The 52,623-nt window shown below is 40.6% G+C and overlaps 1 protein-coding gene across 1 annotated transcript; it reads left to right on the forward strand.

The window, feature by feature from the left end:
• The first annotated feature begins 11,478 nt into the window (after positions 1-11,478).
• frmd6 (FERM domain containing 6) lies at positions 11,479-48,091 on the forward strand. Its single transcript, XM_083910767.1, has 14 exons — positions 11,479-11,603; positions 23,776-24,072; positions 24,619-24,709; positions 28,115-28,194; positions 29,745-29,821; positions 30,353-30,539; positions 32,331-32,486; positions 33,771-33,836; positions 34,751-34,819; positions 39,461-39,635; positions 40,455-40,763; positions 40,859-40,990; positions 41,517-41,608; positions 43,614-48,091. The coding sequence occupies exons 2-14, from the start codon at positions 23,974-23,976 to the stop codon at positions 43,902-43,904; spliced, it is 1,824 nt and encodes a 607-aa protein (XP_083766893.1). The 5' UTR covers positions 11,479-11,603; positions 23,776-23,973; the 3' UTR covers positions 43,905-48,091.
• Positions 48,092-52,623: the final 4,532 nt, after the last annotated feature.

Here is a 52,623-nt window from a genome sequence, read left to right on the forward strand (position 1 = left end):
TTCTCAGGATTAAAACCAAAGTGATACTCCAGGACTCTGCCGCGCAAGTATATACTACCAGGTGGCAGGCAGCAGTGGAGGTATACCCATGGATGTATAATATGAACTGGAGCTAACATTAGCTTATAGAAAGCTAGATTAAACATTGTTTAAAACATGGCTTTTAAGTAATGAATCTGCCAATGTTGTGCTGTTAAACCATTAAAAGCAACTATAGCACTGGTAAAGGGCCAATTTACCACTTTAAACCTGGTACGAACACACATTAAAGAATACAACAAAAGGTTTATATTATATAATTTTGAACGTTTTTTTTCTGCTCCTCAGAATGGCACAGAGTGGGAGGATGATTGAAAGCACAAATATCTCCACTTCAGGTGTCACGTAAACACAACGAGTGCTGTTATTATAAATATGCTGCTGCAGTATTAACGCCAGGATTTAAGAGCTGTCTCTTATCAGTAATTGTGATGATTCATTGTGTAATCCTTGAAAACTTCACAGACCCACACACAAACCCCCCCGTCTCAGTAAATTTTAATCCAGTGTCCTCCTCCTTCCCCTTCAATCCCTGGCACCGGTGCTATCTCTGCCTGTGGAGACACAACACACAGGGAGTCGGGCATGTGGGAGAACAGTCGGTTCGTCTTTATCGACGTGTCTGTTATTCTTGACAGCGAATCACGGCGAAGCTTTCCCAGCCTTGACGGCGTGCGTCGACAGGATTTATAATCCTCCGTGAAGAAACTGCGCGCATCATATCTTTCTTTATCCCGGCAGCAAAAAAAAATGGCACTCATGTAAGAATCCAAGGTCCAACAAGAACAACAACACCTGTGGAATCAAAAGTGATGACATGAGATTCATGTTTGCACTCACTGATGTTGCCTGTTTCGGTTTCGGCTGGGAAAGTTTTGGGAAGTGCATTGACCGATTTTTTTGGTTTTTGAACTTTGAACATGGCACCTGAAACCCAAACACTTCTGCAGTGAGGGGCAAATATTTGCTTTTGCCCGTTTTCTTGTCTCTGCACAACATGGCATTCTCCCTGCAGCTGCTTCGTCTGTTTACCAGAGCAACATGTCCTGGGTTTTATCCTGTTTAGTCCTATTTTATCGTGTGTTGTTACTGAAAAAAAAAACCTTCAGTAAAAGTCAAGGATTTTGGACACACTTTCTGCCATTTTTTCTCTCACTGTGTCCCGGCTGGCCATGACTTTGCCCTCTCAGCTTGGCATAAACGGTTTGATACTGAGATGACACGGCAGGATTATCCCTCGGTTTTCATCCATCGCGTCTGCTTTATTTTTGTGCTGTACTGTGGAAAATAACAGAGCAGATGGATGCAAAGAGAAACAGAAGGAGACACATTCACACCAAGAGCCTGAGGTGTTCGGTCTGATATGGTGGTTTACGTGAATATTGACGGCACATCATCTGCTCGTTTGACCTCTGATCACTTTGCCAGAAAAAAAAATTCATTTAAGTCAATAAATGGCTTCTGTTATTAATGAATACAATATATTTGTGCCAAAGGTTTTTGCACGCCACTGTTCCATACTATTTTATCATGAAATACTTAGACCTTTGGTAGGTTGAAGTGAGGCAACATTATAAATCATCGCTGTAACTAAGCACAAGGTGCTTGAACTTCACTCAAGTCAACTGGATGATGCATATTGTTTCAATTTTGAAGCATATCCAGCATATTGATTTTTTTGTGGTAGTGTGGATCAGCTAAAAAAACACAGATCCGATTTTTCCAAAGCTGACTCAAACCAGCTGCTACTGATCTGACTTTTCACAGATCCGTTATATTGTGAACGTCTCTGTCACTCAGATAGGATTTCAAAGTGTCAACAAATTGAGGCGCGTTCAATGATCGACACTGTGGAGGACAATAATCTGGGATAATGTGGAATGTCTTCTCTTGTATTCGGTAATTTGAGTGCCACATTGCATTTGCAAATGCCCCCACCATGGGATTCCACCAGGCATACCTCACGCCCCGCTCCAGTGGTGATGGCAGCATGAAAGTCAGCATAACTCAGCCTTTATGTCCTCCGTTTCTGTTGTCCTTGAAGAAACAAGAAAGAATTCTGTCTTCGATGTTGTTATTTATTTTGTTCAGACCACTTGTTTTCCTGTAACTATGGAAATCCATGTGGAAGACGAGACTAGACTGTGTCAATATGGACACAGACAGATGGGATCTAATCACTTGCAAATATATGATGTAAACAGTCGGTCAGGAAGATCAGATTCTGCTTACAAATCTGTGTTTACAAATCTAAACAACGGGCTAAGTCATCAGCACATTTTCCAGTTGATAAGACCCATATCCCCTTTTAAAAACAGTCAACCAATGGTAAGAAGATCATCATAACCGAATTTCTAAATTGGTAAAGATTCCACCAACAAGTAGAGAAGCAGATGAAGTTCATGTCGTCCTGTGCAATAATTCTCCCGTTCTGTTTGTATCCCCACTTTTACTTTCCACTCATCCCCCAACTCACATATTCAGAGAATGTTTTTTATTGCAGTTAAAGGGGGAGGGAGTCGTAAGGGGGTGGTCATGGTTCAGTGTCCAGCAGATACCACAGTGCCATGAAGACTTGTCCATGTGCAGCTTCAACTGCATGTGCTGAAATCTACACTTTGCTTTTGCAAAAGTGTGTTTGTGTTAGCGGGTGTTGAGTGTTAACAATGAGGACTGGAGCAAACCTTCGTGAACATTCCATGTAATGGGGGGTGGGTAGCAGCTGAAGGAGGTGAGCGGGGTTGTTTGTTTCCCTGGCCCTCCAGCTCTCAGTGACCTCTACGGACGGGAAGGATCAGCGATTACAATCAACACTAATCCTAACAACACATATTCCCATCCGCGCCGTTACAATCCTCCATAAACCCGATGCGAGATGTTGGACAAGGTTGGTGTCAGGTGATTTATGAGTCAGGAACAACCAATGACCTGTGGCGGGGCCACACAATAACCTGCTGACTGAGAGCTGCTGTTCGGATTTCACCACAAGGTAAACATCCTAATTCATGTTAATGGAGTTCGGATGTGCTGGGAAGCAGCAACAATAAACCCCGGCTCTTTCAGAGTGTGGCTAATTGCCTGTATCTCGGTTGGCTGGCGGTAGCTGGGGGTAAATGAGTTTTTCAAGGTGTCCTGTGTTTGTGCACGACATCGTTCACGTGGCAATCGCTTGCTCGGGAGCTTTTCACTGGCCCTCTTTAACTTTGGCTCCCAGACAAACACACAGTATTAATATAAAACAGATATATATATAGAGCAACCTTAACACCAGGTCCAGGTGGCAGGATCTCACGGTGGAATTTTGTGCTATTTTTACCCGTTTGGTCAATACGTGCTTACAATGACTTCATGCTGCAGGAACTCGCACTGGAATGAAAGAAATTTATTGTCAATCCATCAGTGAAGCACAGGCTAATCTGTCTTTGACAGTTAAGGACAAAGCCTGTGATTAACCCCAGCTTGAATGTAGCCTGAGGACAACCAAACCGTCCACTCATACCTTCTCTCTAACCTTGCTCAAAGGCACAAAGACAAGCAGCTATGATTGACCAGCATCCAGCTTACACACATCTCCTGATCTTTGGCTCGAGCCCTTCACTACAAAGATGGACCAGCAGTGGCAGACGAAATAAATCAATAATTGTTTACGATTGTTATAAAAATGCCCATTAGCCATATATTGGTCATCAATACTCTCCTGTCCTGATCTTTTAGTGTTCAGACAGGCCACACGTGTGCAAAGCACAGATAAATTTTGCCATCGCACAATGCTCAGAATTGCATTCGATGAATAATTTAGCACACACCCGTCAGTGGTCTTTATGAAAGAAAGGCTCAGCGCTGCCATGTCCATCCGTTAAAAAGCTACCTGTTGTGAGACTTCCCTTGACTAAACCCCAAAGGTACAAGACTACGATGAGATACTGACTGTAGACTGTGCCGACACATTGTTGCATTACATTATGAGTGGAGTCCATTTTAATGTCCCCTTCATGTCGTATACATCATAAGTAAAGTTTCCCGATGTTCAAGATCATTTTTGCTGACATTTTTAAAGGTGCCATATGTAAGAATGTGGTCAAAAACGGTAACTACATTCAAATTCAAAATACCGAGGTCTTTTAGGTTTCATTTTCTGACATAACTGGCAACCCGTGGTTGCTCGACAGCTGGGACTCTACTAACTGCAATGATTGGTACACGGCGGTAGGTGGCGCCACATGCCAAAACATGATTTTAAAACATAAACATGATTTGCAGTCTGCAAAATATTGTTTTTAATGCAAATATTTTGTCTGTACTGTTGTTGTTGGTGAGTTCAGTTTGTTATATGAACATTATTCCTGAGTCTCTGTGACATTAGGAGGATTTTATGGCCAGTTGCTTTAGATTTATTACATAATGCACCTTTTAAAAGTGGCAAAGCCCCATTATTTGTGAGATTTTTTATGGATCGTAAGTTAATGTATTATCATTTTAGTTGTGTAGAGTTGTTGTTGTGTTTGTTGTGAAATTTCTTCATTTCCAGTAGTTGTGAGAACACCATTGCAACAAAACAGCATTTTCTCAACTTTACCATTTGAGCACCAAACAAGTCATGTACACATTGTGTTAATGAGTTCAGAAATTTCAAGTATACCATATGGTATTTTGGGTAGAGGACTAGGTCCCTGCTTTTAAGTATGATAAATAATAAAATAGGACATAAAATGGGCATAGAATTAAGTACTACTTATACTATTACTTGTAACAGTTACACTTACGTTGCCAGATCCATTGATTAAGAGTCGTTGGTTCGCCCCCAAATACCAAGAAGAGCTCGGAAATATGTGTATAAATAATGCATGATTCGAACAATCATTAACGTTAGCTTTACAAATCCTATACATATATTTGTTTAAACAGTTTACATAAGAATGTTTTATTCACACCTTCAGTTTATATTTAATTCGTGGCTGCATGGGGGGGGTTTTTTCAACACAGGTGCCAAAAATGATCAGCGTCAAACACTGTTGTTTGCTGTATTTTACCAAAGGTGTCTGGGGGGAAAAGGCAGTTATCAATGTTGGTATGGTACTGATTTACTGCAAAATTAGCCCAACTAAAGGGATAATGTGTTGTGTGCTGGGGGCACAGAGGAACTGACAATATGCCACAGTGATTAGACAGGAACAAGGCCATGTATGACAGCTGGTGCTTAGATCGAGCCTGTATTGACTTGCAGCCAGTAGCGCAACCCCATGTTGCTACGTTAGCCTTGTGGATGCTATATAAAAGCATAACAATGTCCCTCAGACTCAGAGATATATTAAATTCTGTGGCCAAAGAGAGCTTCACGGTGAGATGAAACAACAAGTTAAATTGTATAAGCAATAGTATTTTCCATAAAAACAAAAATATAGTACCTTTTATTTCTGTTCTTCTGCTGTATCAGTGGTCAAGGCCAATGTTTGCCAAACTTCCTGTGTGGGGACCCACATTTTATCCTGACCAAGTCACAATATTGTAATTTCATGACAAAAACAAAACTTCTCTTTCTGCATGTTATTTAAAACGTATACACATACAGTACATCTTGAGGAAAAAGGTTGGGGAAGTTCCCAACCCATTCTTTGGGAATCACTGATCTAAGTAAATTACAGAAGGGAGAATTCCCAAAGTGATTTCGCCCCACCAGACAAATCTACAAATAATGACCAGACTTAAGTTGATATGCTGAAGTAGCTTATCAACTTTATACCTTCATATACATATATTTTCAACCACCACTGATAACTGTAACACAGGCCATCAAAGGGCCAATTTAAAATTATTTAAAGTTAAATTGTGGGTGAATCTGATGATTTTTGGTCATAAATCCTTGTTATAACAAACAGTTTTACTCAAATAAGTTTAGAATATCCATGGTTTTAAAACTGTGGTACCACTTGCAAGTTTCCTCTGGTTGTACTTTATAGGGTATGTGATCAGAGTGAAGCTGAGAAATTTTGAATCTAATTTCATTATAACGAAAAGTCCATAGCTGACTTTGCTTGGCCTATTTACATCACTGTACTTTAACACGATAATGGTGTTACTTTGAGTTCTCAATATTTTCTCAAGTGGTATAAAAAGATTGAGAACTCAAACTTCATTTCTAAAGAATGGGGCCCAGGATGGAACCTTGAGGGACTCCACAGGTCAGTGGGGCAACATAAGAGGAAAAGTGAATCTCTGATCTGTCAGGTAGGACCTGAACCAGCAGAGGACAGAGCGTGAGATGCCTACATACTGTTGGAGACGCTGTAAAAGGACTGCATGGTCCACAGTGTCAAAGGTGGCTGAATCAGCTATCAAATCATTAAAAACTTTTAGCAGGACAGTTTCAATGCTGTGTCTGGGTTTGAAGCCAGACTGAAAGTGTTCATGGATGTTGTGTTTCTCTTGTTTCCAACCAGCCTGATGACATATGAACCTTGGTTTTGCCAGAACTGAAGAATATTCTCCATAACAAAGTTGTTCAGATGGTTCCAGAGTTGTAATTGTGTGCCATTATCGTTGACACTATCGTTACAGTGCACTGGGATAGTTTTCAGATCATATCCCAAGTTAGTAATACTGTAAAAATAATAATAATGAGTTCCTCACATCAGCAAAAGCTAGTAATAAAAATGTAATGATGCCACCATAATGCTCCATTCAGCATCTGAGCTGCATGTCGTATTGCGGTCAACGCTGAGATAAGCACACTGAAAGAAACAAGTGTAGTGTTACCATTGTGTATTCTTTTCACTGTACCATCTGGTGACTCAGACTACCCCCCCCCCCCCACCCCCATCCTTTGCTCCCTCACTTTCTGTCTTTGTTTATATTTTCCTCTCTCTCTCTCTCTCTCTCTCTCTCTCTCGCGCTCACTCTCGCTCCTCTTGTTCTGCAGCACCGTTCCTCCTGCAGTGAAAAAGGGGCATTGAGAAAAAACGAGCCGGTGACGACGCAGATGCGAGTGTGATGACTTGGGCATTTCAGCGGCGAATGCTTGGCCCTTTTGTGTCAGCAGCACAACAACTGTGATTGTCTCAGTCGGACAATGGCCACAAAGAGAGAAAGGGAAAACAAACGCTGTCATTTTTATTAACAATGTGAACAAACAAGGTTCAAATATTGAGGGGGAATGGAGTGGGACTTTCAGGCATTTGGTTTGAGAAGCTGCAGTGTGTGTGTGTGTGTGTGTGTGTGTGTGTGATAATTAGACAATATCAATAGCTGTCTGATCCTTGCACCATTTTGTCTGCTCACAATGCCATTACTGGTACTCGGAAGAATTTAATAGATCCTCTGACAGCGTCTGAAGAAGGTTAGGGCACAATAACTTAGATCAATGCCCACATCTATACGTCTCCCTGCAGGGATCGCGCCTCCTCCTTACGCTCCTGTTCTCCCGCTAACTTTATAGCCCACCAGGGCTTCGAGAATTACAGCCACTCTCTCCTTCCAATATTGCCGGATGAGGAAGTTCATTCTTAAAACTTTCAGTGTTCTGTTTCAATACTGCACTCCAGCACAGTGTTACTGGACTCCAGAGTGCACCCTCGCCTTCCTCTGACCGTAACACTTTCTAAATGAATCTTCCATGTAGATTCCCCTCCTCTGTCTCCATAATATTTCCCAGGAGGAGTGAAATTACTGACTCAAAAATCCCATGCAACTGAGCCAACACCTGCCTTATTGCTTCAGAAGTGATGTACAACAGTGGCGGTTGCTGGTCTTTCAGGCCCAGTTATTGATACATGAATTCTGCAAACCAACAACTAGAACAAGGAAACGCAATAACGATATAAAACTGAAATGCTATAATAATGTAAGTACACCATATAGCACATATTCGACGACATTTTAGAGGAAGCTGAGCGGAACTGTGCCTTGGCTCCACATCCAGAGTCATTCCAAGAAGAATCCACATTAACTCAACATGAGCAATAAAAAAATCACACCACAGACACGATGCTGTGTGATCAAAGCAGGGAGTATCTTCCACTTCTCCAGATCCAGCATTGTTCTGCAGGACTGGTATGTATCCTTACATCACAGAGCACCAAACCACCACAATTAGACAACATCTGCTTAGCTTCGATTAAATGCCGTCTGCTTTTCAAAAAGAGCTTGTGTCCAAGCGCCAATCGAGTTTAGAAGACACATGCTTGTTATGAGACGTGACCTTAAAGTAAAGGGGCGGAAAAACAACAAGAAAACAGTCATCAAGTTGAGTTCAAATAAGCCAATTTCACAACTTTTAGTATCTAGCAAGTACACTCTTAGAAATAAGGGTTCCAAAAGTGTCCTTCTACAAGGGCTGAGGTTCTACCTGGAACCAATAGCTTCTGAAAAACCCTTTATTCGGGAAAGGGTTTTTCAGAAGCTATTGGTTCCAAGGGTTCTTGGTAACACTAATGGTTCCAGTAAGATCCATTTTGATCCAGAGAACCCTTTGAAACCCCTTTCCTGAATAAAGGGTTATAAAAGGGTTCTTGGTGGAATTCTCAGGTGGAACCTTTATAAAAAGGTTCTACCTGGAGCCAAAAAGGGTTCTCCTATGAGGACAAGCCGAAGAACCTTATATGGTTCTACTTTTATTTCTAAGCGTGTCGCAACTGTTTGTGATGTCACCCAGAACAATTGCAACTCCTGATTTGAAGCCTTAATAGATGTCAAGCCCTTTATCACTGACCTTCTTGAAGGTCCAGTGTGTAAGAATTAGTGACATCTAATGGTGAGACTGCAGATTGCAACAAACAAAGCGTACTCCATTCTCCTACTAGGGAACTAAGGTGGCCTTCACATACCAGAATAGATGTTCCTCTTTACGTTTACGTAGTGAACTTTCACTTCAGATAAAGAAAGACCCTTTTCAAAAACAGATTAACCCTTCTGTCGCCATCCTCTCGTCGCCAACAGGATGTGGCATGCGTACTTCTCATTACCATAACTCCTACTAGACGGTTTGTGATATATAGAAAATTCAAAAACTATGGACTGGCGATCTGTCGAGAGTGTGACCCCACCTTTGGCACCACCGCCTGCCCACAACCCTCATGTGGAGGATAAAGCGTTAGAAGATGGATGGATACCAGAGAGCAGAGAGAACTCAGGCCTTATGCGGAATGACCGTCCAATCACAGTATCTGGCATAACTGTCAGATATTGAAAGCGAATGTTATCTTATCTAAAAAGAGGCTGAAACACTCACTCCTTGGACATTTAAGGACAATTCTACTTCTACAAAATGCAGAAAGGTTTTTGTTTTAAAGTGTTACTTATGGGTAGTATGGATGTTTGCCTCCAGTGCATGTGTGAAAGCAACATCAGGTTGTTTCAAACTGCAAATTGTAAGTTGCTGCAATATCTGCCTATATTCCCCGCTCCGGGGTTGATGCTTGCTGCACATGCATCGTTAATCCGAGTGAAGTGCTGATGGCGAGGACTCTTCACAGTGACTGAAGTGGGGTGGGCGGCTTCTCATCTTTCCCCAGGGACCACAGAAACGCAGGGGGAGTTATTTCAATTAGTCAGACACTGCCTCAACAACAAAAAAAAAAAGCTCCAACCTGCTCCCAGCGGTATCTGCAGCCTGGCCAGAGAAAGCTAATCAAATCAATGCAGGAATGATGCAGACAAAGAGTGGAAAGCTACTCTGTGGTCTGAGAGGGAGGCAGAGCGATGATGTAAGTGGGTAGAACATGTCTGGAAGGACATGTTTAGATTGTTACATGTTTACCACTAAGAGTCTGCATATGAATTATGAATTAAGCACCACACAAGGAGCTGGAAGTCTGAGGCAAAAAACTGCTTGGATATCCAAAACGGTGTCTGCTTAAATCACTTAGTGATCAAAGGTAATGTTGTATTCTTGGCATCATTGCCACGCCAATCATCCTCTAAATGGTACTTCATTCTGACCCTTTTTGCAGCTTCAAACGTTACAGTAACCTGATCGGTACATTGTTGGATCAAGAGATTATGGATTTGTGGTCTGTTTTTTGTGTGTGTGTGTGTGAAGATAATAGTCTCCAGGTAGCTTTGTTGTTGGCAGGTCTCTTTCTGATGTCACTTCAAAGCTGTGTGCAGTCTGGGCCAGAGGGGGTTTAGCCTGGCTTGACCAGGCACACACTTCCGCGCCCCGTTTCATGTTTGGCACTCTATTTCTCTGCCTGACAGGCAGTCGGAGTGGAGTCCGGGGCCCCGGAGCACTAATTACAGGTCACCGTGTCAACTAAGAGGCGCTCTCCCCACTTTTAAAGCAGTAGCTGACATCATGATGGGGGAGGCAAAAGAGGCATTAAGGCGCAGCGTGCAAGTAGTTTGTCTTAATAAACATGGAGATGAAGCTTTTAGGGGGAAAATATCTTCAATTTTTCTTCCAAATTAGGAATTAGATCAAAGCTCCAGTTCCACGTTCACTGTGTTACCAAAACAAAAACACAAAGACCATAAAGAACCTTTCACTGAAATATAAGTATACTGGACTGTTTAATAGGTCTTTTATGACTTACCTTGTACATTATTTTTATTCAAAATGTATTAGTACAGCAGACAAATTGGGAGAGAAAACTGATATTGTTGATTGAAATGTGTTAATTTGAGTATTGTTTGTAATGACTGTATATATCAGTTGAGAATTGTTCTTATTTTGCTACCTTTGTTTAATATAATTTAGTCTGCTTGTGATACCATCACAATATATAGACCATATTCTAAAGCAAGGATGATAACTTAAAGATATCAGTTGACCCCAACATAAAAAAAAATAATAGCACCACGCTGAAATATAAGTAATAGGTCAGCAGATTAACTGGGTCAATTTTTAGCCAGTTATTATCTTGTCACGCACTGGTCATGTTAGGGAGTGGGTCACCCCACTTTTCTTTTCTTCCAGTCCTGGTTGAATACAGCTTATATAAAGCCCTCTGCAGAGTGACGGCGATGAACATAACTTCTCAACGACACTCAAGTGTTTCTTTTTAAATCCTGACGGTGATTTTAATACACACACAGACGACGCCGTGCCTATTTCTCCCAGACTCAACTTCCAAAATGAATATGCGGCACAATTCCAGTCCGTAGGAATGGAATGAGAAGCAGCCGTGGGCGATACCAAATCTGGGTTTCAGCGGGGGGGAGGTATGCAGGGAGCACTGCGGCATTAAAAGTCATAAAACACTCTCTAATGCGACAAACTATGCGCCAGTTTTCATGAACAGTGAACTAAAAGTTAGTGACTGTCACTATTCAGCTATGACACTGTTGTTATTGACAGACACGGGTTCGTCTTGCTATAACTCCCCCCGCGGTTGCTCTTCCAGCCGCCGCACATGTATTCCTATCCAGTCCCAACAGATCCAGCGGGGACAGAATGTGGTTCTCCGAGAACGCGGCAGTTCCTCGACTCTTCTCCCAAACTTCCTGAAGTCTTCTCCCAAACTGCGTGGACTTCTTTTATCCCAGTGTTTTTGTTCTCGTTTCAAAGGAGGCAAACTCGCCCGGTTGGATTAAAAAACGTGTCAAGGAATACTTTGTTTTGTCGTTAAATGGTGAGTTTTCTTTGCCATGCTGGATGCTTCTCTCGCTCTCTCTCGATTCTCTTTCCCTCTGGACATTTTAACGGTGACTGTTCTCCGTTACGTCGTCTCAGTAAATCCAATTATGTTGAGTTTTTAAAACGTTTGATTTAATTTAACATATTTGAGTTTGTGTAATTGGGTTTTGGAGGCTTTTAAGCTGTTAGCAAAGCCCAGTTTTCATTTGTGTTGCTTCTTGCTTCACTACTGTGATGATGCTGGAGCCATAAAAAATATTAATGTTGGGTCATTTTATGTTAAGTTCGCTTTTTATCACGCAGAATTATTTCATTTGTGAAGTTAGGAGAACTTTTATTTGCTTACTTTTTCCCCTATATCCCCTAGGTTTCTGGTTTTTGTGTTGTTATTACCGTTTTAATACCTGTTTTAGTGTAGTCGTGAAGCTCCTTTTGAGTTTTATGTCTGTAAAAGGTGCTGTATTATAATGTATTATTATTTATCAGTAATTCTAACTTCTTCACATACCTTTTGTCATTCCCCCATGGCAAAGTAGAGATTAGGCAATATAGCAGTATGAAAATGCTATATCCTGAATTAAATAGGATATAGCATTTTGCTATTCTAAGTTGTGTTTATATAACATTAGCACGACTCTTTCTGTATCTACAAGCTTTCAGACAATGTTATCGGATGTTACGATAAAAAAATAAGTTCAAATACTTAACCAATAAACGTATAAAAACATGCTAGTACCATTGCGAAATAACCAAAACTTTCAGGGTTTTTTCCAGATGACTAAAAACCAGGCTCCACCTATTGGCACTTCGAGGTAAATCACTGACACTGTATGTTGGCAGTGTCACTCAGTGTCTATTTTTCCCCATTTACTATGATCCAAATCATGAAAAATCATCATGCGCTTCGCTAAATCATCCTGTCCCTAGTGGTGATGGTGTGTAGAGTTTGTGTTTTTATCCAACCCTTTGCTACTGTGAAGAGCAGAATCCCTCCTTTGTTATTGCTGTGTAATTAACATGCCAGTAATTCCTCTGCGCCAACGTTGTTGATGTCACAACTTGAAAATGCCACAGTATCCCACGCTGATCAGTCCCCCTTTAATTTTCTATGTGTAAACTGAAAAGTTGTTTTCTTAGCACTCAGGAATGCCAACAATTCCCCTCCAGTTTAATATTAGACCAGGGGGCAACAGGAAGAGAAATGAGATGGGAATTCCCGTGTTGAATGCTTATTAACACTTAACTTGACCTTACCAGCAACTTTTTTTAAAAAGTCAAATTTTCTACATCTCTGACAGAGCTCATGTGGGTATTCATGCAACAATTGCCAACTGTTGACTGCTATACTGCTATACAAGCTGTTTCTTTACAAACGTTAATGCAAGTTCTGTGAATTCATCTTCATAAATGTGAATATTTTCCGATTCTTCGCTCCTCCTTGGCAGTAAAATGAATACATTTTGGTTTGTGGACTAAATAAGTTATGTGAGGATGTCGTCATTTTGAGCGTTTGGGAAACACAGATTAACATTCTTCGCTCTTTTCTTACTATATAATGAACAAATCAGTTGATAATAAAAATAATCGTTAGTCGCAGCCATAATCCCCTGGAGCTTTTTTCCTGATATTTTTTCGCTCAAGGGCACCTGAGCTGAGAGGATGCTTGTGTTTTGTGGTTGGTTGTTTCAACTAATCCATTACTCATACGTCCTTTGCGAAATTAGGTAATTGTGCTAATGTAATTAATGCTGTTGAAAAAATGTATATTAAAGTTAGTGTGTGGGATTGCCTGTGAAGAGCATTAACTCTTGAAACTCAACCATAACACATGGTAGGGTAATCAGCTGCCTCGTTCTGTGGCTCATTCTCCCGTCATACTGTACGTCTGTGCTCCAGCTGTGGACGGGAAAAGTGGAAGAAAAACAGAGTGGTGTTATTGTGATTGTGACACAGTCTTGGCTCGGGCCGAGTCAACGAAAGAGAGATAGTGCAGGTGCCGGCTGGACAGGAAGAGCGCTGCTTGAGTAGGAAACAAAACGGAAATGTGTGGACAAAGGTGGTTATAGCGTGTGTGAGTGTACGTTTGTCGGTGACTCATTCCCTTGAATCAGCGTAGGAATGTGTGATGGGGCTGCCTGAAATTGCACAAGGCAACCCCCCCCCCTCCCTCCACTATAACCTTACTAATCTCTGTTTTGATTTCTTACCCCGGAGGTTTTACCTTCATTCTACGCTGCAGTCAAGTAGAATCCACACATCACACGTGGCATTGTTTGTAACACGGATCCTTTACTGAGCTGGGGAGGTGTTGTTTTCCTGAAATTATTGATTTCCCGCCGCATGAAAGTCAGCATCAGAAGTCGAGCTGAATCATTGCCTTAAGGACTGGCTTTCTCTGCTGCTGCTGCTGCTGCTGCTGCTGCGAAAACTCTGCTGTGAATACAACAAACAGTAAGATAGAAAGTTGAAAAAGGAAAGTGTCTGGTGCTGAGAGATATGCTGTTACACACTTTTTACATAATTGGCTCTTGGAATTCTTTCATAGAAGTGTAACGCACATTTAAATAGATATAAGAAAAGGAGCTTGCACATAAATGTTTTTCTTTGAATCTATCTGCATTTATCATCAGCGTCTGACCTGATTGCTAGGTGAAGATTGGGTGGAAGAGGAAATATTTTTTGTGAGTGTGAGGACAATGTAGGGGAGGATGCGGGTGCCACAGGTCCACCAAGAAGTATGAGATTACTGTTGTTGCAATAAAGAAGCCGAAACTCTATCTTACCATCCTATTTCATGTGTTATCTCCTCTGTGTTTACAGTGGGTGTGTATGCAGTTAAATGTCTCACTTGTAAGTTATACAGGTGCCCTGGGCTCTCTGTTTTGGTATGTTATCTAACTCATGTAGCTGCATTTGGATGCAAATGTTGTATCTCAGGAGAGTTTTAGGCCTTTATCCACCAGGAAACAGAACTTTCCCTATATGATCTTTTTCTCTTCTGCTCTTAAAAAGGTTTTTGTAAGCACATCCTTTCAAGATGAACCCCCCCCCCCCCCCATTGAAAATATGCGAAGCCTCTATGGAGACGCACAGATATACCAAAGACAGAGAAAGGTTACACACTGTGTACACACTCCGAATAGGAGGAGAAGAAGACAGTGACCATGAAGATGGCAACAAAGACTATCACCGATTGTGGCATTAAAATAATATTTGACGATTTGAGATTAAAAAGCAGTTGACAATGCTTTCCTTTGGGAATATAATTTGAAGTTGAGAAAATGAAATATACTGTATTGCTTTAAATCACAGTAATATCTTATCGTGGCAAAAGTGTCATAATAATATCCTATTGTAATCCTACTCATTTATTATATTTTCAATAATCCTGATGACCTGAAGACACATTCATTTAAATGAACCTAATTCCCTAATATCTGTGTCTCAATTACAATTCAAGGGGGGGAGAATGTGGAGTCAGTTCTTCCTGCATTTGTCTCTCTGTCTTTTCCTCTGCTTGTTTGGCCTTCTCATTGAGTCCTTTCAAGGAAGTGGACCACAGAGATTTAACCTGCCAGCGCCCCCTGAGGATATCAACTTATCTCACCCACATCTCACTCAAGCTTTCAGAGCTTTGTGTGATGTTTTGCTGATTTTTGTAGTTTTCTGTTGTTAGAGTGAGTTTTCCAAGACCTCGGTTTAGTGTCGTACCAAAGTTTATGTAAGTAACTGTAAGTCTTGCTCGTGTTTTTGGAGGATGAAGCCAAATTATGGACTTAGACTGTCTTTACGTTTTGTTTACTTTAAGTTGCTTGACAGCTAAGAGATGAAAGTAGTTCTTTGTTACACACTCTATCTGGCATTTGTTCTTTTGTTTTCTTAAAATGCCGCGGATAAACTCAGTTCTTCTCCTGAGTAAAAAGCCGTGCCACGTTTCAGTCTCATGAATTCCCTCAGGTGTGACAGTGTAAACAATAGAGGAGACAATCCCTGTTACAAAAACTGCACACAGGAAATAGATCAGATCACTGCGGCAGGACTTTTCATTCTGTCAGTGCAGACGATCTTTGGTTAAGGAAAAGAAACATGGTTCACTTAAGGTTTTTATAATTGAAGCTCACGTTTAACCCTCTCCTTTAATGCTGCTTGCTCTATTTCGAGCATATGTAATAGTCAGGTTGACGTTTTTGTGGTGCGTAGCACTGCGATTGCTAGTTCTGTGGTGTTACTCATGCACAGTCCAAGACTAAATGCTGGGCGGGGAGGGAAGGGAGCGACTGCTGACTCTGTCCTAACACGTCTGGAAGTGCAGGCAATTTGAAGTGTGTGTGTGTGTGTACTTGTTTGTACTGTTTGTTACCTCTTTAAGACCTTTCCTGGCAGAAACACTGACCTTGTCTGTCCCAGTAGTCCTCGTGGAGACCAAACCCTGGTCCTAATGAGGCAGAACCTCATTCCTGAGGAACTGGTTATGTATTGGTCTAAGATTTTGAGTTGTGGTTAGGTTAACATTAGGATTAGGCATTTACTGGTAATGATTAAAGTTAGGGCTAAGGCATTGGTCATGCTGTCCAGTGGAATGGAAGTCAGTGGGACTCACAAAAAGGATAGCTGCACGAACCTGTGTGTGTCACTCCTTGTCCAGGATGTCAGATGTCCAGAACATTGAACATTTTTTTTCCATGAAGGCAATAGAACTTTTAAGAAATTTGAAGTTTACTTTGTGACTTCAAGTTTGCATATTGTAATTATATTGTATTGACATTAACTAGTTAGTGTAACTAGTCGATGATACTCCAATCCATCCCACCTTTGCAAAACTCTTAACTGACCGTCATTTTTGTTGAATCCCATTGGCATATTGCGCCACCATTTTCTTCAGCAGTCCAGACAAACAAACCAGCCAGATCGAGTGATTCACGTTTTTCATTCACATATCTGTTGAATGGCCAGGCTTCAAACTTGGCAGGCGTGTGCAGTGCTGACCTTGCTTGTGTTTGGATAAGAAATGCAAGAGATATATCGCTAAACAAACTGCTTCTGCATGCCTAAAGACAGTCACGCCAATAGAGAGAAGATACGCAAGACAGTGATGCTGAGTAAGTTGAAGCCTGAGATGCGGGTTGTGCACTAGATACTATAATTCAGCTGATGTATATCATCAGTCTGTCTTTAAAAATCAAGTTTATGTTCCCAGACCTTATATTTGACTTTGTTGTTTTGCTGCAAGCTGGATGGAAATAGATGGGGAATTCTGACAGCCACCAACAAAATATCTGCAAGATGATCTTGTGGGCTAGGGGATCATGGGAATCAAGGTCTCAGAGAGTGCTCAGTGTTTTCCCTCTCTCTGCGATTAGGCTTAAAGGCTAAAAAACACACTCTGTCCATCCAGGTATTTATGGGGGAGCAGCTCAACATGCTTTCAGACTCTAATAATACCAGCAAAGGTTGCTCTGCTGATAGACAAGTACATATATACATGTGTGTGTAAGACAACATTATCAGAGTCGGGGTAGCTTTTCAGGGTCATATTTTTCCTGTATGCAACGATTGCACCTTCCTGAACAAAACCAATCCAAACCAAACCAAAATAGATGCTTAGACCAATCTTTCCCAAACCTAAGAATGTTGTGGCCCATTTTAGATTGTGGGAACGTGCTGCAGCCAAACAGAACTTTCAATTATGTATTACTTATTTCATCAAGAGGAAGAAAATTACATTTGAACTTTTGAATCACGCCTTTGCATATCTACATATATACTGTAGAATGTGACATGGTGATTTCACTTAAATAAGTCTAGGGAACTGCCTTGAAAAAGGTAAGTCATTATTTAATTCTTCATAAGCTCTGATTATTTTAGACCTACTTGTTGATTTTACTCAAGATTTAACTTGAACTTTTTTTGTACATTATAAAAGTGCATAGATTATCGATCTGTCCATTCACAAATGTAACGTGTTTAAAATTGCAAACAGAAAACTTAAAAAGCTGTCTACATTTGATATGCCAGTGTTTCACAAATATTTGATTCGGGGAATCCTATTTTTAAAGAAGATAAACTACGACTAAACGATCCAATTTGTATGTATAGATGTATTAGATTCTTTGGCCACCCAAGAAATATCTCTCACAATCCCACCTGTGGGTCGCGACTTAGACTTTGGGAATGTACCAGTGACCTCTAGCAGCCCACCTGTACTATCTCCAAACCCACCAATCGGCCACAGTAGCACTGGTTTAGAATATCGATATTTAGTTGTTAGGGTGATCGAATGTGACGCCCACTAGCCTGCCTCTTCCTCATCTACAACACTCAGAAGGTTAAACTGGGGAAGACGAAGGAAAGCCTCGCTCTAAAAGCTAATACCTTCTTGTGACCAATGTGATTATGGGCCACTCGTCAGCTCAGCAACATTTCTCATTAGCTGAATAAGGGAAAAAAAGACCAATTCCCTCTCGGATTTAGTCTTGACACGATTTATAAAAGCTGTGCCCTTTTGAAAGAGAGGGTCTTTAAATATTTCAGTGAGGGCAGTTTGTGTCAGCATCTGTAGCTCATGAAACCCACTTCCTCCCACATGACTGTTTGCAAAAACGTAGGATTTGCTTTTCTTTCTGGCGCTGTCACCAAAGTTATTGTTCGTTTCCTCTTATTTGTAACATAGCTTCATTCGTTTCTTTGTTTATTTCCCTAAATGGGAGTTTTATGTAAATTTGAAATGGCTACAGGCGTTCAGAGGACTGGGGAATATTTTTGTCATGTTTTTATGATTCTTTGGAGCTAGTAAGTTCTTCTGAGAATAAAAAAGGTTTTTGCAACAGGATATTTAAGATCTGTAGTGAAAAGCTTTACAGTTTGATGAGTTTTACTTAAGTTTCAATGCTTCAGCTCAACCTAGCATATTAATATTGCAGTGTAAACACACCTGGGACTGCAGCTAATTTTTATTTTCTTGCTGTTTCATAGAGGAAAAACTGCATAAAATGCAATTATTGAGGTAATGTCAACCTCACAAAACACATTTAAGGATTCATACTTCAGATTGGATTAATATGGCATTCAGTGACTTAAAAAAAAAAAAGTTTGATGTTGAAAGACTAATCAGAAAGTACCCATCGCATTTTCTTTACGTAGTCTAAAGTGACATCTGCTCATATCTTCTTTTCTATAAGAAACCCAAAGATACTCAGTTTGTTGTTACATAAGGCAAAAAAAGCAGCTTATGCAAAAAATAGAGCAGCTTGAACTAAATTATGTTTGTCCTATTACTTGAAAAATGTCTTACACAATAAATTGAAATGTAAAGGTGTGCCAAATCATTCAAAAAAGCCTTTGTAAGTATTGGGAAGTGAATTGACTTGACTTTTTGCTACAAAAACCTATACAATTATGCCTGATGCATCCATGGAGTTGTCAAAGAAGGTAAAGTCAAACAGAGTCAGTCAGTTAAAATAAGACTTATGTTGTTTTGCTCCAGATGAGGAATTACAGTTTATGTGTGCTGCTCCAGGTTGTTGGATGCCGTTTGTAGGCACATGGAGCCGGTGGCGGTGCTACTCGTTGTGGACATCAGGAATCAAAGACCGCCATTGTTGGAATGAGAAGCAGATGTTAGAGAGGAATTCTCCTGACTGCAGCAGTTTTTTCCTTTTTCATGCCTGAGCTTTAAGAGGTCCCTCAGTCCAATCTCTCCCCTCTGCTTTCTCTCTTTCCCCCTATGTTGTGTATGTATGCAGCCTCTTCCTCTTCTTCCCCCCTGTCTCCTATAGTTTGACATACACTACACCTGAAGCTATTCTTAAATCAACACGGTGACAGCCTCCTTTATTGGGTTCTTTCCTCTTTCTCAGAGCAAAGGGAGTTTTTCTTTGGCCTCACGTTCCAATAGCTGGACGCGGAGTCTCTCCACCCATCTGATGTCACTGGAGGAGGGAAAGAGTGAGAAAGAGAGAGGTTTAGCTGTGACAGAGGGCCTCTCTTTTCTGTTTCCCGGTGTGGAATTTGGTGTCCAGCCTGACTCTGAGGTTTGCCACGTTGACACAATCCCCGTTTCAGGCTGAAAAGGCAGGAGGAAGCTCAGTTGACTGCTCTTTGTTCATGTGTGTTGATGTAGACGGACTCCAGCATTGCATCACACTTCATATGGCGGTGCAATGGGGTGATGGAAAGCAGTTGTAATTTCATTACCCAGCACTCTCGTCACTCAGACACACTGGTCCCCCGTGCAGCGTCTAAGAGGAGCCACCCTTTAATTTCACAGTGGACATTCTCCATGTGGTGATGTCTCATGTGGAGAGCAGACATGACGCAAGTCGCTCTTAAACCCATCAATAATGGCTGCACTCGCCAATGTGCGTCCTATATTGACGTCTGACAAAATGAATGTGTCATAACTCGGACGTTAATGTAAGCCAGGAATCATATTTCTGATTGCAAATATATACGATAATCAATGTGGCTCTGCTTCAACGGTTGTTGACACCTTGTTGTAAGATTTCACACCCCGGAACAAATACAGCTGCTATGAACGATTTCCACTTTTGGATGTATTTTGGCTTCTACCTTGTCCAGAGCGGATCTCCTGACTGTGATTAGTCTCCATAGATTGTTCTTGGAGTGGTGTTTGTGTGAACTCGAATATCCGTAGAAGTCCGAGGTTCCCCCAGAGTTTCTTGTGCCTTTGTGAATACGTCTCACTCCTGCTGTGTTTGTCATGTGTGAGTGACAAACTCTGGATAAAGTCCAGACCCAAATCTCTGGTCGCTAGTCAGAGTTTATGTCTGAAAATGAGAGATACCGATGTCACAAAGCAAAAAACTACAGATCATAGATAATAGCTCAGAATGTGCAGCTAATTAATATGTATTGAATTCACAGCAGCTTTAAGACCCAAGACAAATAGTGCACATAATGCTGTTTTAAGTTGTCTCTTATTAAAAGTTACCCTCAGCTACTGCTCCAGCAAAAGAAGATCAAACAAAGTCAGAAAAATCAGGAGAAAAAAGCTGTTTACAAGCCAAACTGTACAGAGTCATTTATAGTCATGATCATAAGGTCTTGGTCATCAATGAAACGCCTAATCAGTCACTAAATGATGGACTTTCCTCGTCTTCCACTTCTGTTAGTCAGCAAAAAACAAGAACCATAATCATGGTTTTCAGACTATTCTATAATTTCAGTGAACAAACAATGAACAATGCAATGATATGATATTATCCAAGTCCAGCTGGGGCTGGAAACTGCTCCAACCCAGCAAACTGAACAGTGTAAACAAGGTTGCACCTGAAAGCAATGTATTTTCTGAAAGCAATTGACCCTTGTTTACTGGAATCACTGGTGGGGAAGTGAGTGATGGATGGAAGTAATCCAATTAGAAAGATCTTAGTACTAATTAACCTCCCTGCCATCCTGCAGCTCGACTCTTCCGTAGCAGCTCCTGACATATGGCTTTAGTAACAGAGCAGGAGATTTACCCGGTGGGTTCATGTGTTCACCTGATGTACACGTGTCTCTCTTTACTCATCTACCTGTACAACATGTGTGTTGTGCAGTGCAGTCTAGTAGTCATGTGTTAAGACCATGTCAGCAGCAGTGCAGGGGAACCATCCCTGTCATGGCTCATCAGCAGACTCTGCTGAGTGGCTGTTCGGACGCCACACTGCACATCCAATGACCAGCTTTAATGAGAGCTGATGCTGGATGTCAACAGTGAGTGGATTTACTGCTGCTCTGCCCACAATGCTCTCTGTCTGTGCAGCACCAAAGTGGTGTTATGTGTGGACAGCAGTCGTATTGAATGGGCACTTATCCGAAAAAGCACTCTCTTACTCTGCGGCAGAAGTACCATCCAAAACTCAAGCCGTTGTTTATTGGCCTCGGTCAGTGATGTTTCCACTGCTGACCTGCTGCTTGTTTTGTTACGGTAAAAGTTCTCACCATCCACTTTCCCCATCTCCTAAATCTCAATCTTTGTGGTGTAAGACCACATTGTCATGTCTTTAATAAACGGTGTTGGCCTTACACTGCAGTGAAACCATGATGGCCATAGGCACAATTGACACCACAGGATTCTCTGCCTGGTTTTCCAGCAGCTGACACGTTTACTAACTCGCCAATAAAAGCTCCTGATAGGTGTTCAGCTGGCAGTGGCTCTATCACAATGCGCAAATTCTTCCAAGATGCATTTAGAAAGACTTGGTGACACTTTTTTCAGTAAGCAATTCGACTGGACTACTGTCCATGTCCCAGAATACAAGCACTAGTGGGGAATTGATTTATTTCAACATGCTAATAACCCTCATGGACCAGGCACATCTGCTCCATTAGCTAGTTATTAGCAAACATGGCTGCTCCATTAGCTAGTTATTAGCAGACATGGCTACTCAATTAGCTAGTTATTAGCAGACATGCCTGCTCCATTAGCTAGTTATTAGCATGTTGAGTTATCCTACCAACCATGAATTTGTAATATCCAAGTCTTTTAGCAGAGACAGAGCACAAAATCGTTCTCCTCATCGGTTCAAATTATGCACTGGCCTGACATTTTGACATTTGTGTTGCTGTTGGCTCTATTCTTTTTACCAACTTTATTATTTCCGGGTATCAGCCGGGAGTTGGTTCACATGTGGAAGACCCAGGCCAGCTTGAGACTCTGGTATAACTGAACATATACATGCAGTAGAATCTCAACTCCCAATAATTGCATGGTCTGGGAGCGATAAATGTGCTTAGAAAAATTCAAAAGGCCAGTGTGTGTGTGTGTGGTACTGTTGGCGTACACCTCTATGCCAAAAGGACACACAATAAGTAGCTCATATACATCAACTTCCCTCAATTTTGGCATTTGGATGCAAATACAACTACATTAGCTGAAGACGAGGCAGTTCTTTGCTGTGAGTTGAACATTAAGGCTAGCATGTACTGGTATTTAGGCAGAAACCCCGTCAAAGATATAGATACTGTTTTGCCGTAGAGTAGGAGGGAGCAAAACAACATCAACAGAAGTGGCAGAGATCACTGACAACAAAGCTACTTAAAAATATTTAAGCAGTTGACCTGGAGTCAATGGTAAGCTGAGGAAAATTATTATTAGTTTTACTTATCATTATTTCCTGTGTCACTTCTCACATGTTCTTTGGAGATTCGGATATACTCGTTGAAGGGCTTTTCCTCTATTAATGATAATCTGTTGTGTAGCCTGAACTTTGCTCTATAGAGAACCATCTCTGTGGTGTGAATTTACCCTAAATCCTCAGTTTCCTCAGCGTTTACAATTCAAATCCCTTTTCTCTTTGTGGATCTGACCCCACCCTGCTATTTGTCCTGTCTGTTTTTAATGACAACATGGCTTCCAGGTGAGGGACATTTTCGACAGGATGAAGTGATAATCTCCACTGATTGTTCTTAAACATTCTTTTGTCTGGTCTGAGACTTTTCACACCCCCTGCCGGTCTCGCTCGCCCTCAGGCACAGTTCATGCTGACAGATATTCGCTGCAACTGTAGGTGTGTGAAGTGTGAACATTTGAGCTCAGGAAGCAGAATAAAGACACATTTGTCAAACTAGTGTGAAAACACTGCAGTTTAAAATTCACCATGATGATTTTATGCAACATCCATGCAGCATTTCTTACCTTCTGCCTTTACAGTAACGTGTTGGGGTATCTTTACTAGGCTCAATATCCCTTTTTCTTAACTGACACTGGCATCAATAGTTGATTAGTTGTTGCAGCCCTTGTCCATTTACAAGTGCAATATATTAACATTTTGTGGAGCTGTGACCTAATTTTTGTCTGTAAATCGCCTTGAAATTAAAGTTCTGTAGTTGTTCTAAGCGAGAAAGTGATGGAAATCATTGGGTTTTCACAGTATGAGTCACTCTGCAGACTCTTTCATAGCATCATTACGTTCCATCAGTTCCTGTCCAGACAGATGTTCACATGTTCCTCTGGAGTCACCGACATTCCCCTGCACTGAAGTCACAGAATCATGGATATAAACCGGAATGCTGTCCTCCTTTTGTGTTCATCTGTCCTTTATTTTTTTGAATTTGAATGCATTTTTTTAAGTCAATCAACTTTCAAACATTTCATGATGTCCTTCTTCTCTTCATTCTACATATGAATGCACCAACATTAAGCCTTCTTTGTTGTGTCTCCACAGTGTCAGGCAGCAGCTGACGTCCTCATGCCCTGCCCTGTGACTCCTGCTTGGCCTGCTGAGCCCCTCATAGGTGCTTGTGTGTCTGTTCTGGGCTGCAGCGACTGAGCCCCTGCTGGTGCCGGTGGAGGAGGGTGGTCAGAGGGCCCAGAGGCCCCGGAAGCAGGCAGAGGGGCCTGTTCTGTCGCAAGCCACACGAAGATGAACAAACTGAACTTCCACAACAACAAAACCATGCAGGACCGTCGCTGTGTCTGTGTTTTTCTGCCCAATGATGACACACTCAATGTCATAGTCAATGTGAGTAGACATGGAATCATTTCACTTTAAGTAGACCTGATTTTAAATGCATGAAGAAGAAGAAGAGCCAATTTTGGGAAATGAGAAGCTTCACAACACTCGTGTGTCTGTGTAAATATGAAGTTTATGTGATCATAAAAACCAGAAACCTCATAAAAACATGTTAATTGGTAAAAATCGAGAGCTGCTTTTGACCAGGACATCTGTGTCCACTTCTCCAGTCTTTATGCCAGTGATGTATTGATCCTCTCATCTAACCCCAGGCAAGAAATGTGAATTAGTATATTCAGTTATATTGTGTACCCAACTCATTTTCATTTTATAATACATTTATTTTGTTTGTTGCTGCTATTCAATGCTTTATTTTTCTAAAAAATCATCGTTCCTACTCTAAGTTGAATGTACAGAACATATCACAGGGAGAGAAAACATAAGATGTCAGTCAAAATCAGCGTTCTGGTGTCGATGTTCATGTGTGATTGTGTTTTGTGTAACAGGTGATCTTATAAAAAGCTAAATTTGATCCTCCTCTTGTGTCCTCCACAGGTGAAGACTTTGTGCCAGGAACTGTTGGTCCAGGTGTGTGATCTTCTGAGGCTGAAGGATTGTCACCTGTTTGGTCTCAGCGTTATTCAGAGTAAGTTTTCAAATTGTGCTTCCTGCCTCTGGTGTGTGTGTGTTTGTGTGTGGTCTGTGTGTTGTGTTATCTTGAGCTGTGTTGTTTAAGGTTCATCCATTGTCTTTTGACTTTACCCATCAGCTGAACAGTCCTCTTCACATCTCCATTCCAGAACTAAAGGAGACTAAAGCTCGTTTTTCTACACTTCCAAATATGTTGAGTGAGAGAATTGGACCAAAATAGTGTTACTGGACATATCTTATGTTGCTGTCTTCATGTAGATGTTTGATCCTCAACTGTCAGACAAAAACATCTTCTCCATTTCTGTTTCTTGTGCTCCCATCATCCTCTCGCCAATAGTGTATTCACTATTTCCTCCATCAACAGCTTCATCAAATCCGTTCACGTTATCAAGACAGAAAATGAGCACAAATATACACTACTGTTCAAAAGTTTGGGGTCACTTATACATTGTTTTGTGTTTTCCATTAAAAGTCACACTTTTATTCATTAGAAGTGTTGCGAAATGAATAGAAAATATCGTCAAAGAACCAGCAAAACTGTTTTCAGCTGTTCTAACGTAATTGCACAAGTGTTTTCAAATCATCCAATAGCCTTCTAACGCGATTAGCAAATACAATTTACCATTAGAACACTGGAAATGGGCCTCTATACACCTATGTACATATTCCATTAAAAACCAGACGTTTGCAGCTAGAATAGTCGTTTACCACATTAACAATCTATAAAGTGTATTTCTGATTCATTTAATGTTGTAATCATTGAAAAAAAGTGCTTTCCTTCAAAAATAAGGACATTTCTAAGTGACCCCAGACTTTTGAACAGTAGTGTAGATATTAATAAACAAGCAAATGCAAGAGGCTTGAGGATCATATGTTGAGTGACAGGGATAGAGTATAAAGCAGGCTTTATTAGTCAGTTATGAGGCCAAAGTTTATTTTCTGTTTTGAAACGTGCAAGTTTCCCAGTGATTGGACAACATGTAGATACGGTGGAGTGAATCCATTCACAAAGAGTAGCATATAAAACTGTGGGCCCTGGCAGTTACTTTCCTCAGACAAATAACTTGGCTGAGATCCAGGAATCGGTCCTAAACGTAGCATCTCTCACCTATCTGTCATGTCTGTCTCTAGGGAACCAGGACTTCTTCGTCCTGACTGGCTCCCTTTGTGCATTCAGTCTGGGGTTGTTTTTACTGTGATAAGACTCAGCGAGGGTCGTACGCCCTGATTGAGTCACTGTGTCTGTCCCTGTGGCCGAGCAGACAGCCTGTGACACTTGTAGGCAACTGTAAATGGAGAGTAAATTGCAAAGGCAGTGTTTTTCAGACAGCTGGCCTCCGCATGAGCCAATGGCAGCACAGCAGGTCAGTTGAGCAGGAGCCAGTGGGTCTGATGGTGGGGACATTCCAGAAGTGCTTGTCTGAACAGCGTGAAATCCCCAAGGCAAACAGAGGCCACCCACTCCCAGTGTGTCACCCACCGTCCCCCCCAGACCGCAGAAGAAGAGCGAGAATGAAAATGTAATAGAGATCAGCTTCAATTACAGTTCTCCAATTGACCTGGAGACATGAGATGGTGCTAAATTGGTTTTTGCAAATCATTCCCCACTAGTGATAAGAAGATATACTCGTTGGTGGTTCCTTCTGTTTAAAGATCATGTTGGCTGCATCCACGCTCAGATGTTTTAATGTGAAAATGGAATTTTATCTGAATGAACTCAAAGTAAATGATGAGTTTTTTTGTTCATAGCTGAAAATTGAGTTGTTGATCAGGAATAAGGAAGTGAAAGTGGGAAACTGCCTCATTATTTTCTAAGATCTCCATTTAAAAAAAAAAAAGGAAAAATATGAGTTTTGGTAATACTAAGATTAGGGAACACATATTCACCATTAACTAGGTGGTTACGAACAAATATAAGTAGCATACTAGCCCTTTATTAGTAAATATTAAGCAAATATTAACACCTTATTCTACATAACCTTATTCTATCCTCTATTACAAAATGAATTAAGATTTTTCCTACATAAGGTGTTAATACATGCTTAATATCTACTAATAACGGGCTAGTATGCTATTATATGCATGTTAGTAAGCACCTAGTTAATGGTGAATATGTGTTCCCTATTCTAAAGTGTTACCTGAGTTTCTAAGTGAAAGTAGAGTAATCCGGATGTAGCTGGGTTTTACCCCTAGTGCTGTTCTCTTGTGTTGTGTGAAATCACAACAACTGCAAAAACTCTGATCACAAGGGAGCGGAAACGCTATAGCTGCTTTGGGTTCAACAGTGCGGAGCTAAAAGATGAACATTTTGCTGAAAAAGCAGGATTTTTTGAGGGTTTTTTTCTGGTTTCAGCCTGTCGACTCTGAATATTTTGTTGGTAGACTTTTGACTCGACAGAAGAAAAACATTTCCATACATCACCCATGGTTCTTGGAACCTGTTTGATCACGAAAGTAGCCGCCCTGCAGCATTCCAGTGAGGTTTAATATCTCCATCGACGTGATTTTCCGCCTAAAAGATCTTGTAACACTTCTCAGCACACACACGTACATGTACGGACACACATTACCTCTGTATTTAACATCGCACGTACACGTAATCTGACAATTACGCTCCCGTCTATGAAAACTGACGGAATAAAAGACAAAAAATTCTGTGTCATTATGGCTCACCATAATCTTTAAAAACATGCGTTCCACTTAAATTTGTACCAGTGTACAACTGCAAAAATAAAACCCCTCTCTCAATGAGGTCTGTGGTGCTCGGCAACAGGGATATTGTTCCTGGAAACAGTCATCTCTGTTGCGTTTTTTTTAAGTGTAATTTTTGGATTCCTGCAGCACCACAAACTGAAAGCCATTGCCCTCAGCTGTAATGAGATGGCGGCAGAAGCCTCAGCTGTGGAGATGTCAATTCATTACCAAACAAAACAACCAAACATTTCCGATGAAATGTTGCATATATAAGTGGAAACGAGGCAAATGCACGAATCAACGATAATATATGATTTCATAGAATGCATACAAAGCTTGTGCTGATGACTGTTTCCAGATTTTTTTGATGGAAACTATTTCTGTCGTGAGACGCTCAGCTCTTCTTTTACTTAAGCTTTTCATATCATAGAAGCTGTTGAGTTGTCAGGTCGTCACACGGCAGCTCATGAACGGCGTCACTTCAGGAGCAGATTAAGAGTGAGGTGAAGGAAATAAGATGGGAACACCAGAGGCTCTGAGCACAAAGGGGAAGTGCAGACACTCTCTGATGTGATTGCTCTGAGTTGGGTCTTTGAACAAGACACATTCAGCAGGGGATTTCTCCCCCGAGTACACATAAACATGAACGCACCTGTACGTCCACACAGACACAGCGCTGAACCTGTCTCTCTCCTCCTCCTGACAGATAATGAACACATCTATATGGAGCTGGACCAGAAACTGTCCAAATACTGTCCCAAAGAATGGAAGCGAGAAGCCAGCAAGGTAAGAAATGACATGCAGGATAAGTTTTCCTCAGTAATCTTATATCTTAGTCACAAAACTGGATTTGGAGAATCTTCTCTGTGGGATTTTACAAGATTTGTTCAAATATCGTCATCGCACAGGAAGCGGAAATATAACGTCTCCTCTTTTTGTAATAATTTAAAAGTCTAGTGTGTAAAAAACAGTGACATCTCATGTTGAGACTGCAGAGACTCCTCCACCCACCCATCCATCCCTTTTCTAACCACATCAGGGAACTATGGTGGCCTTCGCATACCAGAAAGGAATTTGTTCTTCTTTGTTTGTGGAGTAAACTTCCACTTCAAAGAGCAGAATGGACACTCAGGCTGGTTTGCTTATTCAGGCTGCTGTAGAAATACGATGACACAAGATGCCGGTTTCCACAAAGTAGGGTCCTTAACTGAAGTACAGATAAATTGCTTATTCAAGGCTTCAAAAAAAACACATTTTATTTTGGGTTTTTTCTGTTTAATTTGAATAAAAACATGATTTTAAACCTTATAAATTAAAAATTATATAAGGTTTTAGCTTCTTTGAATGGACGCTGGTAGCAAATCTGGCAACCTCACTGGAACCACAACAACAAGTCAGGAAGTCACTGTCTGATTGTTGTTCTCCAGACGACAGTTAGTGTCCTTCACTCCTCCACAAACCACAAATTGTTGTTTTTATAGTTTTATTTGTGTCTGGGTCAGGAGTCAGTGAACTCTTGAAATGTGCACAGGCTTCTTTTTTTTCTTTTTTTTTTGTTTGTTGCTTTTGTCTAAAAACCAGAAACTGTCTCTATTTCCATCCACTTCAGTTCATTATGCTAAGCTAGGCTAATCTTTTCTGATTTTTGCTCCATTCTTAAAGGAATACTTCACCAATTTGTATTTAGTTTTGTATTACTTGAATAGGGGTAGTATTTTTGAAAAACTGTGCTTCCCAACCTCAGTTTCCCCTGAGTTGAGAAATAATCTCCATTCTTTTTTGTTACGTGCCCACCAGTGCCACTTGGTCCTGTTAGCTTAACTGTTAGCAAAGACCACGGCTCGGACCAAGTGTCACTGGTGGGCACATAACAAAAATAAGAATGATGATATTTGTCAACTCAGGGGAAACTGAGGTTGGGAAGCACATTTTTTCTAAAATACTAACCCTATTCAAGTAATACAAAGCTAAATGTGAAGTATTCCTTTAACACAGACATGAGAGGTGTATTGATCTCCTCACTCAAGTCTATGACACGAAGGAAACCTGCAAAATAGCTTCTAATTTAACATAATTTGACAAAATTTAACTGTTCATACACTGACGTACACACCTGTCAACTGAGAATGACATTTAACACCAAGAGCTATTTATGCTTTTTTTTACTTTGGTATCTCTGTGTACATAAACTCACCGCAGATTAGTGTGAGTTGATAAACGTGTTAAACATGTTAAAGTGTTGTGTTTGCTTATGCCGTTACCTAACATCTCCAGCTGTGACGTGACGCGCTCCCCGTGGTTGTCAATAATACGATGCTTTCACTTGTGTTTTTCAGGGAATCGACCAGTTTGGTCCGCCAATGATCATTCACTTCAGAGCCCAGTATTATGTGGAGAACGGAAGATTGATCAGGCAAGTGACACTCAAATGTACACTACTATTCAAAAGTTTGGGGTCACTTAGCATTAAATGAATCAGAAATACACTCTATACAATGTTAATGTGGTAAACACCTATTCTAGCTGCAAACGTCTGGTTTTTAATGGAATATATACATAGGTGTATAGAGGCCCATTTCCAGTGTTCTAATGGTACATTGTGTTCGCGTTAGAAGGCTATTGGATGATTAGAAAACCCTTGAAAACCCTTGTGCAATTATGTTAGCACAGCTGAAAACAGTTTTGCTAGTTATTTGATGAAAGCAAAGTTTGTAGGTCAAAATTATTATTTTGAATAAAAGTCAGTATTTCTAATCTTGTCAATGTCTTGACTATATTTTCTATTCTTTTTGCAACTCTTTTGATGAATAAAAGTGAGAGTTTGGCAAATCTGACTTGAGGCGATCGCATATCTGTGGAGTTATTATTATTGGAATACGACAAAGCAAAAGTATAGGTAAAGTTAATATCATTTGGGTAATCCTGCTTTCTTTCTGCCCCGCAGTGACCGTGTAGCCAGGTACTACTACTACTGGCACCTGAGGAAACAGGTGCTGCTCTCTCAGTGTATCCAGAGAGAGGAGGCCTACTTCCTCCTGGCAGCGTTCGCTCTGCAGGCCGACCTGGGCAACTTCAAACGCAACAAGCACTTTGGGAAGTACTTTGAACCCGAAGCCTACTTCCCTCCGTGGGTGAGTTTGTCTCACATCTGTCCTGTTTAGTGTGTCCTGAAACTTATCAGAGACAGAGATGATTTTAAGATGGACTGACCTTCTTACAGAGCACACTGTGTTCTCCCTGCTATCTACTCCAGATCCCTCTGGCTCTTCCCTCTTCTCACCTGACCACACATCCTGTAACATTACAAACAAAACCTGACACACTTTTCTCTCCTGTGCTTATTAAAAGAACAGACACTTGTTTGTTTTAGCTCTTAGCGCCGCAGACACTTGCCCTCGTTGCATGAATAATTTTTTATTGCTGCATACTAGAGCTGTAATAATGAATGGATTACTATATTAATTGTCTATTATTAACTATTTTGATAATCGATTAATCGGTTTGAAGCTTTTTTCATTATTAAAACAAGATTTCTCATTGTTTTAGCTTCTTAAATGTGAATATTTTCTTTGTTTCTTTGCTCCACATAACAAAGAAATCATTAAAACTGAATCGTTTGTGGACAAAACAAGACGTTTGAGCACATCGTCATTTCCAGGCTTGACATTTTATGGACCAAATGATTAATCGAGAAAATAATCGACAGATTAATCAATTACGTAAAATAATCGTTAGTTGCAACTCTACTGCATAATTTGAATTTTAAGATAATTGACTTGTTTTCTAAAATGTCAGATAGTAAAAAGTCCCATAAGACTGAAGGTGAGCATTTTGATGGTTTGCGCTCTCTGAGCACTTTCTCTTTTTAAAAATTGGCCCAAATTAATATTAGATCATTAAATTTGCAGACAGGATTAATCTATTATTCTTTTTTTGTGTGTCTATGCAGAGCAGTAACTCTAAATATAAACTGATGATGCCATAGACAGTTTTGTTATGCAATAACAGGATTGTACCACCACTGTTTTTCATTTTAATTGGATTGTTGAAAGGCTGCGGCACAGAAAAAAAGACTCGATGTTAAATGTTAGTCATGTAGTAAACACATTAATGCATTAGAATGGTAAATCCCTCTGCGGTAAGATCGTCTGACATTTCACTGAGTCACGCAATGAGCTTCCCTGAAAAACATCCAGCACTTAAATAAATCCAAGCTGAAAAAGAGCAGATGTGAACTGCTGTATCAGTGGAGCAGAAACCTACAGTAAAAGTGTCGTGTGAGGCAGACGGTGCTCAGTGTCCTGCCCTGTGGTGTGTAGGCCACAGTATGTGGGTCTGTAGCCACCTGCTATTAATCACACTGACCAAATGTGAGTTGCGACAGCTCCACATCTGAGCATGTGCGATAATGAGAACTGGGACACCACGTTTATTTTTGTCCATGGTCGTAGCACAAGCATTTTTTTTTTTTGTTAAGCTTGAAAAATGCTCTGGCAGATGTTGCTATTCTTTCCTCCATCAACCTCCACCGGCGTCATCCGTCACGGCCGTGGCTGCCACACCCCGTCTGATTGCCCTCCACTTCCTGCGATTAGCCCCCTGCCTCCTTATCGCCGCTTGAAGCCAGCGTTGACAGGAAATCGCTTTGACGACGAGCGCCACTCCACAGTAAATCCCTCGCAGATTTGGGTGCTTAGAAAACTCACTCAGAAAGATCTTCACAAAGTCACATGTAAAGCGAGAGAACAGAGAAAGTGTGTTTCTCATTGAATCTCTGCAGGCTGACATCTGTTCGCCCTGCAGCGGGCGACCTCATTATCCTCACTGGCAACTTGTGCTGCCAATCTGCTGTAACGTGTCTGTACAACTTCAGGGCAACCAAGCCTGACATTTCTCTCCTCTGTGTATCTCATCCCGCTCAGGTGATCGCTAAACGCGGCCGTGAGTACATCCTGAGGCACATCCCAAACATGCACAAGGACCAGTTTGCTCTCACAGCTTCCGAGGCTCACCTCAAATACATCAAGGAGTGTGCACAGCTTGATGATGTCACTGTCCACTACTACAGACTCTACAAGGTGAGCGATCCAGGGCTCTGTCTTACACCCTGTGCACCAAGGTTATAATAGTTTTTATTTAGTTGAGACATTTTTATGACAGTAGGTAGTTTTAATTCGTTTTAAGAGTTTTTATTTAAAGATAGACCGATTATTAGTACACTCTTAGAAATAAGGTTTCCAAAAGGGTCCTTCTACAAGGGCTGAGGTTCTACCTGGAACCATTTACTTCTGAAAAACCCTTTCCCAAAGATAGGGTTTTTCAAGGGTACTTGGTAACACTAATAGTTCCAGTAAGAACCATTTTGACCCTTTAAAACGCCTTTCCTAAATAAAGGGTTTTAAAAGGGTTCTTGGTGGAACCTTTATAAACAAAAACGTTCTACCTGGAGTCAAAGAGGGTTTTCCGATGAGGACAAGCTGAAGAACCTTATGGTTCTACTTAGTGCAGTCAAGGAGACCGATAACGATATTTGGAGCCGATATTCATTTGCAGTAAAAGTGAAAATATTGGCGTCAAAATTTTGAATAATACAAACACCAACACTCAACTTTGAGCATATGTTTATTAAACAGCTTTTCAGATTTGCAACATGTTAAAAGTTTTTTTTTTTATCTTAGACAATAGACATTGTAGAGACTGTTTTTATTCTAACAAAAAGTGCATGAATTCACAAAGACGAAAACTAAGCACTAAGCAGTAAACCACTCGACCACTGACACACTTGTTACAGTTGTTACAGCAAGATGTTTTAGACATAGACATGTGACAAAATAAGGCTAATATAAAAATACAAATGCAGTATAGAAATAGAATATGAAATATAGAGCAGATTAGTCAATTAATCAGTTATTAATTGATTAATAAAGTAATCGTCAACTATTTTGAGTTTTTTATAATAATTAGAACAAACATTCTGATTTCTCTGCTGTTTAAATGAAAAAAAAGCAATCTAATTGTTTGCAGTATTTTCTCCTGGAGTCGAGCCTGTTTGTGCACTCCTCTGTCGCTTTCATGACCCGTTCATTTTCTGAAAGCTCAGATTTCAGGATGCCCCATACATGCTAATTATGGGTTTACGAATTCCGCTTGAATGCGGCGAGTAATGAGGAGCTCGGTTGTGACGGAAAGAAAGTGTGAAGCGTCCCGCTCAGGGTTTATTTCAAGAAAAAATAACTTTCTCCTCCTTCTGGACTCATTTCATGTTTTTGTTTTCATGGCCTGTTTTTATGTTGTTTACGTTTTTACACCGTAAATGACTCAATCTTCTTCTCATCGTCCTGTCATTTCATGTCTTTCAACAGGACAAGAAAGAAGTCGAGGCGTCTCTCACGTTGGGACTGACCTTACGTGGAATTCAAATATTCCAGGTACAGTTGTGTCCCTTTGCTAAACTGAAATGGGATTAATGTAAATTATTGAGTTTGCACACACACACACACACATACACATCATCTCTCGTCTGACGCGCAAGAAGAGTTTCCATCCATCTGCCTGATATTTCAAATACTGGTCCAAGTCATAACTTTCCCCAGCAGTGAAAATCATCACGGTATCACAAATCAATCTGCAGTGTTTCTGTTTCACGGTTTTATATCTCAGACGTGACTGAAACAACATGGCTCCACTAACAGCTTTTTTTTATTGTTTTGCTTATTTTACTGTAAATACAAAGCTGTTGTACTGTTATAATATTTTAAATATGAATTTAAAAAACAATTAGGGCTACAACTAATAACTGACTGTTAATCGATTACTAACTTAATCAACAAAGAAATCATTCAAACTGAATTATTTATTTTTTTGTAGACAAAACAAAACATTAGAGAACATCAGGTTAGGGAAAACACAAATCAATTGTATAGACAGAGCAAGTAGTTGATAAAAATAATGGACAGATTCATCGTTAGTTGCTACTATAATAAAAATCCACCTTTTTGCTTTATAGCCATCTTCTTCTTTGGTGTTTAATGGTTTTTGTTAGGATGGGGTCTTTGCTGGGGTCTTTGCTGCTTGTCTGTTCCCCCCCAATATTTCCTCTTTCACACTTAATCTGTCTCATCATATAAAGGCTAAAATGCCCAAAAAATCTACAGTTTCACCTCTTTTTAAAACATATCAGTCACTTTTGAGACGTTACAGAAAACAGTCTGAACTCCACGGACAGCAGACATGATATATGACCATATGACCAAGTTGGAAACTATTCTTTTGACCGATGTACAGATGTTGCGTACGTGACGCAGCGTCGGTGACGTCGTTTGACTCTTTCTCTGTGTTGCAGAACGTGGGCTCAGTGAGGCAGCTGTTGTACGACTTCCCCTGGACCAACGTGGGCAAACTGGTATTCGTGGTGAGTCCTCGTGCATCATCCGGACTTTTTTTCTTTTGTGTGTGTTGCTTGAAAGAAATCTCATTTCATGAGTGATGATGAAATCCGAGCATTCCCCCGGCTTATGGCGCTGTATGAGAAAGCTTAGCTCATGCTCATGGTTGTGGAAATTTTTACGCAAGCCCTCTTCTCTCCACACTGCTGTTTTATCTTAGCCTTGCAAGTTTCTCTGGAACAAATCAGGGATTTAGAAAGACTTTCTTTGCATGTGCACACACACACACACATACTGTATTTTCCTGTAGTCAGCAGCAGTATTTTCCCTCCGATGATGTACTGTACATGTACAAGCCTCTCGATTTTTCCGTTTCATTAATTATTGCTAGTGCCGTTTTAAACGGAAATCCTGCTCCATCATCTCTTGTTTGCCTTGAGTCAGCCTGTCATTAATTTGAGCACAGCAGTCTCTATTTTGCTTACACTGTGTTTTCTGTTATCACAGGAAGTCAGAGAGGTCTGTTTCATTTGTTACATTTGCATAGCGCAAGAAGAATTTGAATTATTGTGTTTGTCCGGCTAAAAGCAGACTTTTAAAATATTGTTTTAATAAAATGGGTTTCTTAAAATTGGACTAAATACATATAGATAATGCAGTTGGAAGTTTCATTTATATTGTATGTTTACGTCCAATCGGGCATGTTCTCTCCGTGTGTGCGTGTGTTTTTTCTGGGTTCTTCCGGTTTACTCCCACAGTCCAAAATTGGACACTCTAAATTGACCATAGGTGTGTGTGTGAGAGTGAATGGTTGTTCTCTTGTACCTCGCCTATCGCCCTATGTCAGCTGAGATTGGCACAGCACCCCCTGCGACCTTCATGTGGAGGATAAAACGGTAGAAAATGAATGTCAAATCAGACCCAAACTGGTCTTTGCTGAAAATGATAGAGGAAGAAGACAACAGTGAAGAAATATGTGGCAAAATTTTTTGACTGACGACCGATTTTATGCTCTGTTAGCTTCAAGTATTAAATATTTTGAAGTTAATTAAAGGTAGAAAGACATGGAACGGAATGGTGCAGCTGCAGTAGAGTAGGACACACTTCATTCAAAAAATCGATTCCATGTAGTTGTACTAAGCCTGACTCAAATTAGGGATAGACTGATTATCTTTTGGGCCTTTGTTTTTGCTCCGAAGGGCTACTAAGAGATCAATTTATTTATTTATTTATTTGTTTATTTATTTAAAATTTGAGTGAACTTTATAAGAGATGCTGCTGACCCTGGGAACTCCCTGCACTTTTTTGTTTTTGTTTGAACTGAAAAAAAAAAAGATAAAATAAAATTTCAGTTATATTGAAATTTTGGAAGACTTAATATACTGAGCTTCCTGCACTTTTTGTTAGAATTTGAAAACAAAGATGTCTAAAAAAAAAAAAACTATTAACATGCTGTTTAATAAAAATATGCTTAAGTATTGGTGTTTGTATTTTTCAAAATTTTGACACCAATATTTTCACTTTTACTGCAAATGAATATCAGCTCTAAATATCGGTTATCGGCCTCCTTGACTACTTATAATCGTAGTACGAGTTGTACTGAGACATGGATGGACTTTACAGGCAGGTTTTCCCGACTAAGAAACCTTGTCACCTTAATGTTTGGACCTAAGAGCAAGTTTTGTCCAAAGACATCCTGTTTTCCTCATCACTCGCTCTTTTCGCCGGTGGTTTCCTTGCATCTGCTACGTGCCGCGCCGTGACAGCGCACCAGCGATGGCGTGGCTGTGGTCTCACTGTGGACATGAAGGGCCTCTCGTGGCCACGTCCCACCCTTCTCCTGAATAACAGGCTTTCTCCTCCACCCCGCCCTTGAGTCACGTCATCCAACACTGCTGCTGCCGCCATGGCAGCAGGAACGGCCCCGCGCGCCAGAGAGGGCGTAGGGACGTGTGGGTCAATAAACACCAGATGTTGCGAATGTTTCGGGGTATTTTGGATAGAGGCTTTTTGGCCTGGATGACTTTAGCTTGTGTTTGGTGTCGTGGTTTAAGAGGAGGAGGGGCATGTCGTCTACTCAGTGTTCTAGAAGTTTGGAATTCAGTGTTCTGATGCAATGAGAGGGAAAACAATGTCACATCTATGCTTCTCGTGAGCTTGTGAGAGTTTGATCTGCTCCCACTGAAGGCCAAAGTCATCACCTTCCCGTCCTGTGGTTGATGCTGGTGTTGTTGAGAGAATGTTGGATGAAACGTCTCCGCAGTGATGCAGGGAGCGTTTCCATGTGTGTGGCCTGTCGGGGAGATCTGTTTCAAAAGGGTTTGAGAAAGTTGTCCAGCTGTCTTGAGCAGAGACATCAGACGGGAACTGATCATGTGTTGTGCATGTAAGAGGAAACTTTTCTTAGTGGTTTCTGAACACCATTTAATAACCTGCTCGACATCAGTCTGCTGCTGTTTGTATTTCCTTTGGAATAGAGTTACTGTCAGCAGGGAAGCAGCTGAATCAGTATGTGTGGTTTTTTGGAGTGTGGTTATCTTCTTCTCTCTGCCATAAATAAGAAACTTGGAACACAGAGACGTAACACTCATGAGTAGAAACAGAGCATCCTAAATTGTGGCTATTAATAACGAACATCCACAGATTCCTTTTTTAAAAGCTACTCCTTTTTAGGTCTGCAATGCAATTCCAATCAGTTTATTATTTTCTTGGTTAACCACTTCGTTTTTTTAAGGTACACAACCCTTCAAACCTTTGGGCTCACCTATACAATTTTGTTTGTGTTTTCCATTAAAAGTCACACTTTTATTCATCAAAAGAGTTGTAAAATGAATAGAAAATATAGTCAAGACATTGAAAATATTAGAACTTTTCAATCTTTGCTTTCGTCAAAGAACCAGCAAAACTGTTTTCAGCTGTGCTTACATGTTTTCTAATCATCCAATAGCCTTCTAACACGATTAGCAAACACAATGTACCATTAGAACACTGGAGAGATGGTTGCTGGAAATGGGCCTCCATACACCTATGTTCATATTCCATTAAAAACCAGACGTTTGTAGCTAGAATAGTCGTTTACCACATTAACAATGTATAGAGTGTATTTCTGATTCATTTAATGTTATATTCATTGAAAAAAAAGTGCTTTTCCTTGACCCCAAACTTGTGAACAGTAGTGTATATACTATTTAGATCATTGTTTCCCATCAACTAAATCAAGTTTGGCAAGTGTGCACTCTCCTGCCCCGGAGCTCATAGAAAAAATCAGCATTTTAGTTGTGCAGGGACACAGGAGATGCTGGTCTACTGCTGCCTTGTTTGGTAAGTTTGCATCACTTTGGTGAATCTGAACGAAGACTTTCAAATAACAAAATAATACATTCTAACTCACTGATTTGCTGCCTCGATCAACCTTCATGCCTCTGTGCCTCGATGTAAAATTGCTGATTTTCTCTATTGGATTTGGTTTGGCTGGATAGCAGTTAACAAAGGACGAAAACACTGTTTAATGGTGAGATAAAGATTAGATAAGATATTTTAGTAGCTATAGATTGTTCAGGACAGCCCTTTGTTAAGTGGTTAATATCAGAATGTTCCTTTTCCTGGCAGCCACATTGTCAAGAGTGAACCATACCTTTAAGCAAAGAAGTGCTACTTGCAAATGAAGGGAGTAAATATGAGGCAGATTGAGAATAAGTTTCAAGTGGTTCACATAAAAAGGAAAAACCCAGAGTGAATAGCTCAGGGTTATAAAATAGAGATGTGATGCAGCTGTTCCCGGTGTTGACTCACTCACTTTGGCTCACTCACACCTGGCTGCTGCCCAGCGCCGACGTACGTGTTTCACCGGTGGCCACTAGGAGCTGCAGAGAAGCAGTTTGTGGAGGTTAAAGAAAAAAAAATACTCAACTTGCAATGCAAGAGAATATTTTCTCCTTCACTTTCCCACCCAGACTTTTTCCTGCCAGTCCACAGTTTTGAACAGGAAATCGTTGAGACTTATGCCCAGAGAAAACAATCTTTTATGTTTATGGGAAAGCCACGGTCAAAGAATGTCAGTTAATTTTTATGCACTCGTTTCCCTACAGTAAAACTTGGAATACCTCCAATTTTCTTTCCTACCTATGTAGGAACTTTAAACATACTTTGAATCAGCTGCTCTCTTTAAAAATCGTCTGGATACATAGAGGGAATCTGCCGTCCTGTGGTCAGAAATGTCTTTAAACCCACCCATCGCTTTTGAAAGTCCAAAACCTTACAGAAATGTTCATAGGTCTTTATTGAAAACAACCCCGCTGACACTAAAGACAGCTGTTATTCAATGCAGCTTTTGCCAAAAAAGAAAAAGGCGCAGGAGAAAAGCACAAACCCGCCATTTTAGTTTTTCCGTGTATTCAGCCAACATGTCCTCTCCCTGAAATACTTTTTTTTTAAATGCTTTGTTTCAGTGCAAAGAAATGAGAAACAGACACAACGAAGTGGCTGTTGCTTTGTGTTTGGCTGCAAGACAGTTTTCAAAAACAGACTTCTGAGGTTCCTCTTGTCTGGCACAATTTCACATGCACATTCCTGTTTCATAAACTTGTTTTATTAACTGCTGTAAATCATCATTGACGTCCTGTAATCAACGTTCACGTCATCTTATTTTTCTCCTTCCGTTCTCTCAGGGGAAGAAGTTCGAAATCCTCCCTGATGGACTCCCCTCGGCCCGTAAGCTCATCTACTACACAGGTTGTCCGACGCGCTCTCGCCACCTCCTGCAGCTGCTCAGTAACAGCCACCGGCTCTACATGAACCTGCAGCCTGTTCTCAAACAAGTCCGTCGACTGGAGGAAAACGAAGGTGACTGGCAGCATTTAAATATTGTTTCTTCACGTCCTCATTGGAATATTAAACCATCAGGGATATGTAGTGTAAGAACAGCATTTAAATATTCCAGGAAAGGCTTTGTGCTTGTTTACTTGGCAGCTGCTCAAAGTCATTCAACTAAAATACATCCTTCATTGATAACAAATTAAAATTTTCATTAGCAGACCACAGACTCTCTGGCACCCACCCAGTAACACAGCTCATAGCAGTTCAACACCCAGTGTGCCAGTAACACAGTGAGCTGCAGCTATGGTCGGAAATGCAGAATGTTACCAAACCTAATAAGCGACTCCGCTAACTCGACAAACTCAAACGACCTCGGGGCCAATGAGCATCTTGTCTGGTCAAGAGGGGGAAATAAGTGGGGGGGAAAACAACCATTCACGCTCACACCTCCAGTCAAGTTAGAGTTTAGAGTGACAAGTGTGGGGAGTGCATAAAGCGAACAAAAGCAGGTGCCCTAAAATTGAGCCCTGTGGGACCCCGCGTGACAGGGGAGCAGATGAGGATGCCTTTGCTTGACGGGGCTTCAAATTTGACAGGTGACTCACTAAGGGCACCACTTTGTGCAGTTCTGACTTTGACGTCGCTTTGATAAGAAATGCAAGCGATATCAGTAGATAGTATCATATCGCAAAAAAAGATAACACAATATACTAACAGGTACTGCAGTAGTCCCCTTTAAGTTAGGAGAGGGAAATTTAACAAACAATACACATGGAAAGAACCTCTCCATCTGTAATCAGGCTGTATTAAGTAATAAAATGTGTGTGTGTGCTCATGTGATTTCAGAGAAGAAACAGTACAGGGAGTCCTACATCAGTGATGCTCTGGAACTGGACATGGACCACTTGGACAAGCGTTCCCGGGCCAGCGGCAGCAGCGCGGGGAGCATGTCCCATCACAAACGCCTCTCCCGTCACTCCACCACCAGCCACGGAAGCTCACACACGTCGGGCATCGAGACGGACAGCTTCAGGGCTCCGGGTCAGGCGCCACACAGGCCGCTGCGAACCTGCAGCTCGTCCACGACCAGCCACGGGAGCTCGCACACATCCGGCATCGAGAGCAGCGGCAAGGAGCGAATACTGGACGACGACGGTGAGCCCAGCAGATTATCAGCTCACAGTTTATGTTATCTGTGTGATTTTTGTTGAGAAGGGGAAATCATTAAAAAGGCGTTTTTGTTCCTGCAGAGATTGAGATGCTGGTGGACGACCCCAAAGATTATGAAGAGCTTCATGAGATGGCTCTGGACCAGGAGCTGTGTATCCACATCACTGAGGACATGCTGACAATGTCTCCTGATCAGACCAATGGATACTCTGGTACACATAGTTTGAATGACTTAGTTTTCCATGCGATTAACAGATTTTTTTGATGGGCATTCACTAGTCACATCAAGTTTAAGACGATTAAGGGGATAAATTATTCGGTGGCAAAAAGCAAACCACTTCACAGGAAGAAACATCCAGTGATTATGAGCTGGTGGTCAATCATTTTACTCAAAGAAATGAAAAGAAATGTCAACACTTGTGAAGAGAAGAGAGCTTCCTTTGTTTTGGAACATTAACTCTTGCCTTGAGGATGAAAGATTTGTAGAAGTTCCTGTTTTGTCAGTGTGAGAGTTTGAGTATTTATGATGTCATGTTGTGAACAATCTGATTGGTTTGATGTGAACTAGTTGGATGCAACATTTTGAAATCTGGACTGGATCCTCGTGATCTAGATTCAAACCCACTTGACATTTAATTTACCATAACAACCATAAAATGAGGCCGAATCATTAAAAAATCCAAAGTGAACTTGTTGTTAAACACACTAACTCAAACATAACTGTGCTTGTTTTCCCAGGACTGATTGTGAAAGATGTCAGCTCCTCCACATCCAGCTCCTCTGAGACCGTGGTCAAGATGAGAGGACAGAGCATCGAGTCCCTGCCGCAGGTAATTTAGATCCAACTCCAATGCTGTGTTTCATGTTAGAGACCCAGCAACGGGAGGCCTTCATGTTTATTCAAAGTCCACCTGCACCTGCTGCTTCCTGCCTCTATATCTGATGAATATATCTGTCTCAGCTGAATCTTATCTGTGGGTTTTCATCAGAGCAACAACACAATAGGGCTTGATGTTTCCCAGTATGGCTGTTTTTAAGTATACGGTTGGTTCGCTGGGCGGAGAAGCAGGATATGCGTCATCTCACTTTTTTCGTCTCTGGTGTTACACACTCTGATATTCATGTGGTTCGTCTTTCTCTTATAACATATTTGCTTAAATCTTTGTAAATTTGTAGGAGCAACTAGTCTACAGCACTTGACCTTCATGTAACTCTAACCATTTTAGAGCAGCAGTTAAAAAACTTCTTAATCTGGACAAGCAGAAACGCAGATCCTTGGAAACTGTGATGCAGTTGCTAGTTATTATTGACCGCGAGTTTACTTTCAGCTGTGAAAGAAAAGCAGAATTAACACTTGACTTTTGTCAGTGTTGGTTTCACCACATCGTAGAACTCAGCAGCAGTACTTTCTGCTGTAGTGACCCCTGGGTTTTTCCACATGCTTTCTTTTTGTTGCAGTGTTATCTCTGTTTTCTTGGGTTTTTATTTGTTTTTCCTGTTTTCCTTGTGCCTTGTCAGTTTTTTGTTTTATTCTGTAGTTCTTCCCAGTGTGTTTACCTTGTTATGTTTTACGTCCTGTCCTATTTCCCTCCGGATTGTCTGCCCTGCCCTGATGTGACTCACCTGTGGTCAGTTATTTATCCCTGGCTCCCTCGTGTATTTAGTCTCTGTGATCCCCGGTGTCTTTGTCGGTTTATTCTGTTTGTTTTTGTTCTGTTTTCATGTGTTCTGGTTCCTGTTCTGTGTTGTGTTTTTTCGTATTTTCAGATGCTTGTGTTTTTCTGTTCTTGTTTGACTTTATACCAATTCCTCCTGCCTTAAGTTATTTTTCTGTGTTTTGTTAGTTTAACTTAAGATGTCTTATTCCTTATACATTCGTACATTTTACAGTCACGGCAAATGCAGAGAAATGAAAATGCTGTTTTTAAATTTAAACATCATCGTTAGGGTTGGGTACCGTATCGCTAATTCGGTACCTTATTTCAGTACTTTTAAAATGTTTTTCGGTTGTGAAACAAAGTCTACACCTCTAAGTTTCATTTTTTTATGAAGAAGATTTAAGAACAGTAAATAGATAAACATAAATAAATGTAACTTATAAATAAGAAATACATTTTTAGGACCATTTAGGACCAGGTCAACAGCAACGAGACCTCTCTCTTCCACAACCAAAGCTTCTTCTTTTTTGTCTGCACTTTGTCTCTTGTCACAGACTAGCTAACGCTAGCCACAGACGGCAGGCTAACGACAAGCAAACACTTTTTGAGGAGTCGGAGGCTAACCCCGTTCAACTAGAGCGCGACATGTCGCGGCTCTCTCCGCAACTACGCGGGGCAACAAAAAAAGACACGCAAATGTTGGTAGCATCAGCCAACTACCAACTACTAGCTACCAACGTTAGCAGAAGCGTTGGCTGATGCAGCAGTCGTCACTTTCCATGAGTCAAAAACAGTACATTCTTCAGCTTTTACATAAATCTGGTGTTCGACCAGGTGCTTCATCAGGTTTGAGGTGTTTCCCCGGCCCGCCTTGCATTTCGTATTGCAAATACTACATTGAGCGATGTCTGCGTCTAACTTTCGGCCACTTTCGGCTCGCCATTATTGCTGTTGTGCTCTCGTAGCTCTCTCGCGCTCGCCCAGACATTTCAAGTTCCGAAATTTGGCACCGATTCCATTAAAAGTGAACCAATACTCAGTAAGACCGAAGAGAATCTGTACCAAGTACAAAAAGTAGTGGCTACCGGTACCCAAACCTAATTATCATACAATATAGATGTACAACTTTCCAGCATCTGATTTTTTCTGCTAATAATTACTTCCTCTCCGTCTACAGACGTCTGCATGCAGGAAGCCCGACTCCTCCACCGACCGGCACAGCCAGTCTCTTGACGACATCCGTCTCTACCAGAAAGATTGCCTGCAGTGGGCGGAGCTGTGCCAGGACACCGCCCACAGCTACACGTTCGGCTGCGCTCAGGAGCTGAGCGACAGCGGCGGCTACCAGGGCTTGGCTGAGCAGCGAGGCGGACTGCTCGGCGACCAGCACCCGTTCCCCATCAAGAGGACCAACAAGTACTTCTCCCTGGACCTGACCAACGACGAGGTCCCCGAGTTTGTGGTGTGACGGAGACGCAAACACGGGAAACCTTACGGTGACCTTTTGTCACCTCTGTTTCGGATGTGGAGATTTTTCAGCCCTCAGGGAACGAGACAGTAGAGGAGCGATGGAGAGGTGGTTTCAATTCTTGAAAGAAGGAAAAAATGGGTGAAGATAATTGAACTGGGAACATCTTCAGTTGCCTCTTTTGCCGAATGACACACAAAATGAACAAACTTGGCAGATTCTGACTAAAATAGTCATTTTGAGAGTGAACATTGGGCTCCAGAGAAACCTGTGTCTTCTTTAAACTAAAAACCAAAAGCTGCTCCTCCTGTGTGAAAGGAAACATTTTAAAAAAAAGGGATCTCGTCTTGTGCTTATAAAAACATTTTTATTCAGATTTGTCTCCTCCAAAACTGGTGTTAAGATCCTCATGTCAAGGATTTTTTTCTGTGGAGGAAACAAAGGACAAAAATCACTCCTGAGCTACGAACCAAAGACAAGAATTGGCGTGTTTCTAAGTCCATGTTGTTCTTGAGATGTGCGGCCATGAGGAAAACATTTCACGGTGCGAGGGAAGTTGGACCCATAATCCTTTGAGGGAGGGAATGATCCTCTCCGATGCCACTTCATTTTTACCTCAACAGGAAGTGCAGCGTGCCAACCCCTCCCTTATTTCTGAGTGAATCTCAGTCCCGTTTCAACCCTTGCCCCGACCACTTAGCCCCGCCCCTCTGTTCAGCGTGTTCTCATTCTCACACGTGGCTAGCTAACCCTTTAAACAGAGATTTTTCAGTGGCGCAGTTGAAACATAGGGCTATGTGATTTGTTTCCGTAGAATAACCAAATCCAAGGAAGCTAGTCGGAATTTCCCAGTTGAGGTTACGTTTCCTTAATTGTTTAACATGAACTCAGTCGTTCACATAGCACTGTTCAATTTTAGTAGCGTGAACAAGTTGCTGCACTGTTTGTGTTTGCGAGATACTATGTAGAGCGCCGCTAACCAACAGTTTCTTTTCCGAGTTCTCAAACGTGGAACGCGGTGAACTCGGAGGTGACATCATTCCCAGCTCCTACTTCTGATGTGAATGGAACGCAATCTGAAACGCTAACGCCGGTTTGCAAGTTGTATAGCTAAGCTAATCCCCAAATAATCATATTTGCAGCCTCTTGTACATACGTGTTTTTTGTTAACGTGTCTTCATTGCTTCACCTGGTTGTGATGTCAACAACAAGAATATGAATTCTCGTTTTGAAGCCTTCCCAGTTCCATGTTGAGGTTCTGCAACCAGAAATTCAGAGACATCACGTGCTACCAGGCTCCTGTTGGACAATAGTGCAAGTGTTCACTCCTACTTTGTTGTCTATTTCCGTTAAATGGGACCAATTTTTACTAAATTGACGACATGCTATATCGAAGAAGACGTGAAACTAGGGCGTAAAAGAAGGGGGAAGTTGCATTGTTTTCACAATTCAAACAGCCCCCTGGTGGCTTTTCAGTATATTGCTACTTTTGTGTTGGCTTCAGTGAGGAAACTCATGTCCATTTTTTTATGTGAGGTATATGCTTCAGGCAAGTCCACGATAGTAAGGTGTCACGTTTGATTATGTGATTACTTTATCGCGTTCTTGTGAAAGTGTCCCATTTCGTAGGGATTTGAACTACGAACCCTTGTGGCTCAGTTCCGAGGGGCAAGGGGTAATAATGAGAAATGAGATTGGACCTAATAATAATGTGAGGACACACTCGACGTGCCTTCATCCCACTATGCAGATGTCAAACCCCACCCCCACCTCGCCTTGACAATCAGTTGCCCCCACTTCAACCTTAAGATCCAAGCCGTCAGGATGCAACACTCCACTTTGTCGACGCATCGTTTTCTAGAAAAAAAGTTTCACGTTCTACGAAGATCTCACTGAGTTCCTCGGGAAGAATGAGGTCGGGTTAGTTCCTACGTGTCCAGACTCGAGATGAGTTTGCGGCCGTCTGTAATCCAGACTCAAGATGGAGCCCGACCTGTTCTGGCCGCCAGCCAAAGCAAACCGTTTATTTCGATGCATGCGTTTGTCTTTCTCAGAGTCTTGTTACATTTTCTTCCCTCTTTCTCTCTTTTTTTAAAAAAAACCTGAAATCTTCATATGTTGTGTTTTTGTATGAACTGAACGGTTTGGTTGATGTCATTCACAGTATTACATTCAAATCCACGTGACAGTATTACGAGGTTCGTGGGCTCTGAACAAGACAGACTGGTTTCATTATGTTTTTTATCTTACAGTGAGATTAAAAAGGGAGTACAGTAGCCTGTGGTCCCTCACAGGCTGTTTCAAACTCATATTGCTCATAAATCCCAGCTCAAATTTCACCACTCAGCGAATGGTGTGACTGAGGTTGTCGGAGGTTAAAACAGCAAACAAAATGTTTTTTAACCCCTAAATGATGCAGCTGTGGCTCAACGTGCCACAATTATAGCTTTAAAATGCAGCCATAATGTTGTTTTTTAACCTTCTTTGGGGGGAAATCACTAAAGATTTGTTTTAGAACACTGTTGAATTTGGTGGAAAACACTGCTGCATCATAACATCATGAAAACAGTTAAGGATGAACTTTAAAGAATGATTGTAGACAATATGATCCTTTTAAGTTATTTAAAAATGTTTGACAAAGAATTATTTTTGGGAAATGACTTTTTTGCTTCTTTCATATATCTTTTACAGCCTATGCTGCATTAGGTTTCCATTATGTATCAGATTTTACGTTTCTCTTCAACCAATATCCAGTTCTTTTGTCCGACTGATACTGATACTGAAACTTTACAGACAGAGAAGCAAATTAGTGCATTTCACAAAACACTTAAAGGTGCATTATGTAATAAATCTAAAGCAACTGGCCATTAAATCTTCCTAATATGTCACAGAGACTCAGGAATAATGTTCATATAACAAACTGAACTCACCAACAACAACAGTACAGACAAAATATTTGCATTAAAAAATATATTTTGCAGACTGCAAATCATGTTTATGTTTTGAAATCATGTTTTGGCATGTGGCGCCACCTACCGCCGTCTACCAATCATTGCAGTCAGTAGAGTCTCAGCTGCCGAGCAACCACGGGTTGCCAGTTATGTCAGAAAACAAAGCCTAAAAGACCTCTGTATTTTGAATTTGAATGTAGTAACAGTTTTTGGCCACATTCTTACATATGGCACCTTTGAAAATCTTTTCTTTATATGTTTACTGTGTCATGTGCAGGTGTAATCAAGCCAACCAAAAAAAAAACCGACAAAGTCAAACATTAGCTACTTTTATTTGTGTGTCACTAATGTAGCCGCTGTAGGGCTGCAACTAACGATTATTTTCATAATTCATTTTATTTGACTTATTTGCTCAGTAAAATGTTGATCCAAACCTGGAAATGATGACGTTCTAGAACGTCTTGTTTTGTCCGCAAACCAAAATGAATCACTTTTAATGATTTCTTTGTTATGTGGAGCAAAGAAACCGCCTTTAAGAAGCTAAGAACAGGCAGGAAGCTTGTTTTAGTTATTGAAAAAAACACTGAAACTGATGAATAGAGTTGACAGTTAGTTTATTCATGAAAATAATGGTTGCAGCCCTAAGCTGAGGTGAGATGTGTGATGTGTAACAGCCTAAAACCTGGTGGCTGTGAGTTTCCAAAGTCATGTCTACGATGTATTTAATATTTAGCAATACAGCATCCGAACAATTTTTTCCTTTTTTTTTTAAAGACGTCATATGTATTACATAACAAACACATGCATTTGATACTGCTATGTAATTAAAAGCAACTATATTTCTTACAGTTTTGTTTCTTCCACTGTTTTAAATGTTATATGTATTTCTACTCATTAATGGCAAAAATGTCTTAAGTCATATTTTGATGGACACTGATATTTCTTATATTGGAACAGAGCAGTTTGTGTTGAGGTGCACAGCCATACATACAGTACATGCATCATTTGTTCTAACCCCTAACTCTCTCTTCATTGGCTTTAAATGTACGGTCGTCTTCCTTACACTTTGTACAGTATGAGGCTGTATGTCTGTGTCCATAATCCTTTCTGTGAAAGGATCTCCTTCCACGAGGAAAAAAACGAAAGTTTATTTGTCACACTAAAGTTTGAAAAGAAAAAGAGAAAAAAAAAAAAGATTTGTTATAATGAAGTCTGGTCCGTGCCTTCCTGGTACTAACACCCTCAATATCCAATAAAAAGGTACATTTATCTACCGGAGTTTTGTTGTTTTTGTGCTGATTTCCAAACTGTGCCAAGTTGTAGCTTGTGTGTTTTCAATTTGCCTAAATTAGTTTATTTCAACATCACGAGTGAGTACAAGCACATTTACACTAAATTACACACAGACACAGTATGCAAGCAATAACATCCATATATTAAGGGAAAATGACCAGTTAAAGGGAAAGTGTATTTGTTGGGGAATTCACGGTAATGAAAAACAACCACAATCAGGTGATTGTGCACTTGTGAAATTGAAGTATAATTTTTGTGTTCACAATTTCTGCCAAATAAGAATAATATAACTTACATTTTACACACTGGACCTTTAAATACATTTATTTATATAATAATTTCAGAATAAATGTATTTCTTTTCTCTTTATCAGTCACGGTTTCACACTTTCCAGGTAAAATACACAAAATGAATGTAGTTTAAGTTTATAGACAAACAATAGTAAAACCATCATGAATATATGACACACAAATTCTTTGAATTTTGAGCTTTTGCTGCCCTCTAGTGGAATATGATTTATTTTTGTACCTTCGAGTGTTTATCATTTTTAACCTGAAGGTGGCAGTATTGTCTCTCATATGAAACACCTACAGTGCCATGCACTTCATGTATAACTTACTAAATTTGTGCATGTGATTGTGCACATTTTATTGGTTTGAATAATGAATAAATAGGCACATATTTGTTTTGTTTTTTTACTTAAATATTGAGGAAAATGTGCTACTGCATTTAGTTATTTGAAAGTATTTCCATACGTTTAAATTTAAACATGGTGTAAAAGTACATCACTAGTATTATCTGTATAATAATTGCTGGTCCAAACCATAAACCTTCAAATCAGTGCTGATAGAAGACAAGACCTTGTCCGGAAGGTGAGCATAAACTTTGGTTCTTCATCGTCATCTGTTAAATATCAACTCTTAGTTTATCACTTTTAGTTGTAATTAAATATTACAACTAAAACTGTATTTACTGCAACTGGACCGCAAACTGTTATTTCAAAAAGAAAAGAAAAGAAACAACAACAAAAACAGATGATGTAAATATGACTACACTTGTGTAAGGACAATAAATGATAACAGAATAAGTTGTTCAAGTTATTTCATTTTAAATGTAAATAGGTTATTATGTCCAGTTTTTTTATATATATATATATATATTGTATATGTATTGTTCTGTGTAAAAGTGTAGCTCACAAAATAGCATCTATGCTTCAGTTTCCAGTTTTGGCCACAAGGTGGAGTACCCCTAAAGTGAGCACTGCTCAGGCGTAAAACAAGGCAAGCACATTATTTTCTAGTTTCTAGTTTATTTGTACTTCGGTGCACTGAACAGTGTCCATTTTTGGAGAACTCCCATCTTTTTAACGTACTTATATGTTTCCCGGGACTAAAGGAGGTAGTTGTTTAAACGCAGTCATGATGGAGTCAATAATAAAAGTGAAAAAACAAGTGAAATTGCTGCTAAAGCTAACTAGCTTGATTCTACCGTGGCTGCTAATGTTAGGACGCTAACTCCAAAGTAAGTATATAAGTAATTGTATATAAGTATATTATGGTTGTATTTCAGTCACACTTAATAAATATAAACATTAGAGTACGTATCACAGATTAAAGTATAGGGTTGCAACAATTAGTCTTTTTTTAAATATATTTATCTTTGATTGTTTTGGTTAGCCAAACTAAGATTAGCTGCGGTCATTATCATGGGTGTTTGGACTTGATTCTGAGCAATTTTTTCCCCACATTTTTTCCTACTTTATTGTCAATTTATTGAGAAAATTGTGGCATTTTACATTTAAAGATACAAAAAATGTAATAATACAAAACAATGTTTACTGTTTCAGAGTAAATCACCAGCTGTGTCTGATTAAGACCATGAATGAGATGTGGCTGAAAGCACAAGTTGGACCAACAAATAGCTGGGCTCAAAGGTGAGATTTCTTTCATTTTGTGTGTGTGTTCATGTCCTTAAACATACTTAAAGGGACCCAGACTTAAATTGAGAGCACATTATTTTACTTTGTCAATGTCTCAACTCTTAACTTGCCTGTGCAGAAAAGGTTTTTGCAGTTACCAGGTAATGGTAATATGTTGCAGAGGCTTGTGTGGCAGTATTAATTAGGCCTGCAGTTAACTTAATACAGGTTTTCTCTCCAGGAATAGTTAAACTGTGTATTGTTTATTATGCCAAAAAAAGGAGGAGCATCCTCTCTTGTTGCTACTAAAATCTGAATTCTTAACAATTGTAGCAAATTTAAAAAAGTAAACAGTACAATTCTTTGAGCATTAAATAACAGAATGTTATCACAACATGGTTTTAATCCATCTAAATAATTAATTTCTCCCTCTAAGTTGCTCATAGAATCCCCACCTTTATCAAAGACCTCCAAACATCTAGGCCTTATGGGAAATGGAGTTGGGCAGCTATATTGATAATTAGTGAATACACAACAATACACAACTCTGATTGTAAAGCTGTACTATATGAAGTCAGCCACGTGAGCGCCTGTTAAGAAAGGCCCATTCTTTTAGTTACTTGCATGAATTCCAAATAAAACAGAGTCAAAATGACACAGAATATACTGATCTTGTGTGGAATTCAAGAGAAAACATGGATGCTTCTCTCAGCGAGCTCCACCTCCTTCCTGCGACACAGATAACGTCTCTCTCTCCCTCTCTCTCTCTTCTCGCTCCGAGCTCCACAGCTGTACAGGAAATCAGTCATCCACCATCCACTGCTGTCGCCATGGTAACACAGAGGGGGAAATCCATTCTCTCTTTCTGTCACCACCCCCCTCCCTCTCCCGTCTTAGCTCTCCTTAGACTATTTTTCACTGCTACTTATTTTAAAATATTTCCTCGATAACCTCAGAGGCACTTCTAGGTTTTAAATACTGAAAAAATAGGATTTAATCTACTCAATTAAGATGACTTGTTATATTCATACAGGCCTGTCTCCACAAGTGTCCTGCAGTGTCTTTTCTTATGCGTTTATGTAGCATATGCATATGTGTATCCATGATCATTTGAGATGATTGTTTGTATTAGGTGTCAGTGCATCTCTAGCAGCACTGGTGACCTCTCTGTAAATCCCGTGGGGCATTGGGGCAGGACAGGCGGGGCGGCTCTGCTCTGCAAGGCTCGGCTCGGGCCAGCAGCAGCCTGGAGGAGCCAGATGGTCACAAATCAGAAATGAAATCCTGGCCCTTCCCCCCGCCCGTCGTCGTGATAACACCACCCCTGGTGCACACACACACACACACACAGAAACAATGAGAACACAGGATCATTCAAGCATCCTTCCTCCTCATCCTCAGCCAGAATCACCAACGCTGTGTGAAAACCGTGTTTAATGTGGTCATGTTTTGACCTCGTGGTCATGTATTGACCGCGGCTAATCATTAACACTCTTCACTGCCCCTAAAAAATGCTGCTGATCTGAATCCAAGGCAGTTTTAACCCATTACCTGAAAAATACAGACTGCATTTAAGAGCCAAGTCTGCACCAAAGGAGGCAATTCAAGTGATAGTGAAAGTCTGAAGTCCTCACATGTCCTCTTAGAGGTGGATTAAGAGCCCTTAATAAACTAGCCTATTAACCAAAACAGCTGCACTGACAACCACTGACAACCACAAGGGTCAGAGATGATCCCCCGAGCCGATAATAAAACACAATAATCAGATTACAAATCTCTGGGTTTATTTCCTCTCCAGTGATGGAGGGAGGGAGTGATCTCACTGTTAACTGTCACTACTGACCATCAGGGCCCAAACAGGGAAATGTCTAACATTTCTAACATGAAATAAAATAATATTAATATATGTAAACAATGCATTCAACTATAAATTGTGCCCAATTATGACACTTCTTTTAAATTTATAGTATGTTTGCCAACCTTTATTTTCAGATTCAATCTTTCTGGGCATCTCACCTCGCATCGTGATTTTCCTCATGAATGATTGTTCGCCCTTGCTCGTCCCTGTATGTGGACGTCATTTTCCTCAAAAACAATCAATCAATCAATCCATATAGAAAATGCATAACAAACAAGAGCTTGGGTCTGAGGAGGTTAAAATACTTCTAGGTTTTCTATTGAATCCCTGTCAGTGGACAGGGCCAGGTCCCTCCTGCTATACAAGCTTTTTTTTTTTTTTTTGTCATTTGTTAAAATCATGTTCATAGTTTTGGAAAATTCCTCCCCCTGCCAAGCTTCTTCAGACTGGGAGTCATCTTTTCGTTCCATTTTTGGGAACACAGATTTCATAGTCAGTGCGTTAGTGTGTGAAGTGAATTCATAGCTGCGTCTTCAAACGTCATCCTCCTCCTGCATCCTTTGGCTCTCCTGCTCTGATACGCCCTCCTCCGTGTTTCACAGTTGGCACTGTGCAGTTACAGTGAGCAGGACCAGGCCAAACACGCTGGACAAATATTTAGCTAAGTAATGTTTATAGATATAAACACTAATACAATTA

This window comes from Microchirus variegatus, assembly GCF_963457635.1.
Source record: "Microchirus variegatus genome assembly, chromosome: 2".
NCBI classification, from domain to species: Eukaryota; Metazoa; Chordata; class Actinopteri; order Pleuronectiformes; family Soleidae; genus Microchirus; species Microchirus variegatus.

Excerpts from the sequence above, each read along its gene's own strand:
- frmd6 (XM_083910767.1), top strand. The coding sequence starts at position 23,974 with ATGAACAAACTGAACTTCCACAACAACAAAACCATGCAGGACCGTCGC. Across the intron at positions 29,822-30,352 it reads GAGAACGGAAGATTGATCAG|TGACCGTGTAGCCAGGTACT; the intron begins GCAAGTGACACT and ends TCTGCCCCGCAG. Across the intron at positions 30,540-32,330 it reads AAGCCTACTTCCCTCCGTGG|GTGATCGCTAAACGCGGCCG; the intron begins GTGAGTTTGTCT and ends CATCCCGCTCAG.